This window comes from Hippopotamus amphibius, chromosome 1 (genome assembly GCF_030028045.1).
Source record: "Hippopotamus amphibius kiboko isolate mHipAmp2 chromosome 1, mHipAmp2.hap2, whole genome shotgun sequence".
Classification (NCBI taxonomy): Eukaryota; Metazoa; Chordata; class Mammalia; order Artiodactyla; family Hippopotamidae; genus Hippopotamus; species Hippopotamus amphibius.
In genome coordinates, this window is record NC_080186.1 from 120,958,939 (window position 1) to 121,031,027 (window position 72,089).

Consider the following 72,089-nt stretch of genomic DNA (forward strand, 5'->3'; position numbering starts at 1 on the left):
AATACAGATGCAAAAATCCTCAACAAAATACTAGCTAACAGACTGCAACAGCACATTAAAAAAATCATACACCATGATCAAGTGGGGTTTATCCCTGGGATGCAAGGATTCTTCAATATACGCAAATCAATCAATGTGATACATCATATCAACAAATTGAAGGATAAAAACCATATGATCATCTCAATAGATGCAGAAGAAGCTTTTGACAAAGTTCAACATCCATTTATGATCAAAGCTCTCCAGAAAATGGGCATAGAAGGAAATTACCTCAACATAATAAAAGCCATACATGAGAAACCAAAAACCAAAATTTTTCTAAATGGCGAAAAACTGAAAGAATTTCCTCTTAGAACACGAGCAAGACAAGGGTGTCCACTCTCACCATTATTATTCAACATAGTTTTGGAAGTTTTAGCCACAGCAATCAGAGAAGAAAAAGAAATCAAAGGAATCCAAATTGGAAAAGAAGAAGTAAAATTGTCACTCTTTGCAGTTGACATGATATTACACATTGAAAACCCTAAAGACTCTACCAGAAAACTGCTAGCACTAATCAATGAATTTAGTAAAGTAGCAGGATACAAAATTAATGCCCAGAAATCTCTTGCATTCCTATACACTAACAACGGAAAAGCAGAAAGAGAAATTAAGGAAACTCTCCCATTTACCATTGTAACAAAAAGAAAAAAATAGCTAGGAATAAACCTTCCTAAGGAGGCAAAAGATCTGCATGCAGAAAATTTTAAGATATTGATGAAAGAAATCAAAGATGACACAAACAGATGGAGGGAATTACCATGTTCCTGAATTGGAAGAATCAACATAGAGAAAATGACTGTACTACCCAAAGCAATTTACAGATTCAATGCAATCCCGATCAAATTACCAATGGCATTTTTCACAGAACTAAAACACGAAATCTTACAATTTGTAGGGAAATGCAAAAGACTCCAAACAGCCAAAGCAATCTTGAGAAGGAAAAATGGAGTTGGTGGAATCAGGCTTCCTGACTTCAAACTCTACTACAAGGCCATAATGATCAAGACAGTATGATACTGGCACCAAAATAGAAAGGAAGATCAATGGAATAGAATAGAGAACTCAGAGGTAAGCCCAAACGCATATGGGCACCTTATCTTTGACAAAGGAGGCAAGAATACACAATGGAAAAAAGCCTCTTCAATAAGTGATGCTGGGAAAATTGGACAGCAACATGTAAAAGAATGAAATGAGAACACTTCCTAACACCATACACAAAAATAAACTCCAAATGGATTAAAGACCTACATGTAAGGCCAGACACTATAAAACTCCTAGATGAAAACATAGGCAAGCACTCTATGACATCCAACAAAGCAAGATCCTTTTGGACCCACCTCCTAGAATCATGGAAATAAAATCAAGAATAAACAAATGGGACCTCATGAAACTTAAAAGCTTTTGCACAGTGAAAGAAACCATAAACAAGACTAGAAGGCAACCCTCAGAATGGGAAAAAATACTTGCCTATGAAACAACGGACAAAGGATTAACCTCCAAAATATACAAGCAGCTCATGCAGCTTAATACCAAAAAAGCAAATAACCCAATCCACAAATGGGCAGAAGACCTAAGTAGACATTTCTCCAAAGAAGACATACAGATGGCCAACAAACACATGAAAAGATTTTCAACATCACTAATCATCAGAGAAATGCAAGTCAAAGCCACAATGAGGTATCACCTCACACCCATCAGAATGGCCATCATCACAAAATCTGGAAACCACAAATGTTGGAGAGGGTGTGGAGAAAAGGGAAGTCTCCTGCACTGTTGGTGGGACTGTAAGTTGGTACAGCCACTATGGAAAACAATTTGGAGGTTCCTTAAAAAACTGCAAATAGAACTATCATATGATCCAGTAATCCCACTCCTGGGCATAAACCCAGAGAAAACCATAATTCCAAAAGAAACATGTACCATAATATTTATTGCAGCACTATTTACAATAGCCAGGACATGGAAGCAACCTAAATGCCCATCAACAAATGAATGGATACAGAAGATGTGGCATATATATACAATGGAATATTACTCAGCTATAAAAAGGAATGAGATGGAGCTATATGTAATGAGGTGGATAGACCTAGAGTCTGTCATACAGTGGGAAGTAAGTCAGAAAGAGAAGGACAAATATTGTATGCTAACTCACATATATGGAATCTAAAAAAGGTACTGATGAACTCAGTGACAAGACAAGAATAAGGATGCAGATGCAGAGAATGGACTGGAGAACTTGAGATTTAGGGGGACGTGGGGTGAAGGGGAACTGAGACGAAGTGAGAGAGTAGCATAGGCATATATATACTACCAGCTGTAGAACAGATAGCCAGGGGGAAGTTGCTGTATAACAAAGGGAGTTCACCTCGATGATGGATGATGCCTTAGAGGACTGGGACGGGGAGGGTGAGGGGGAGTCGAGGGAGGGAGGGGACACGGGGATATGTGTATAAATACAGATGGTTGACCTTGGTGTACCTCAAAAACTGGTACAAGAGTGTAAAGCAACTATATTCCAATAAAAAAATGGGATTTAATTACACTCAAAAGCTTTTGCACAGTAATGGAAACCATATACAAAATGAAAAGACAACTTACAGAATGGGAGAAAATATTTGCAAATGATGTGACCCACAAGGGATTAATCTGCAAAATATACAAACAATTCATACAGCATAATATAAAAAAACAAACAATACAATAAAAAAATGGGCAGAAGATCTAAACAGATATTCCTCCACTGAAGACATACAGATGGCCAAGAAACACATGAAAATATGGTCAACATGAGTAATTATTAGAGAAATGCAAACCAATACTACAATGAGGTATCACCTCACTCCAGTCAGAATGGCCATCCTCCAAAAGTCTAAAAATAATAAATGCTGGATAGGATGTGAAGAAAAAAGAACTCTCCTTTGCTGTTGGTGGGAATGTAAGCTGGTGCAGCAATGATGGAGAACACTATGGAGGGCCCTTAAAAAACTAAAAATAGAGCTACCATATGGTCCTGCAATCCCACTTCAGGACATATATCTGGAGAAAACCATAATTTGAAAAGATACAAGCACCCCAATGTTCATTCAGCACCATTCACCATACCTGAGACATGGAAACAACCTAAATGTCCATCAACAGATGATTGGATAAAGTAGATGTGGAAGTACTTATACAATGGAATATTACTCAGCCACAAAAAAAGTATGAAATAGTGACATTTGCAGCAGAACGGATGGACTTAGGGATTATCATACTAAGCAAAGTGAACCAGACAAAGACAAATATTATGATATTGTTTATATGCAGAATCTAAAAAAATGTTGCAAGTAAACTTATTTACAAAAGAGAAACAGACTCACAGACTTAGAGAACAAGCTTATGGTTACAGGGGGAAGGGTTGTGGGGGGAACAGATTGGGGTTTGGGACTGACATGTACACACTACCATATTTAAAATAGATAACCAACAAAGACCTACTATGTGGCACAAGGAAATCTGCTCAATATTCTGTAATAACCTAAACGGGAAAAGAATTTGAAAAAGAATAGATAAAGGTAGGAACTTCCTAGGTGGTGCAGTAGTTAAGAATCTGCCTGCCAACGCAGGGCACACAGGTTCAATCCCTGCTCCAGGAAGATCCCACATACAGTGGAGCAGCTAAGCCCATGCACCACAACTATTGAGCCTGTGCTTTAGAGCCAGTGAGCCATAACTGTTGAGCCCATGTGCCACAACTACTGAAGCCCACATGCCTAGAGCCCATGCTCTGCAACAAGAGAAGCCACGGCAGTGAGGAGCCCGTGCACCACAACGGAGAGTAGCCCCTGCTCACCACAACTACAGAAAGCCCACGTGCAGCAAAAAAAAAAAACAAAAAAAAAAGATCCAACACAGCCAATAAAATAAATAAATAAATAAATAAATAAATATATTTATAAGGAAAAAAAGGAATAGATAAAGGTATATGTATAACTGACTTACTTTACTGTACACTGAAATTAACACAAAACTGTTAATCAACTCTACTCCAATATAATATAAATTAAAAAAAAGTTAAAAAAGTCACATCTAACTATTGTGGCTGCACCATAGTAACAAAATATTGTTGCTTATAAATATCTTTTCTCACATACTGATGGATGTTAACTAGACTTGTGGTCATTTCATATACTACACAAAGGTCAAATCATTCTGTTGTGCACCTGAATCTAATATAATTTTGTATGTCAACTATACCTCAGTGAAAGGTATTTTCTCATCTTATAAAAAAAACAGTGGACTTATCAGGCCAGCGGAATGGAGTATTGCATTTTGCATTTAGGGCAACAGCACAGACTTTATGAAAGCCAGGAGGACTCCTCAAGCTCGTGCAAAGTTGACTTTGGGCAATTAGGCCAAAAGGAGATGCTTCTCTTGAATTGTTACCAATTCTACTGACTTCATACTTTACGAAAATGTGAGACATGTCAACCTAAGCATTCTCAAGGAAAGAAGTTCCCACTGAAGAAATGTACGTGGGAAATCTTTGAAGTAATAACGAATAACATTTATATAGTCCTCAAGTTTCTATTATTGTCCTCATTGTACAGATCAGGAAACTGAGGCGCTGGGAAGTTAAACGTGTTGCCTAAGTTCACACAGCAAGTGAGTGTAAGTATGTGTTAGAATTAATGTCCCAACCCAGCCAGACAGGCAGGCAGCAAAGTCCATACTCTAATCATTACCCTGCCCAGCCTCCAGCTAAATTATACATTGAACATTCAGTGTGCATTATTTCATTTGCTCTTTGGGATCCTTTGTTACAGATTTTTTTTAAAGAAGACAAAATTGAGGTCAAAGAGTAGTTTCTTTCTTTTTTTGACCAGGATCACATGGTAAAAAAGTAGAAAAACTGGGACTTGGACCAGCACGTTTTCCTCTCTGTTCTGGATATTTGGTTCTTTCCCATCTGGGTCTGGTTCAGATCCTGCTTTATTTAAGAAGTGTTGCGATCAGAGAATCAAAACTCCCTGAGCAGGAAGGAATGTGGGCATTCACCCACTCCTTACTCTCATTTGGCAGAAGGACAGAATGAGGCTGAGAATTTCTTGCCAAGGCCACCCAGCCCACTGGACTGGGTCTGGGGTTGAATCCACGTCCAGGAACCTTTCTAGTTTCATTTTTACATAAGAACAATTAAAAACCATTTTATAAAGAACATTCATGGTCCATACAGAGACTTGTGTGTGCCGAGCTCTGGTCTTGTCTTAGTCCCTAGTGAGCTGTGCGTCTCAGGTAGCTCATGCCACCTCCTTGCCCTCAGTTCTTTCATCTGAAAAAGCAAGAAAGCAGAACTGAGTCATCTCAGCAGAGGAACTGGTTTAGGAGCCAGGGTAGAAAAGAGGACACAGGGAGTGTCTGAGGCTTTGGGTCACAATTTCCACTTTCTATTTCAGGCTGTTTTCTAGTTTGTACTCATCTGTTTTATGTATTATGGTTCTAATGCTGTATTTTTGAAAATATGGGATCAAATGATCTCCTAGAGTCTTCTCTGATATGTCAAGAATGCTGAGTCTGCTTCTTGCTAGGGCTACACAGCAACTGCTAAACTAATGTGAAGAAGGAAAGAGCATTCCTCATTCCAGGACAGCTGCCTACCTGTGGCAGACATAGAAAAGGGTGCATTCTAAACAGGTAGTATAGTCCAGTGGCCTCATCAAAAGAGTCAACAAGACTAGTGCCTCAGGCATACAGATTAAGTCCAGGAACCAAGGACTTAATGATGGCATAAAATCTTAACTAAAATCTCCCACCAATGGTGAGGGGCAGAGCAGACAGGGAAATTGGGGCAGGATCTGAGACCCCTGATATACTAATGAATCTTCTGTTTCTCCTCTGTTTCACATAGAAACTGGGTACTGTACTTTAAGAGACTAAGGAGGAGTCTTTTAGGAGATCCAGATGCCACAGTTCAGGGAAGGTAAAATCAGAATAATGGTGAGTTCTAACATTTTCTGAATCTATTATCTCTAACTGTGTTTCCCATTCATTCCCCCTTGTATGCCTTCCTCTCCATCCATTCTGGACTGTTACTAAGTATTGAACCCATGTCCCTATCTGTGGTATATTAATCTTCCCTTCCCCTCACCTATGTGCGAACACTAGATTCATCATTTCTGCTGTGATCCAAGGCTGGTGGGAGCTTCAGTTTCCTCAGCAGTGTAAGTTGACATACTCACTATAGTGGGCATTCCAAAAAAATAGTACTATTGCTGTTACTACTAATCTGTTGGTGGTAAACATATAAGTATCAAATTAAGTTACTGATGATTGATCTCAGTGGGCTGAAAGAGAAAGCAAATTTTGAATGTCATTTCACTTGTCATTATAAGGACTGGAAATCCTCCTATCAGTGAAGTCAGTCTCTGCTTTAGGTAAGCTCCTAGAGTCTCAGACCCCTATTTGAAAAACAGAGAAAAATAACATTCACCCTGTCCTGCCTTGCCTCAGTGGGGAGGCACTGCTGAAATGTGAGAGTGCTTGGTGAATATGAAAGAGCTGTACCAACATGTGGGGTCTGTAGGAATTCTGTACATGGGGAGGCGTCCAGATGGTATGGACACCCGTGCCTAGAGGCCTAACGGCACAAGATGAACCTGGAAGTCTTTGAGCCGTGTGTCCAGAACAAGTCAGATATTCCCTTCCTTCTCAGTTAGATCTCAGGCAGGGGTACTGAACTTCCACATCCTTAGCCAGCCAAGGCTTTTCCTTCCACTTCCCTTTGGTCAAGCAGAGGAGCCTTGGGCCTGCTGCTGAATTATCACTGCCACACACAGCCTGTTTGAAGGACCTGGAATCAGAGATATCCCATTGGGTAGCATGAGAGCCAGGCTTATCCAGGTAAGGAAATCCTCCCAGGAAACTTTTCTTCTGTGCATCTCAGGGGAACAGGGCAACGTGCTAACAAGTTTGCTAATGAGAAGGCAAAGGAGCTGTCTAGTTGAGCTGCGGACGCCAGAGGGTGAGGCCAGGGAGCTGTTCCCGGGGGTGGGGGCTGTGCCTGCTTAATGAAGCGGAGCCTCAGCTTTAGTGATTATGAGCGATTTCTCTGCAGAGGCCTCGCACGGCCCGAGTTGCGGAGCAGGGGGCTTTGGGGAGGCCCCAGTTTTCTCCTCTTGCCTCCTTCAGTTACTACTAACTGGGAGCATGAGAATGCAGAGCAGGATGTCCAAAAAAGCAGCTCTAAGATACAGTCCTCCTAGCAGTTCTTTCCCTAGGCCTGTGGGAGACTCCAGCCTCCCAGCTTTGCCTGAACCATGCAGAAGGGCATCTATTTCCTACATTCATAGGAGGCACGGTTCCCTGTATTCGCAGGAGATAGAGTGGGAGTCAGGAGGCCTGAGTTTTAATCGAGGCTTTGCCACAAACTGACTCAAAGAGGGTCACACACCTTCCCTGACATATATATATATATATATATATATATGTTTTAGGTTTGAGGTATTTTTATCATAAGAATCTTTGCCACAAACAGTTCTGCTGCCACAAGACAATTTTGCCATAAAAGGAAAAGGACATAATGAAAAACACAAGAAGAAGAAAATGAAATATGAAAAATTAATAAAATTTAAAAAATATTTCATTGTGAAAAGTGAAAATATAAAAAAATCTGAATGCAATTAAACAACTGTAAATTCATAGTTATCATTGTATTAGGGTATATCTCAGATAAAGCGATGATACTTCCTTCCAAAGTCAGTCATTATGGTCTCAGGATCTAATATAGGAAGCACTTTGTTTATGATATAAAAAATCTGCCGTAAGTCTCTTTCAATTTCCCTAAAGGGAAAACAAACATAGGAGGGATGCAGCTATTTCTTATCAATACATATAATGCGTGTAACTGGCAGTACGTATCTGGAGTATATTGACATTTTCCATCACATACCCAGTCCTCATATTTCACCAAATTATCTGAGCCAGATTCTGTGCCAAACACCAAAATTCTGACTGTACAATGTTCTCCACTATCAAATAGCAAAAAATATTCACCATTTTCAAGAAATGTATTCATCAGGAATCATATGATCATTCTTCTGCAGCGGATAGGAGGAACTTGATTCTTATTTGCCTCCAACTTTGAATATTGAGCGATACATTTGGTAAATATAGCATTAGAGAACAAGCTGTTGTATCTAAATTAGCTGAAGAATAGATAATGAATGCCGCCAAAGACTGTGGTGAATTACAGCTATTTTATCTTTAATGCCAAAATTGCTGTATGGACAACTTGTTGTGTGGTGAAACTGCTTGCAGAAATGTTTATAGTGAAAATAATTAGGACTGTATGATTTCTTTGAACGGTAATTTTGTGAAGTATGATAAATGATGTGTTTTTCATTCTAATATCCAGGGTACAGCACCAAGAAACAAGAATGTAGTTTCCTTACTTGTACCTAAAGGGAAAAAAGTCTATTGAGTGTGAAAGAAACAAAGGGAGAGTAAGATAAATGTGTGCCCAAGAGACATCTCACCCCACAAAAGAAGAGGGGTGTATTCTGTATTGCCACACTTATTTGCTCTTTCAGAACATTTTAAAAATCTCATTTCCTTTTTTAGAACAAATAGTATCATTTCCTTTTAGAAAAAAAAGCAGTTCTGATTGTCTGCTTGCCTGCACACCTCTGCTTCTCTGCATGCTGTAGACACATATATGACTCATGCCTCATGACTCTGAGGGTACCAAGAAATCAGAACCACAAGTGCAATTTTTCCGTGTTGGTAATAATATAGAAGAACATGCAGTCAGAAAATCTTGGGTTTGAATTCCAATTCCACAAATCAGCAGTTGGAAAATTTAGTTCAGTTTAACTAACTGCTTTTCACCTCATTTTCAAAGCTGAAAAAGTTAATAATACCTACTTGAAGGCTGTTGGGAGAATAGAGATACTTTATGTTGGCAGATAGGAGGTGCTACAAGAATGAAACCTAACCTTGTTGATTGTATTATAATCAGCATTATTGTTGCACATCTAGTACCTAATAGGACCAAAGAGATGACTCCTAAATCCATAAGAATGTCAGTTTGTTGAAGAATTCAACAAAGGGCTAAAATCCCAAACAAGTTTTAGTTCACAGTGTCTCTTCAGAAGCCCAGCAACCACTCACAGACTGAGCTGCTTAAAAGTGGTTGGAAACACTTCTGAAAATGACCCAGACTCAGTTATCTTTGAGAATCTGAACTCTTCTGACAAGGGGCAAGCAGACCAGAGTGCTTTTTCACTCATAACCTAAAAAGAGATCATGTCTAGAAACAGATGGGGCCTCAACTAGTGCATACCAGCCTTAATGAATTATTTGGTAAAAGCAGGGTGCATGATAAAGGTCCCTGATCAAAGCCTGGTACAGAGAGGAAGTTCAGTTAATATTAAATATTTGTCTTCTCTTTTAGAAATGTGCAGACTACAGGAATCCTCATCACAGTGTGATCACTTTTCATCTTACTCACAGTACTGCTTAAAAACTCTGGTCTTCCTGTGTGTTCTATTGAAAAGACATCTTTAGTTGATCTTAAATACCAGAATACATAATTTTTTTTGAAAGACAAATTTTTGAGAGTAGTTTTAGGTTCACAGTAAAATTGAGTAGAAATTACAGGCTCCCATATACTTCCTGCCCCCACACAGGCACTGCCTCCCTCGTCATCAACATCCCCCACCAGCATGACACATCTGTTACAGTTGATGAACCTACACGGATGCATCATTATCACCCAAAGTTCAAAATTTATATTCAGGTCCACTCATAGAGTTGTACATTCTATGGGTTTGGATAAATATGTAATGACATGTATCCACCATGACAGTATATTTCAGTATAATTTCACTGCCCTAAAAATAGCATCGTTACCCCCGTGTCTCCCCTACTGCCTAGCCCCTAGCAACCATTGATTGTGTACTGTCTACACACTTGATTCTTCCTTAAGAACAAGGGCAGTTTATATACTGTTTCTCAAGGTAATGGTAGGGAATTATGAAAATGCTAATAAAGCAACTAATGAGAAGTCAGAGATGTGAATGAGGTGGGGTGAGGGCAAGAAAGAGGAAGAGAATATTTGAGGAAATATTCAAAAAGGCAAGAGAAGGACTGAATGACAGAAAAGAGCAGGGGCATGAGAACATTAAGTAGGTTGCTGGGAGGACAATTAGTTTCATGCTTTTATTGTATGAATGAGGGAATAAAAGGCCTTACAGGGGTATATTGACTTCTCAATGCCACATAAAACTTGTTCCATAGCAGTTAAATTAGGGGAAGGTGAATAAGATGGTGACAAGGAGAGAAGCTGGAAGTCAAAGAGGAGAGTCAGAAGCGGAAGGGAAATGAGCATCTGAGTAGGTGGTCTGGGGTTTAGGGAAGGAGCGGATTTTCTTTTTTCAGACAGTGACTGAAAGGAAGGTTTGTCTGTGAGGAGGAGAAGGAGGTCAGAATAGATGCATTGTGGGGTAGGTTTGTTTAGAACAGAAATCAAAGACCAACTTTCCTGAGAGAAAGAACATCTGCAAATGAAATGCTGTTTCTACAACTTCCAATGCTCCTGGCTTTCCTCCCAGGTGGTGACAGTGTGGATGGTAAGAACTCTGGCAACTGCCCAGTGGGTGAGAGAAGGGGTGTGTGAGTGTGTGTGCATGTGCGCGCGTGCACCTGTGTGTGCTTGTGTGTGCAAATGTGTGTGTGGTATTTATGTGTGTATGCGGTGGTTTCCCCAACCTGGAGATTGAGACTATCAGCCTAGTTTCATTCCAGCATCACTGACTCCAGGTCCCTATGCTTTTTTTTTTTTTTAAAGTAAACAGATTTCTTCTTTTTTTTTTATAAATTTATTTATTTGTTTATTTATTTTATTGGCTGTGTTGGGTCTTCGTTGCTGCATACAGGCTTTGTCTAGTTGCTGAGAGCGGGGGCTACTCCTCATTGTGGTGCGCAGGCTCCTCATTGTAGTGGCTTCTCTTGTTGTGGAGCATGGGCTCTAGGCACGTGGGCTTCAATAGTTGCAGCACACAGGCCCAATAGTTGTGGCTCACGGGCTCTAGAGCACAGGCTCAATAGTTGTGGCGCACGGGCTTAGTTGCTCCGTGGCATGTGAAATCTTCCCAGAGCAGGGCTCGAACCTGTGTTCCCTGCATTGGCAGGTGAATTTCCAACCTCTGTGCCACCTAGGAAGTCCTCTATATGCTCTTTTGATTGTTGTGTATAACACATGGGACCTTGGGGCAGGCAAATGTCTGCTGAGATTCTTGCCTTTCCTCCAGATTCTGAGTTTCCTCTCTTTGGCACCTTTCTTTCTCCCATCTCTCTCCTTCCCAGAGCCCATTCTCATTCTTTTTGTCTTTTCCCACAGGCTTCCAGGAGCCAGCCTCTTTCCAAATCATTCAGATCTTATCCTTTTACAACCATTCCTCGTTACACGGTGTGGGCTCAGGCTGGTTAGGTGAGTTGCAGACTCATGGCTGGGACAGCAGCTCTGACACAATCATTTACCGGTGGCCTTGGTCCAAGGGCAACTTCAGCAATGAGGAGTTGAAGCAAGTGGAAAAGATACTTCTTACGTTCTTCAGTAGGCTTGGTCAGGCATTTTACAACCATGCCAGCCAATGGCAGCTTGAATGTAAGTTCAGCTCCCTCAGTGGGGATTGGGGATATGGTGGGAGTTAAGTGTGTGTCTCAATGAGTTTCTTATTTCTTTAATAAACAGCCTCCACTCCTTTCTGAACCTTACCTCTCCCCACCATAGAACTGCAATTATATACTTTTGGGCAGGGATATAATCCAGGCCCTGATTCCTCAAAAGGTTCAAGACTTCGGCTGCTTACAGACTCCTCTCATTGATTGCAGCCATGTGCTTTATTATCTTCCATCAGTGGTCACCTGTGACAGCCCCTTTCCCTGGCCTCTGACCCGATACCCTCAGCTTCCTCACACTTTGACTCCTTAAAGTGATTTTCTCCCCCACTCAGTCTCTTCAACAATCTGTCTGCATATTCAATGTAACCTACTGCATTCCGTTCACCCTAGATTATTATAACCCCCACTGTCTCACACTCGGTCCTTCCTTACTCTCTTGCTGACACCATTTATGCTGCCCTCTTCAAAGATTTCGCCCCCTTCCTCATGCCATCCATCTCTTTCTGCATCTCCAGATACTACCAATCCGCCTATCTCTGAACCTCTGACCAAACTAAATTTTTCTTTGTTCCCTCAAATCTTCTAAACTCGTCCCTTCTGATTCTGTCATCTTTTGATTCAACTCACTTCATTCTATCCTTTGCACTCCTTCTTGCCTCTAATTTACAACCCCTCTTCCCCAAGATCCCTTTGAGGTGCAGGTAGCAGGAGGCTGTGAGCTGCATGTTGGCAAAGACTCAGTAGGATTTGTGCAGTTTGCTTACCAAGGATCAGACTTCCTGAGCTTCCAGGACCATTCATGGGTGCCCGCTCCAGAGGGTGGAATTACGGCTCAGCTTGTCTGCAGCCTATTCAGCTTGTACCAAGGCACCCAGGAAATAATACACAACCTGCTCAGTGACACCTGCCCACGTTTCCTCTTGGGTCTTCTTGATGCAGGGAAGGCAGATCTCCAACGACAAGGTCAGTCCTTCACCCTTCCTCCATGAATCTTCTGTTCTAAAATCACACCTTCTTATCATCCTAAGGAGGAGCCAAGAGGGAGAGGGGATAATGGGTGACAGATTTCTAGAGGTGGGAAAAGTGTGTCCATCTAAACTGATGGGAAGATCTGAACCTCTGAGTCTGCATTCAATTCCCCATCTGAAATCTTTCCTGTCCTCTGCAGTAAGACCAGAAGCCTGGCTGTCTCCTGGCCCTGATCTTGGTCCTGGCCGTCTGATGCTGGTTTGTCACGTCTCTGGCTTCTACCCAAAGCCTATTTGGGTGGTGTGGATGCGGGGCGAGCAGGAGCAACAGGGCGCTCAGAGAAGTGAAGTCTTGCCTAATGCTGATGGGACGTGGTATCTTAGGAGTTCCTTGGATGTGGAAGCCAGTGAGGCATCGGGCCTGAGTTGCCGGGTGAGACACAGCAGTCTAGGAGGCCAGGACATCATCCTCTACTGGGGTGAGGAAGAACTGGGGCCCAGCTGGGAATGGGAGTAGGTGGTCCTCAAGCAGAGCAGGAGAGTCAGATGAAAAATTTGGGATTCTAGGGACTCTAGACCCAAAAAAATGTAGAAATAAAAATAAGAACTATGGGAGTTGGAAAAAGAGAGCACTGCAGATGTAGGAAGATGTTGCGGGTAGATGGAGTCATCTCTGAGGAGAGATGAGAGAAGAAATAGGGAGGAAGGAGACTGGTGAGGCAGATACTCAGATAACAAAGGAAGAACAGGGCAATGCAGTGAAACAGGGGGTGGGTTTGAAAGGACACCCCGTGTGCACCCCCACCCACAGATCATCAGAGCTCCGTGGGCTGGATTGTCTTGGCAGTGATCGTGCCCTTGGTGCTCCTGATAGCTCTTGCGTTTTGGCTTAGGAAGCGCTGGTGAGTTCTTTGTGTCCATCTTTCTTGTCCCTTGCCCCAGTCCCCACTTGTCTGCTTAACTTTTTTCTCTGTCTCTCTCCTCAGTTCTCCCCCTCCCAGCCCCCTTCCCTCTTACCCCTCATTTCTCACCTCCACCCCATGTAGTGTAGTAACTTCCATCTCTGTTCTCATCAGGACACACTGTGAACCTCTAAGCGGTCTTATCCCTTTGGAATGAAATCCCAACAACCCAGGAGCTCAGGACACATCTACACAGAACTCGGCGGTGACAGCCTTTCTGCTCTCCTTGTACAACTTTTTTAGTTGTTGTGTTTTTCTGGTTAATGATGAGTCATCAATATAAGATAAATGTAATTTTGCAGGATTTGTTGGTCTAACCTGGATTATGGGACTTAAAAATTCATAATTTAAATTGTCAATGAATGGGGTCATAGGGACCTTCACATATTCAAATGTGAATGGGTCATCAGGCTTATTTCATATTTTTTTCTTTAGATCTTTATTGGAATATAATTGCTTTACAATGTTGTTGCCAGTTTCCTCTGTACAACAAAGTGAATCAGCTGTATTTATACATATATCCCCATATCTCCTCTCTCTTGAGACTCCCTCCCACCCTCCCTATCCCACCCCTCTAGGTCGTCACAAAGCATGGAGTTGATCTCCCTGTGCTCTGTAGCAGCTTCCCATTAGCCTTCTATTTTACATTTTGTAGTGTAGACCCTTATTACTCAGGGTGGCTCATGGATGGGGAACTAAGCTAGTTAGAAATATAGAATCTTGCACCTCACCTTAGACTTCCTGAATCGTAATCTGCATTTTATCAAAATCAGCAGGGGTTTCATAGGTGCATTGAAATTTGAGAAGCACTGATATGGGTGACACCTGAGAGGAAGTAGGGGGAGTGTGTCCCTGAGAAGGAAAGAAGATGGTCAAGAAAAGAGAACAAGAGTGTTGATCCTGAGGGCTGAAGTGAGATCAAGGCAAAGAGATTTCATATAACACATTCCTGCTATTTACAGACGTTGTGCTAAAGACACAGGAATTGCTGATTTAGTGAAAACTGAGCCATTGCTCCTCAGGGAAATGCAGAGTTCGTTTCCAGTGTATTTATTAGTTGACAAAATATTGTCTGGTCACAACATTTTGTCAACTAATAAATACATAGCCTTATGCATGTTTCTGTTTCTATATATTTTAAAATAAATTACTAATTATATACAGTATTTATTTATAATAAAATACCAGCCAAGAAGTGTTTAACCTTTTCCTGGTCCTGGGTAATATGATCATAAATTACTTTGGTTTTCAGCCACACAGCTGTGCTGTCCACTGTACTTTTAGAAACAAACAAACAAAACCAGTCATCATCTCATGAAGCCACAAGTCTAGCTCCTTCCCCATCTTTTCCACATCTTGATCGTAGCATTATAGATGGTACTTTTGCACTTTCTGGAGTGACTCCACATACACATCAGTGAATTTCTCCTCTTTTCTCCTGGATTTACTGCACTGTTGATTCATTCACACTGAACTCATGGCCCACAACCCTACAACTCACACCTGAACAAAGCTCATCTACACATGCGTTTTCTCCACAAGGCATGTCCCATCCTCCTTGTGCTTAGAAGCACCAGAGAACACCTCAGCACTTTGCTTTAGGACCATGTAAAACAGCAACATCACCAACAAAAAGCACAGATACCCAGGAAATGTGGCCTAAGTAGACCGTGAGAAGGACACATTTCCATTTAAGAACTGAAACAATAAGGCAGAAAGTCCCCTCATCTGGGAACTCGTGAGGGGGATGGCATTTTGTTCCACTCTGCAAACATCCACAAATGACTGTGAAAGCATTGTGAGTATTGATTTGAGGGTTACAAATAAATTTTAGCAGATAGACAAATTAGCACATGCAGAATTGGTGAATAGTGAAGATAGACTCTTTATGACCAATGAGCCAAATTAGCAGTGTGAGTCGAGATACCTGTGGAGAGACTTCATTTTTTTATGATTCATTAATAAATTCAACAAATAATTCTTAAACACATGTCTTACATCAGGGACAAATTGACCATAAAATTGTGGGGGAGAGAAAGATCGCCACTGTGTTCTGAGCTGAAAATTTTTGCCTTGCTAATTTGTATGTCTCTTTTGAAAAAAAATATCTATTTAGGTCTTCTGTCCATTTTTAATTGGATTGTATTTTTCCCCCCTGATACTGAGTTATATGAGCTGTTTATATATTCTGGATATTAACCTCTTATTGGTCATGTCATTTGCAAATATGTTTTTCCCATTTAGTAGGTTGTCTTTGCATTTTGTCCATGGTTTCCTGTGCTGTGCAAAAGCTTTTAAGTTTAATTAGGTCCCATCTGTTTATTTTTACTTTAGTTTTCTTTGCCTAGAAGGCAGATTAAAAAAATATTGCTACAGTTTATTTCAAAGTGTTCAGCTTATGCTTTCCTCATAGGAGTTACAGTTTCACATTTAGATCTTTAATCCTTTTTGAGTTTATTTTTGTATATGGTGTGAGAAAATATTCTAATTCCAATTTTTTACATGTAGCTATCCAGTTTCTCAAGCACTGCTTATTAAAGAGACTGTCTTTTCCTCATTGTATATACTTGCCTCCTTTGTAATAGATTAACTGACCATGGGTTTATTTGTGGGCTCTCTATTCTGTTCTATTGATCTATGTGTCTCTTTTTCTGCCAACACCACACTGTTTTGCTTCCCATAGCTTTTCAAAATACCTCCAGCTCTTTTTCAAGATTGTTTTGGCTATTCGAGCTCTTTTGTGTTTCCATTCAAATTTTAAAATTATTTTTTCCAGTTCCATGACAAATGTCATTGGTATTTTGATAGAGATTGAATTGAATCTGTGGATTGCTTTGGGTAGTATGGTCATTTTACCAATATTAATTCTTCTAAGCGACGAATACGGTATATTTTCCCATCTGTTTGTGTTGTCTTCAATTTCTTTCGACAGAAAAAACATCACATTTTATAATAACACATAGAAATAGAAGGATGACAATCAGAACATTAGAACATGGGGAAGAAAAGGGAATAGGGGTAAGTCAATCAATCAAGTCATTTACAGAGGAAGTCTACTTAGATCACATGATATCCATGAACCATGAATGGAGGAGAAAAACTGAAAGTCAACAATCTGCACTTATGATTCTAAAGGTGAAATACAACACAACAAAACAAGAACTGGGAAATGTTTAATGATGCTATATAGAATGGAGACTGAATTGTGATATTGGGCTTCATGATAGGGAAAAAACATAAAACTATGTAACATTGTATAAAATACTTCTATGTCTAAGAAGAGAATCAAAATATCTGCAACCTCAAAACCCTCTGGTTGAAAATGTTTGGGTTTTTATAATCATCAAAGGCTAGAGATAAGAATATATTTCTATATTTTACCACTGGGTGGCAGTATAGATTAAAACAAATTTTCAGCTATTTACTACTCAAATTTTAGAAGTGTTAAAGACCTCCAAATCATCAAACAGCTTAAATTCACAATAACTTGTTAGCTCAAAAAATAATTAAAAATTGCTCACAAAACAAGCACATAATATTAAAAATATATCAATAATAATATAGGAATAGAATCCAAGGGAATATGTGGCCAGTAAAATAAGTTGAAACCAAAAAGGAGCAAATTCAAAAACAAAGTGTCTTGACACCCTATATGCAGGCTATATGTGGGTCACAAGTTATTCGAGGACTATAAGATGACTAAGACAGGATCAATTACATATTCACAGTGTCTAGAAGAAACAGACACATATGTCATTCAGGAGAAGATAGCTGTTCCTTACCCTGAGGCCACAAGGACATTTCTCCCATCAGTTCTCACAGAGAAGACACTATTTGGCTCAGGGAACAATGTTCTCAGGAATGTTCTTTCAGTAAATTTTATGAGATTCACAGCCCTGTTTGTTTTAAGTCTCTTAAAGTAAGGTGATCATGTCAGCCTAAAATTAAGAAATGGGGAAAAGAATTACACAACACACAGTCTCTGGTCCACCTGGGCAGCTCTCTGATGTTCCGGCAAACTTAATGGCAGATTTTACACAATCTACAGGAATGAGTAGACTCTAAGTCTCCCATAAATATTGTTTCTGTTGAACTAATTTGAATTATTTTTTAGCAGCAAGACTTTCTGGCTATGTACTCTCCAGTGACTTTCATTACCTGTACAATTGCCTATAAGGCTCTTTTATGGTCCAAATCCATTTCAGTGGCCTCATCTCCTACTATGTTACCCATCACTTACTCCAATCCAGCTATGCTGAAGTTCTCACAGATTTTAGAACACACCCAGTATAATGCTACTTTATTTGTAGTTCCTTTGCTTGGAATGCTCTTCCCCCAGATGCTGCATTATGTGTTTCCTGTTCTTGATTTAGGTCTTTTCTAGTATTATTTCTGAATTCCCAAGACAAGTGTTGTGCAGCTTCCAGGGTCTTGGTGCCCTGGCTGAGGGTCAGATGTGGACCTCCAAGGCAGAAGAGCTGAGTCAAAGACTTTGGACCACCAAAGAACTTCCAATCCCATGGAATATTTATCAGCAAGAGCTCTCCCAGAGGTGTCATTCTCAACACTAAGGTCCAACTCCACCCAAAGGCCAGCAAGCTCTAGTACTGGACACCTCATGCCAAACAACACTAGCAAAACAGGAACACAACCCCATCCATTAGCAGACAGAGTGTGTATAGTCATACTAACCTCACAGACACACCAAAACACACCACCAGATGTGGCCCTGCACATCAGAAGGACCAGAACCAGCTCCACATACAAGAACACAGCACCAGTCCCCCCTACCAGGAAGACTACACAAGCCACTGGACCAACCTCTCCCCTGGGGACAGACAACAGAATTAAGAACTACAACCCTGCAGCCTGAGCAAAGGAGATCCCAAACACAGTAAGTTAAACAAATGAGAAAACAGAGAGAGATGTAGCCAATGAAGGAACAAGGTAAAAACCTACAAGACCAAACAAACAAAGAAGAGATAGGCAGTCTACCTGAAAAAGAATTCAGAGTAATGATAGTAAAGATGATCTGAGATCTCAGAAATAGAATGGAGGCACAGATGGAGCAAATGAGGGAAATGTTTAACATGGAGTTAGAAGAACTAAAGAGCAAACAAAGTGATGAACAACACAATAACTGATATTAAAAATACTCTAAAAGGAATGAAGAGCAGAATAACTGAGACAGAAGAATGGATAAGTGACCTGAAAGATAGAACAGTGGAAATAACAACTGAGGAGCAGAATAAAGAAAAAAGAATGAAAAGAATTGAGGACAGTCTCAGAGATATCTGGGACAACATTAAATGCATCAACATTCAAATTATAGGGATCCCAGAAGAAGAAGAGAAGATAAAAGGGTCTGAGAAAATATTTGAAGAGATTATAGTAAAAAACTTCCCTAACATGGGAAAAGAAATAGTCAATCAAGTCCAGAAAGCACAGAGAGTCCCACATAGGATAAATCCAAGGAGAAGCACACCAAGACACATACTAGTCAAACTATCAAAAATAAAATATGAAGAAAAATAGTAAAAGCATCAAGGGGAAAGTGACAAATAACATATAAGGGTACCCCCATAAGGTTAACAGCTGATCTTTCTGCAGAAACTCTGCAGGGCAGAAGGGAGTGGCAGGATATATTTAAAGCAATGAAAGGGAAAAACCTACAGCCAAGATTACTCTACCCAGCAAGGATCTCATTCAGATTTGAAGCAGAAATTAAAAGCTTTACAGACAAGCAAAAACTAAGAGAATTCAGCACCACAAGACCAGCATTACAACAAATTCTAAAGGAAACGCAAGAGAAGGGAAAGACTCACAAAAACAAACCCAAAACAATTAAGAAAAGTATCAATAATTACCATCACCCTGATACCAAAACCAGGCAAAAATGTCACAGAAAAGGAAAATTACAGGCCAATATCAGTGGTGAACATAGATGCAAAAATTCTCAACAAAATACTAGCAAACAGAATCCAGTCCAGCACATTAAAAGGATTGTACACCATGATCAAGTGGGGTTTATTTCAGGAATACAAGGATGCAATATACTTTAAATGAGGATATTAGTTTTAATATTTTCTGTTCTATGCATTTTCTATATTTTTTCTTGAGAATTTTTTGTTCATATGTTTTGATCTCTGTGTTTCATGTTCACGTCTTCTTCAAATGTCTGGCAACTCTTGGTTGTTCACTGTATGCAGACTATGGCAATAAGAAGCGTGTTTAGAAGCTGTCTAGGTGTTCCTTGTGAACTGGTGGGCTCCAATGTAGGAGAGTTAGGCAGAGAAATGTTACTCATTTAGTCAAGGTAACCCCTAACTTCAGGCATCTCCTGCAGAGACAAATCCCTCTGTTTCCTAATGGAATTAAGAATGGCTGTTAGATTTGAGGACATGGGGGATGGGGCGGAGAAGCTGGGACAAAGTGAGAGAGTAGCGTTGACATTTATACACCACCAAATGTAAAATAGATGGCTAGTGTGAAGCAACTGCCTAACACAAGGAGATCAACTTGATGACTGGTGATGACCTAGAGGGGTGGGATAGAGAGGTTGGGAGGGAGTCTCAGGAGGGAGGGGATATGAAGATATATGTATAAATACAGCTGATTCACTTTGTTGTACAATGGAAACTAGCACAATACTCTAAAGCAATTATACTCCAATAAAGATTTGGAAAAAATTTAAAACAAAACAAAGCAAAACAAAGACATTAAAAAAAAACACACCAAACAAAACAAATAAACAAACAAAACCAATATGAGTCCTGATTTTGGTCTAAAGTTTGCTGAGTAAAACACCCATGGTCTTTGAACAATGCTATTTCCAGGTGACCTATTCAAGTAATACTGGCAACCAAAAATTCATTTATGTCCCTAAATAGACAGTTGAATTGCCAAATCAGGTTATATGGCCAAGACCACTGGTTTTCTCCTGGGAACTATTTTCACTCCCTCCAGAATAAATCAGCTGCCTAATTATTAGCTGGGCAGAATAAAACTACATCTCTTAGGCACCCTTTTAACTGATTGAATTTATGTGACTGTTATCTGATCAATGCAGTATACAACTTCTGCAGAGTGGATCTGAAGCAGTGTGTTAGGGGGTGAGTGTGTTCACCTTTTTCCTTTCTTCTTATTGTCAATTAAAATGTGCATTTGATGGATGGACTTCTGGCATCCATCTCAGAGAATAGAATGACTGTTGGAATGAGGACCAAGCGTGGTAAAGACCAAAAGGAAAGGAAAGCAAAACAAAACAAAACAAAAACAAAAACCAAACAAACAAAACCATCAAAGCAAAAGAGGAAACTGGAACTAAATCTCTGACACAGTGAAATGCCATAACAACCCTGAATTGCCTACTTCTAGTCTTTTCACAAGAGAGCGAAATGTAACTACATATTTTTTAAAATATTGTTCATTTGAATTTTCTGTTACTTGCAATCAAACTTGATCCTAACCAATCCAGATGTTAGCTGAATGTCAATTTAAGGTTGATACCTTTGGTTTATGAAATGTTTACCTACAGCTCTTTACTTTTTTCATTGTCTTGACCTTTATGGAGTGTTTATTTTTGCTAAGACTAAATCAAAATTTTGACAATAACACTCATGTTATCTGTATATAAGTTCATTTTTATCTGTAAATTTTCTAAGGCAAGGGAGAAAATGCAACCATCCATTCTGAAATTTATATAAAAAGAAATATGTTAGAAATCAGAATTAACTTGTGGGAAAATGGTAGAGTGAAATATTTCATAATTTATCTCACTGAGATAAATCCAAAGTAGAAAAAGCAACTTTTCTACATTGAATCTACTGAAGAGATTTAACTTAAGAACAAAAACCAAGGACAATCTATAAGATATAAACAAAGTTGGGGTAAAATTTTAGATATATTTTTGCTCATTTTGAATAACATGGAAGGTTGCCCCCACACAATCATATCCTTACCACCATCAACATCACTTTCCATGGGGCAATTTTCTTTTTACCAAGGGTAAAACTACATTCACTCATCATAATCACCCAAAGTTTATAGTTTACCCTAGGGTTCACTCTTGGTGGTGTACATTCTCTGGGTTTGGACAAACGTATACTTCAATTAACATCATAAAGAGTACTTTCACTGTTCTAAAAATTCTTTGCACTCTGACTATTAATCCTTCCTTACCTGGAACCACTTTTTAATTTAATTTAATTTCCTGGGTTGGGCTTTCCAAGTTGAGTGAATATTTTTCAATGTTAAATTCATGTGAGGGAAAACCTGTGATTGAGAATTTTCTAAGAATAATTTAAAAATTTTCTAGCCAGAGCATAAGGCAACCACAAGATTACGTTTTATCTTCCTCCCTAGTAGAATGGAGTTTTTTTTTTTCTGGTCCAATTTCACTGAAGGTGTAACAGAAAGTCTTATGCCCAACTTGCATCTTCTTTTGGGTGGTCTCAAGACTTTGCCATCTCACCCATGTGGCTACTGTAGCCAAAGCCCTTGGAAACCAACCCTTTACAATTTGCTGGGAAGCCCAAGTGTTAGCTTTCATTTTGAGCTCTAGTTTTCAATGTCTCGTTTGATTTGCTTCTTGAAGATTTCCTTATAATCTGTGAAGTCAGTGTATGCATGTATGAATAATTTTTAAATTAATTTATCCAGAATATCTACATGTTTTATAGTAGATAATTTTGTTGCTATTGTTCATTTCCTAGCTTCGATCTTGCAGTAAAAGCATCCTATCGGTCATTAATATTTTTAAGCACAGACATAGAAGGGTCAAGTGATAAGGAAGTACTTTAGGTTTTCACATTTAGCCAAGGTGGTGAGCAGGTTTAGAAAGAATGGATAGGGAGATTAAGGAGGAGTGGTGATAAAATTGAGGGGAGACCCTGGGGACTCAGATTAAGGGTAAATAGAGCACATTATGGAGCCATAGAAAAGAGGCCCAGGAGGCAGAGAAAGAAAAGACCATGTAAATAAAAATGCCAGACGGCCAAGAGGCACATGAAAATCTGCTTAACATCATTAATTATTAGAAAAATGCAAATCAAAACTACAATGAGGTGTCGCCTCACACTGTCAGAATGGCCATTATCAAAACATCTATAAGTAATAAATGCTGGAGAAGGTGTGAAGAAAAGGGGACCCTTTTGCACTGTTGGTGGGAATGTAAATCGACACAGCCACTATGGAGAACAGTATAGAGGTTCCTTAAAAAACTAAAAATAAAACTAACATATGACCCAGCAATCCCATTACTGGGCATATGTCCTGAGAAAATCATAATTCAAAAAGACACATGCGGGAGATTGGGACTGCCATATATACATAACTAATAAGAAAAAATATCAAGTTGTACTTTAAAAACATGCAGTTTATTGCATGTCAATTATATCTCAATAAAAGTTCTTATAAAACAAACAAAAAACCAAAAAGACACATGCACCCCAATGTTCATTGCAGCACTGTTTACAATAGCCAAGATGTGGAAGCAACCTAAATGTCCATTGACAGATGAATGGATAAAGATGTGGTACATATACACAATAAATATTACTCAGCCATTAAAAGGAATGAAATTGGGTCATTTTCAGAGACATGGATGGACCTAGAGTCTGTCATACAGCGTAAAGTAATTCAGAAAGAGAAAAACAAATATTGTGTATTAATGCATATATGTGGAATCTAGAAAAATGGTATAGATGACCTTATTTGCAAAGCAGAAATAGAGACACAGACTTAGAGAACAAACATATGGACACCAAGGGGGGAAGGGGCAGGTGGGGTGAATTGGGAGATTGGGATTGACATATACACACTATTATATATAAAATAAATAAACAATAAGAACCTGTTGTATAGCACAGGGAACTCTACTCAATGCTCTGTGGTGACCTAAATGGGAAGGAAATCCAAAAAAGGGGGAATATATGTGTACATATAGCTGATTCACTTCGCTGCACAGCAGAAACTAACACAACATTGTAAAGCAACTACACCTCAATTCAAACAAAAAATAAATATGAACACAGACCAAGTCAAAGAACGCTAAAGTTGAAGCAGAATTGGAAAATTTCAAATTCTTTTAGTCCAGTCCTTTTATAGTGGGAGACATTGAGACCCAGGGCAGTAATCAATGCCCTGTAGTGAGCGGTTTATCCCAGATCTCAGGGTGGGACCCTTACCACTGCTGTAGATGTGAGAGGGGGGAGGACACAGAGCAGAGGCAGGGACTGCAGCTGGGAGCCAGGAAGGGGAGAGAACAGCTTGAAGAAATGCTCATGAGGAAATGAAAAGCCCAGTGAAAGGCATGTGGTTGTGGGAGGCAGTGGGGTTTCTGGAATAGGGAAGTGGGTAGAGGGTGAGGTTTCTGCTGGCAGACAGGGGATGATTGGGTAGAGTGTGACACTGTAGGTTGGGGACATAACACTGGAGTGTTGAGGACAGTGCCCTCTGAGGGGTAACCACCCACTGAGCTGAGCCTGGAGAATGGCCAGGTAAGAGCCCAGGGAAAGCTGAGCAAGAGGAAACCAGTGGCCTGAGCTCCAATGGGGTGAGAAGAGGGAGCCTGGGGAAGGCTGGTGACAGAGGAAGGGCACTGGACCCCCAACCCCCTGCCCCCAGGACAACCAGGACCCTCAGCCAGGCTGGATTCTAATCAGCGGCTGCCCCAGCCATCTCAGATTATTCTTTGGGGGTCCTGTGTGTCTAGAGGGCCTATATAACCACCTCCTTCTCTCCCTATTGCATTTCATACAGATTTCAGACTCTTGGACCTCTGTTCATAAGTGTTCACTAGTAAAAATAGTCTGTGAGTTTTCCTTCTCACAGAACTCACTTCTTCCACCTCCACTCTTTTTCTTGGGCAATGGTATATATGAGCCTTTGTGTATAAAATTGGCATACGTAGCAGTTTGGATTATTTTTCATGAAGGTAATTGAAGTATTTTAATTATGAGTCTGACACGATCAGGTTTGCATTTTGTGTAGCAACTATGAACCAGAGCACTGAACAGATAGGGAGAGGGTTTGGATTGTGTTTTACAGATAAGGCATTGAGGTAGTGACCTGGGTCACACATGATGAAAGTAGAACTAAATGATGGTGATGTTAGAGAGGAAGAGGAGGGTTTTATAAATTATGGAGAGAAACGTCATGGTGACTGAGGAGTAAAGCAGAGGTAAGTCTGCAAAGAATACCGGTTCCTAGGCTTCTGTTTGGATGATTGGATGGGTCTTGCCATGTCAGGGGATGGGGCTGATATCTTCTAGTTCCCTTGAAGGAGAATTTTCTCTAAATATTTTTTGTTTCTTTTCTTAGTCCTATTCTTTCCTGTGAAAATAGGGTGAATTAGCTCACTGCTGAGTCCAGGAGAGAAACTGAGTATGTGATATGTCTCAATAGCTTCTTCCTGCCCTTTGCCTCTGGAACCAAGCTGCTTTCAGAAGTATCAGTTCTGGTCTCCTCCACCATCCCCTGACCTGACCAGGAACAAGCCCTCAGGTGAGGGTGCTTAGAGGTTTTCCAGCTCTGCCTGCGCTGCATAGCAAAATACACATCCTGGGTGGCTTAAACCACAGACACATTTTCTCACAGTTCTTGAGACTAGAAGTCAAAGAGAATTTGATTTCTGGTGAAGGCTCTCTTTCTGACTTGCTTGTAAATAGCCACCTTCTTTATATGTCTTCAAACATCCTTTCCTCAGTGCACGTGGAGAGAGAGAGAAAGAGAAGGGAGAATGAGTTTACACTGGTGTCTTTTCATGTAAGGCCACATTCTAGGACAACATTTAACCTTAATTACTTTCTTAGAGTCATCATCTCCAAGTACAACCACCCTGGGGGTTAGAGCTTTAACATATGAATTTGGTGGGGGGCAAAAATAATCAGTTTATAAGAGTAAGTCAGTCCATTGCATTTGATTTTCCAGACCAGCAACATTCCTTGGACACACACTTAAGGGAATTCCCTAGAAGCTTTATCAGAAGTGAAGTTAACAATTTGATCCATATATCAAATTGTCTGTGTATTTATCTCATTTAGATCTGACAGGAGATAGGAAAGGATATTAGTTACTGGGTTCGAGAATATTAACTAGCATAGTTAGACTGTGTTGCAGTTATAAATAAACTTGAGAATCTTAGAGGTTATAAACACAACTAAGTATATTTCTCATGCAGGCAAACTCCATGTAGACCAGGAAGCCCTTCCATGCTTGTATCTCTGCCATATGGAACAGGCAACCTCCAGGCTGGCGTTGCATGGCAAGACGATTAGATGCAATAGTTTACCTAATGAGGCCTGAAGGACACTTACATCTCCCGCACAACACATTCCATCGCCCGGAACTTGGTCACATGGCCCTGACTCAATTACGAAAGAATAGGAGAATTGTGTTTTTTTCTCTAGGACCATGGGAAAAAATGTGATGAAAATATAGTATTGTATCAGTTATAGGTTCCTAAAACCACAAACTAAGAGTTTACCATTGATAAGAATAGTTGGCAAATAAGGGATCTGGTTCTTGTGTGTGATTTGGGTGGACCTTAAACTGTGTATGTTTCTTGGACGAGCTTATATCTCATAGAAATTGGCAAATATCTGTGTCCAAAATAGAAAGAGCTCATTGAGTGTAACTTTAAGCCTTATTATTAACGTTCGCAAATCTGAAAGAGGAATAATGTTACAATTTGGATTTTAAGTGGCTGCTCCCTGCATTCAGCAATTACTTAAAGTTATAAAAGGGATAATATAATAATAAACATATGGCCTATACCAATAGCCACTATGGAAAACAGTTTGGAGGTTCCTTAAAAAACTAAAAATAGAACTACTATATGATCCAGTAATCCCAATACTGGGCATATACCCAGAGAAAACCATAACCCAAAAAGGAACACGTACTGTAATGTTTATTGCAGCACTATTTACAATAGCCAGGACATGGAAGCAACCTAAATGCCCAACAACAAATGAATGGATAAAGAAGATGTGGCATATACATACAATGGAATATTACTCAGCTATATAAAAGGAATGAAATGGAGCTAAATGTAATGAGGTGGATAGACCTAGAGTCTGTCATACAGAGTGAAGTAAGCCAGAAAGAGAAAAACAAATATTGTATGCTAACTCATATACGCGGAATCTAAAAAAAAAAAAAAAAAAAGGTACTGATGAACCCAGTGACAAGACAAGAATAAGGATACAGATGCAGAGAATGGACTGGAGGACGTGAGGTTGGGGGGGCGGGGGGTGAAGGGGAAGCTGGGACGAAGTGAAAGAGTAGCATAGCACAGACATACATATACTACCAACTGTAAAATAGATAGCCAGTGGGAAGTTGCTATATAACAAAGGGAGATCAACTCAATGATGAATGATACCTTAGAGAGCCGGGACGGAGAGGGTGGGGGGGAGTTGAAGGAGGGAGGGAATATGGGGATATGTGTATAAATACAGTTGATTCACTTTGGTGTACCTCAAAAACTGGTACAAGAGTGTAAAGCAATTATATTCCAATAAAGAGCTTAAAAAACAAAAGAAAACAAACAAACAAAAGTTTTGCTTTCTAAATAGATTACTTCAAAGGTAAAGAAAAATCTTTTATAATCCCTTTTTAAGAGCGGAGCAATACTCCAATAAAACTTTGTTATTTTAGCATATTTTAAAAGTCAAGTTTAATTCTATATAAGTACACTATTGATGTTAAAGCTTACTTTCAAAGCTTAAAAATAAATAAATAAACAAACATATGGCCTGGATCTTAAAAAGATTTTTTGTTCATGTATTCACACACATTAACCAGTCAGGACCGTTGACTAATCGCCAACTACTTCTCCAATGACCTACCTAAATAAATTCAAATATTAACAAATGCTATGCTTTTCTGACAATGCATTTTTATCGGATCACAAAATTTACCTTCAACATGGATTTTTAATGTTTTCCCATGTATGCATCCTCTTGAAAAGCTGCATTTCCTGACTACAATAATCCAACACAATTGCACACTGCCCAGAAGTTTTGCCCTCAGGTTGGAAAGCATGCTGATCTTCAAAGACTGCAAATTATGGACACCTGGGGGTTAGGCAGCAAAAATGCCCCCCTAGAGGATATTGTTCTGAACAGGTTTGTAACTGGAATTCTAGGCAATAAAATGGCAGTCATCACAATGAATTTTAATTCTGGTTTCATACGCTTTTTCTATAGTTTAATGTTCCTTGATAGGATGAATACATTGTCAATCTCTGTATATTCTTGTACTTACTAAGATACTTGGTACCAAGCATATGTTGAGTGATTTTTTGGTGAGTGAACAGAAGAATTAAAGTCAATAGGAAGGCTTACTTTTTATATATTTCATGGTCCTATACACTCTGGGACAGCTACAATTTCAACTCTAAGTGTAATGGAGAACTGGTCATAGTTTATACAATTGCATGGGGAAATCATAAAAGATCTGAGAAAGCACATTTTCCAATTTATAAACAAGCCAGTGAAAATAAAAAAAAAAAATAAGGAAGGTGGAGGGAGAAGAGGTGAATAGGAAAGAGAATACTTTGAGGTTATTCAAAATAAGAGCAGAATGGAATACCAAGAAGAGGGGACCTGATGAAACATGTACAGAGTTGAGTGGAGAAACTGGAAGAATTGTGATCTGCTAAAACAAGTAGTACCTGGGGACGCCATGCAAGTTTCTGTTTTTCATTTTAGAGATGAGCTACAAGTCCTAGAGAGGTGACTTGTCACATACAACTTTTTCACATACAACTTTGTCCATGGCAGCTGAGTAAAAGTAGACAGAATGAAGGCTAGTGATGAGACCGCTAGAATCCAGACAGGAGAGAATAACCTCAGAGCTCAAGGGGAAATGGGAGATTAAGTAGGAGGCCCAAGGCTGAGGGAAAGAGCAGATTTCTTATTTTTGTTGTAGTCGGTGGTTAGTGGGGAAAATTGCCTGTTGGTGGAAGAAGGAAGTCAGAATAGAGATACTGACGGGTAGGTTTCCTGAGAACAGAGAGAAAGAAAGACACATCTGCAAATGACATGCTGTTTCTGTACCTTGCATTGCTAGCTGTTCTCTTCTCAGGCAGTGACAAAGTAGACAGTAAGAACATCTGTATTTCCCAAGATGGATCTGGTTTTGAAGGATACCAGAGTGCTTACTATCTGGGCATTCCTGTCTCCACATCCAGTTTAAGCTTTCAAAGGATTGTGGGAAAGCATGGGACCTTGGGTCAGGAAAATATCATCTTTAAGCTGATCATAATGTTTGTCTCTCTCTAGTCACTGGTTGAATTTCCATCTTCTATCTTTTCTGCTTGCCTCATTTTTACTTAAACTACCTGACCTTCTACCATCCATAGGAGTCCAAGAATACATCTCATTCTATCTCATCCAGATCTCATCCTTTGCCAACCAATCATGGGCACATAATCAGGGCTCTGGTTGCCTGGATGAGTTGCAGACTCATAGCTGGGAGAGTGAAACAGGCACAATAATTTTCCTGCACATCTGGTTAAAAGGCAACTTCAACAATGAGGAGCTGATAGACCTGGAGCTGTTATTCCATGTCTATATGATAGAATTAACTCAGGAGATTCAAGATTATGCCAGTCGACTGAAATTTCAATGTAAGTTCAATCCAGTCACTTAAGGGTTTATTTCAGAAGGTTCTTCTGTTTCTGGGAAACATACTCACACTTTTCTGGACCATTTCTATTTTTTCTATCCCACCATAAAAATCTTCATGCATAAATTTCTTGGGGGTTATAGCAGATATTGACTATTCAAGATTTCCTACACTCTTTCTTCTTCCAGACATCTTTTTACTTGTGCATTTTTTTTTAAATCTTTCCCCAGTGGTTTCCATTCTATGCCCTAAAACCCAGAAGTACGCAGCTGTCACACTTTATGCTTGACCCTCTTAAAATATGATCTCTTCCTCCATTCAGTTTTTTCAAGTCTATGTCCACAGTCCAACAACAATTATGACCTATTTCCTGCACCTGGGAATGCTATACTTTCATCTCCCTCCCACAAGTTCCTCTTCACCCTCCTACAACCTATACCATGAATCTCACATATCATTTCCCCCCACTTCTTCAAATCAAACCCTCAATTCTTGGCATTTATCCCTTATGCCCTTTTCCCAACCCCACCAATTCTTCTCTTCCTTGTTCCTAATCGAATATATCTTTGGCTCACCCTCACACTCTTATAAAACCATCTCCTTGCTCCATTTTTTTATAAGGTCCCAGGTTTTCATATTATTCCTGTAATTTTTTTCATTAATCTCTCTTTCTTCTTCCTCCCTCTTCCAGATCCCTTTGAATTACAGGTGAGCATTGGCTGTAAGCTGCATTCTAGGGAAACTGCAAAAGGGTTTTTTCAGGTAGCATATCAAGGATCAGATTTCTTGAGTTTCCGAAACATGTCATGGGTGCCATCTCCAGAGGGTGAGAGTGGGGCCCAGCGTGTCTGTGATCTAATCAATCAGTATCAGCAACGTCTGTCCCCGATTTCCCTTGGGTCTCCTTGATGCAGGGAAGATGTATCTCCAGAGGCAAGGTTAGTACAGCCCCTTTATCTAAGATTTTTCTACACAAGTCTTGCCCCTTTCTGCCATGCCTTTCAAAATTAGGAAGAGAGAATTTAAGAGAGAGAAGAGTTGCTGGGCAAAAGTTTCCTAGAGGAGGACAATATGTGATGTTAATGTGGATAATTTGTCCCTAAACTGCCTGTTGGAGTCCTTATCTGAATACTTTTTTAAAGAACTTTTGTTGAGTTATAATTGACATACAATAAACTGCATATATATAAAGTGTACAGTTTGATATTTTTTTATTAGTAATGTATACACGGCAATCCCAATCTCCCAATTCACCCCTTATCTGAATACTTTTAATGCCTTCTGCAGTGAGACCAGAGGCCTGGCTGAACTGCAGCCCCATCCTTGGGTCAAGCCAGCTGTTGCTGGTTTATCGTGTGTCTGATTTCTATCCAAAGCCTGTCTGGGTGATGTGGATGTGGGGTGAACAGGACCAGCCAGGCACTCAGCAAGGTGACATTCTGCCCAATGTTGATGGGACATGGTATCTTCACATGATCCTTCATGTCGAGGCTGAGAAGGAATCTGGCCTGAGTTGCAGGGTGAGGCACAGCAGTCTAGAAGGCCAGGACATCATCCTCTACTGGGGTAAGTAAGATAGGCTATGTAAATATGCAAAGGTGATTTTTGAGCCCAGAAGGCAGGGCAGAAGAAAGTCTCATGATGACAGACTAGGTGAGAGAGTTATTAAGAAGGAATTAATAGAGGTGATTTCAGAAATGCATGCATGGAACTTGAGGAACACTTAGATATAAGAGATTTATGGGGAGATGAGGAACACTTCTTTGAGCAGGTATAAGAATAGAGTGACTAAATAAGATGATGGATGGGACTTGTGCCTCGTGCACGTACTAAGGTAAGGAAATCGACAGATGAAGTAAAATTGGCAGTGGGTTTATTGTGACATCTATGTGTCTTTCTAATATTCACAGGACATCATCTTTCCATGAACTTGATACCGTTGGCAGTGATAGTGTCCCTAATGCTTCCATGGTCCTTGCATTATGGTTTAGGAAGTGCTGGTGAGTTCTTTGTATTTCCTCCTCTCGTCCCAATTTCTCATTTTATATTCCATTTCATTTTTCTTCTCTTAGCTTTCATCTCTTGACCACTTCCCCTTATCCTCAGTCACCACTTCCAACTTATTTAGAATTTCTCCCCGTTTCTCTTGTTTCACAGTTCGTATCAAGGCATCCCATGAGATTCTTCACCATGCCTCCCCAACTGGAATGAGAACCCAACAGCCCAGAAGCCTAGGCCAACATAGTGATACCATCCTTTCTCTTTTCCATTTAGTTTTTTTTTTCTGTTGCTGCTTTATAATACTTTATTAATACAAACTGATTTAATTTCTGTAACTCTATATGGAATACCTTCCTTGTAATCTCCATTTATTCCATAATACTCAACCTTCAAAGCCCATTGCTGATGTCACATCTTCCAGAGGGCTTCCTTGATCCATAAGTAGGAAGGAGTCTGTCCCTGGTCTGAACCCAGACAGCACTTCAGCTCTACTCTGATACATGTATACACTACTTCTTACCCTGAACTGCAGCTACTTAGGTCTTTCTTCCTCTTCTAATATTTAAGCTACTTTGGGACAAGGATCATGACAAAGGTGACTTTCCTTCGTGTAAGGTGCTCAGTGAAAATCAAACCCAAACAAACCAAGTATATGCAAGTTGGATTCGCTGTCACGTTGACAGTCATTTCTCATTATAGTCATTCCTGACATCATGGTTGTATTTGAAATTCTGGTGTTTCCATTTTTGTTTACGTTTTTTTTTTTCACTTGGGTGAAAAATTCCATACTCCTTTGGCTGCCTCATTTTCTTTCTAAACTCTTAAAGAAAAATACAGCTTTGCCCCTTGCCACACTTATTTTCTAAATATATTTAGTTGACTCTTTCCAACTTATTCCAAACACAAGGAGAGAAATAGTGTGCAGACCATGTGTGAAGGGTTGTGGGGCAAATGTGTCACTGAATGCTTAAGATAAGAGCAAGAGGAGTGAGAGTGCGATCAAGGCAAGGGGGGTATATGGAAGACAGATCCCCCAGAGCATGGTGCTATCTGAGATACCCTTGTCTAGATGTTGTCTCCTTTAAGTTTCACTCACTAATCAAGCAATATTTGTTAAGCACTGAATATGAGACAGCCATGTTCAACTCGTAAACTGGTGGGGGAGAAAACAACAGAGATTGTACCTACTTGCTTGAAGTTACAGTGTTTACTTTTTTCAGCCTGTCTGTGTCCTTTTTACTGGTCACATTTTTTTCTGTTTCTTTTTAAAAATTTGAAATGACTTTATGGATGTATAATTTATATACAATAAAATACATCTATTTTAGGTGCACACTTCCATTCATTTTGAAAAATGCATAAACCTATGTAAGCATGATGGCAATCAAGATATGGAATATTTGCATTACCCCAATATGCCTTGTACCCGTTTGTACTTAAACCCATTGCCAACCAAGAATCATTGCAACTACTACTATGATTTATGCTAGCTGAGTTTAGGTTTGTCCTTTCTATAATTTTATTAAAATGAAACAAACTGTATATACTCTTTGTAGCTGGCAATTTTTTTCCACTGAACGTGTGGTTATGGCATCCATGTTGCTTATCAGTGTGCTAGTAGCCTATTTCTCTTTATTGCTCAATAGAATTCCATATACAAATATATTATATATATATATATTATCCATCAACTTTTTGATGATTACTGGGTTTGTTTCTAGTTTGAGGCTCTTTGAATAAAGTCATCATTATTGTTTCCTTTTGATATTTGTAGTTTTCGTTTGTTTGTTTATTTAGTTACCTGCCTAGACTAATTCTGTCAATTCTGGCTGCCCTGAAGTTTGTAGCCACTGATGTCTAATTTAAAAAAAAAAAATCTCTTTTCTTTTCTTCTTCCCTTCCCCTCCTCCCTTTCCCTCTCTTTCTCCTTCTACTCCATTTTTCTCTATTTCTCTCTCCTTTGCTCCCCCTTAACCTGCCCTCTTTCTTTCATCTTTCTTTCTCTTTCCTGGCCTTCTAGGAGTCACTTCTACATCACTATAGCTCATAAGTAACCAATGATTAGTTAGCAGCTGTGCTTTTAACTTTAATCAGTAAGACTTCCACGTTTTTGCTGAGGGAATATTTGTGGGTTGGAGCACTCATTTACTATTCAAGTAGCTCACAAATTTGCCCTGGCTTTTATTTTTAATTTGTGAAAGGCTTCATGTTTTGTGGGAGAAGTAAACTGTGGTCCTCTTTGGTCTCTCCTTAGTTTGTGTGCAGCTTCCAAACTGCCAGGGATAAGTGGGAGCTGATCAAAGTCTACTATGGCTCTCCCATTTCCCAGGTGTCTTTGTTAAATTTTGGTTGGTTTCTTCTTTTCCTCAACCAGTATTGCAGCCCCAGGCAGCTGTGACATTGACCTTTGATTTTTGCCACCAATTGCTGTTGTTTTCTACTTCCTCCCTGGGCATGGGCCTCTCTATGGAGTGCTAAATCAGGTGTACCTTTCTGGTGACAGCAAGACAGCTGGTCTTCAGCCTATGGCATCACCAAACCAAGGGAAGGATAGAAACAGCTCCATGTTAAATTGCCCCCATTGTTCTTGCTGAGGTTCAAGTAGTTCTTTAATAAGCGCTTCTCAATCTGTTGTATGCTTTTGTCATTTCCAGAATTCTGAAATGGTTTATTTTTGAAAACTTTGCCCATATTATCATTGATATTTGGAGAAAAAATTTGCTGAGCACCTTACTCTGACTCATTCCGGATGTCCTGCTCCATGTAGACATTTCACAACATTAAAAATGAAACATACAAGAGTTTCAGTTCCTAAAAATTAAACCAAAATACAACAAGGAGAGTAACCACTTATTAAGTTGGTGACATGTTGCAGATCAGGGACTATTTCAAGCTACTTTAAAGCAAAATAATTTGTGTATCTTCAGGGGATATACCCTAGGGTCAGAAAACAAATCTTAAATTGTTTTCAATAATCATATTGCTGATGGTAGTTTTTTATTGTTATTATAAGACTACTATGTGTATAGGCTAGTGGGATATAGTGCATAGTGGGACAGGTGAATAGTAGAGCGTATAGTGTGTAGTTGGATTAGGTGAATACATAATTGGGTTGATTCACTGGGAACCAGGATTTTCTGTGTGGGAGAAGAGAGGTTGATGTGAGACAGATGAGTAAACCTTTGTAGCTCTAAACTTCAAAGTGTAAATATGAACTCATCAATAGGAAAAAAAAGAGTTTTGGCCACTTAAAAAACCCAGAAATGAAGACTAGATTATGGCTTCCACAAAATATTTTCCCACTAAAAGGAAGCAAAGAAATGGTTAATTTCAGTTTGGGGCACGAAATTTCTACAAGAGTCTGGAACAACTTTGCTGCACCAGAAAGTAAAGGAAAACTCAATGACAAAAGCATGTTGAAAGAATTAATAAGTGAGTTGCTTGAAAAGGATCCCATATGACAGGTGGGACAATTTGAACCTCAAGAAAAACAATGGCTAGGATAGATTCAAGCATTTCTAATATGCTGAAATTCATGAGTATGCAATAATACAAAAACTAACTCATTGGTCACACAGGAACCTGTATAAACAATTCATTCTCTTGAAAACTGGTAAATACATGGAAAGAATCAAGTACCTGTTCTGTCTTTGGTTAGCTCAGGGTAATGAGATAGTATTTATGAGAATGTACTTTTTTAGAAATATTCTAACTTATAAAGAAGATATGCTACCTTTACATACCCACTAAAGAAGTGCCAGATCTTGGCCAGTTGTTCTCAGGGTGTGTTCAGGGGTACCTGCAGGTTCCTGACACCCTTTCAGGGGGGTCCATGACTTCAGAGTCATTCTCATAACAATACCAAGATGTTATTTTAGTGTTCACTGTTTTCCAGAGACTTTATGACATGTAATATTGCATTAGATTGTATTTGGAAGCAGATATGAAAATATAGCTGTCTTCTATTAAGTCAGGAAAATTGCAAAAATATTTTAAAAACTTAAAAGCTACAAAGCCTCTATTCTCACTATAGTTTTTAAAAATTAATTTAATAAGGATATATTTTAATAATCAGTTTTTTTATCTTAATAAAAATATATTTTAAAATTTATTGTTTTTACTTCTAATATAGAATCTATCTATCTATTTATCTATCTCTATTTAAATTTCCAACTCTCGCACATTGCTGGTGGAAATGAAAAATGATACAGCTGCTATGGAAAACAGTTTGGCAGTTCCTCAAAAAGTTAAATATTGAGTTAACCCTTTGACCCAGCAATTCCACCTCTAGGTATAGCCCCACAACAAAGGAAAACAGATTTTTAAACAAATATGTATACGGTCACGCTCATAGTAGCACTATCCACAATGATGAGTAAGAAGAAATAACCAAGTGTCCATCAATGAATAAATGGATTAAAAAATGTAGTATATAAACATGCAATGGAACATTATTGAACAATAAAAAGGAATGCAAGAGTGATACATTATACAGCATAGATGAACATCAAAAACATGCTAAATGAAAGAAACCAGATACAAAAGGACACATATTGTCTCATTCCATATATATGAAATATAAAGAATTGGTAAATCCATAGACACATAAAGATTCTTTTTTTTTTTTATAAATTTATTTATTTATTCTTTGGCTGCATTGGGTCTTTGCTGCTGTGCATGGGCTTTCTCTAGTTGCTGAGAGTGGGGGCTACTCTTCATTGAGGTGCGCAGGCCTCTCACTGCAGTGGCCTCTCTTGTTGTGGAGCACCAGCACATGGACATCAATAGTTGTGGCACATGGGCTTAGTAGTTGTGGCTCACGGGCTCTAGAGCACAGGCTCAACAGTTGTGGCACACAGGCCTAGCTGCTCTGTGGCATGTGGAATCTTCCTAGACCAGGGCTTGAACCCATGTCCCCTGCATTGGCAGGCAGACTCCCCACCACTGCGCCACCTAGGAAGCCCAAGATTATTGTTTAATAGAAGCCTGGGGTAAAGGAGAATTGGGTGATGACTACTTATGGGATATTTTTTTGGGGAGTAATAAAAATGTTTTATAAGTTGTTAGAGCTGGTGGTTGCACAATATTGTAATATAGTAAGTTCCACTAAATTGTACACTTTAAAATCATTAAGTTTATGTCATGTTTCAACCTCAGTAAAAATGAGTAAACAATTATGAGAGATTCACACTATAATATGAAACTCCTGAGTCTAATTTTAAGATATTCCATTAGAAACGAATGGAAGAAGAGACAGAATCAAGACATCAGAACAAGAAAATCCTGAGCTCGCCTCCTCTCCCACACATGAAAAGTGCAACTACATTTAGAACTAGTCTCTCTGAGAACTACCTGAAGACTAGCAGAACAGCTCTTTCACAACTAAGGATAGAAAGAAGAGAAAAATGACCACAACCAGAAGGATAGAAGGCGTGAGATGCAGTCTAGACAGGACTCATACCCCTCACATAGCAACCCATAAGTGGGAGTGGATATCACAAACACAGGGGTCCTCCCTAAGAAGTGAGGGGTTTGAGCCCCACATTGAGAACTTCAGCCCTGGGGACCTACACCAGGAAGAATAGCCCCCTCAATATTTGGCTTTGAAAACCAGTGAGGCTGACATCCAGGAAAGCAGAAGGGGTGTAGCAAACAGAGACTCAGTTCTTAAGGAACTCATATACAAATTCAGTTGCTCTGAGTTTCAGTACAGAGTGAGCAGTTTGAAGTGTGCCTTGGCCAAACAAGAAGGAGAGTAACTGACTAACTTTGTGGTGAGTGTCAAAGGGGCAGGATCTTTTAGAATTTTCTCTGGGGACCAAAGTGCTGGCACCATTTTAGAAAATTCTCCTTTTATGTAGATGGTCCAACTCTGGTGAATGCCTTTCTGACATTTGTTACCAACCTTGCTAGCACTGCTTGGCTGGCCCCAGTGTTTTCTTGTGGACCCACCCTGCTCAGTAAACCTACACCAGCCAGTGACCCTCCAAAGGGGCTCCCACTCTGCCACACGCAGGAGACGATCTTGGCCAGTTCAGGTGCCCCTCCAAAGTTGCTTCTGTCTTACCACACCAAGCAGGCAGCCTCAGCTAGAATCTGTACCCATCCAAAGTATCTCCTACCCCACTGTACCTTCTGGGAGGCCTAGGCCAGGACAAGTACCCTTCCAGAGCAGCTCATGCCCCAGGAGGCCAGCACGGCCCACCAGAACACCAATAGCAGTCACAGCTCTGCCTCACAGCCAGCCATGTCAAGGATAGCCCTGTCCACCACCATGTCTTCAAGAGCTACAGCACCACCACAACAGGAGGATGCACACTGGCCACACAGGGTACAGCTTTGGAGTGCCTGGGTCTGGTGACCAGGAAGTTTGCTCTTCTGAGACCCATAGGAGCCTTGATAAATAAGTCCACTCCTTCAAGACCAGGGGATAAAGTTGATCTACCTAATATATAGAAAAATATGGAGAGTTGGGCAAAATGAATAGACAAAGGAGTATGTCTCCCTCCCCCCCCAAAAAAGACAAAACCTCAGAAAAAGAACTTAAATAAAGTGGAGATAAGTGATTTACCAGATTAAGAGTTCAATGTAATGGTCATAAAGACATTTAACAAATGCTCCAATCAATAGACATAGGATTGGATAGGTCATCCATATAGAAAATCAATAAAGGAACACTGGCTCTAAACAACATTTAAGCTAGATTGAGCATATATGTATACACTCCATCCAAAACCAGAAGAATATATGCTCTCTTCAAGTGCACATGGTTATTCTCCATAATAGATCACATATTAGGCCACAAAGTAAGTCTCAACTAAATTTAAGATATTTGAAATTCTATCATCTTTTCCAACCACAACAATATTAAGCTAGAAATCTACAAGAAGAAAATTGGAAAACAGAACACAACAAAACAAAAAACAAGAAACACATGGAGACTAAAAAACTTGCTTCAAAAACAGTCAATGGATCAATAAAGACAGAAATATTTTCTCCTATTCTGAGGATTGTCTTTTGTCTTGTTTATGATTTCCTTTGGTGTGCAAAAACTTTTGTTTCATTAGGTCCCATTTGTTTATTTTTCTTTTTATTACCATTACTCTAGGAGATGGGTAAATATTTGCAAATGAAGCAACAAAGAATTAATCTCCAAAATGTACAAGCAGCTCATGCAGCTCAGTATCAAAAAAACCCAAACAACTCCATCCAAAAATGGGTGGAAGGCCTAAATACACATTTCTCTAAAGAAGACATACAAGCACATGTAAAGATGATCAACATCACTAAACATTAGCGAAATGCAAATAAAAATCACCATGAGGTACCATCTCATACCAGTCAGATTGACCATCATCAAAAAATCTCAGAACAATAAATGCTAGAGAGGCTGTGGAGTAAAGGGAACCTTCCTGTATTGCTGGTGGGGCTGTAAAGTGATACAGTCACTATGGAGAACAGTATGGAGTTTCCTTAAAAATCTAAAATAGAACTATTATATGACCCAGCAATCCCACTACTGGGCATATACCCTGAGAAAACCATAATTCAAAAAGATACATGTACCACAATGTTTATTGTAGCACTATTTACAATAGCCAGGCCATGGAAACAACCTAAATGTCCATTGACAGATGAATGGATAAAGAAGATGTGGTACATATATACAATGCAATATTACTCAGCCATAAAAAAGAATGAAATTGAGTTATTTGCAGGGAGGTGGATGGACCTAGAGACTCATACAGAGTGAAGTAAGTCAGGAAGAGAAAAACAAATACTGTACGGTAACACATATATATGGAATCTAGAAAAATGGTACTAATGAACATAGTGACAGAGTGGGAACAAAGACACAGATGTATAGAATGGACTAGAGAACATGGAGGGGATGGGGAGACTGGGATGTAGTGAGAGAGAAGCATTGACATATATACCCCATGAAATGTAAAATAGCTAGAGGGAAGCTGCTGTATACACAGGGAGATAAGCTCAGTCCTTTGTGATGACCTAGAGGGGTGGGATAGGGAGGGTGGGAGGAAAGCTCAAGAGGGAGGAGATATGGGGATATATGTGTATATATATATATAGCTGATTTGCTTTGTTGTACAGCAGAAACTAACACAACACTGTAAAGCAATATACGCTAATAAATGTATATAAAAATAAAGAAATAAAAAAGGGAATAAAAAATACCTGATACAAATAAAAATGGAAACACAAAGTTCCACAATCTATGGGATACAGCAAAAGTAGTTCTAATACAGGCACAACTCAGGAAATAAGAAAAATCTCCAATAAACAATTTAAACTGACACTAAGGAACTAGAAAAAGAAGAATGAAAAAGCCAAAAGTTAGTTGAAGAAAGGGAATAATAATAATGAGTAGAAGTAAATGAAATAGAGACTAAAGAAAAAGAACATTAGAAAGGCTCAATGAAATTAAGAACTGGTTCTTTGAAAAGACAGAGAAAAATTGACAAACTTTTAGATAGACTCATAAAGAATAAAAGAGAAAGGGCCCAAATAAATAAAATCAGAAATGAAAGAGGAGAAATTACTACTGACACCATATAAATACAAATAATCATGAGATTATTACAAGCAATTATATGCCAGCAAGTTCAACAACCTAGAAAAAATGGAGTGAGGTAATCTGCCTAAGACCCCCTGACTTCCCCTAAAAGGAAAAAAAAAAATAGAATAAATTCCTAAAACATACAATCTTCCAAGACTGAATCAGGTAGAAATAGAAATCACATAGACCAGTTATTAGCAATATAATTGAAGCAGTATTCAAAAAACTCCCAATAAACATAAGTCCAGGACCAGATGGCTTCACAGGTGAATTCTACCAAAAATTTAGAGAAGAGTTAATACCTATCCTTCTTAATCTATTCCAGAATAATTGAAGAGGAAGGAACACTTCTAAACTCACTTTATGAGGCCAGCATTATCCTGATACCAAAACCAAGCAAAGACATACAAAAAAGGAAAATTATACATCCTTGATAGCCATATATGAAAAAATCCTTAGCAAAATATTGGCAAACCAAATTCAACAATACATTATTATACACCCTTCCAGGGATGCAAGCATGGTTCAACAACTGCAAATTAATCAATGTGGTACACCACAATAACATTATGAAGGATAAAAATAATAGGATCATCTCAATAGATGCAGAACAAGCATTTGACAAAATTCAACAACTTTTATGATAAAAACTGTGAACAAAGTGGGTATAGAAGAACATACCTCAACACAGTAAAGCCTAGATATGACTAACTCATAGCATACACTATACTCAGTGGTGAAAAACTGAAAATTTTTCCTATGAAATCAGGAATGAGTCAAGGAAGCTCACTCTCACTTCTTTTATTTAATATAGCATTGGAAGTTCTAGCCATAGCAATCACACAAGAAAAAAAAATAAAGGCATCCAAGTTGGAAATGAAGAAATAAAATTGCAATTGCAAATGATATTATACTATATATATAGTATAAAATTAATGTACAATTTATATATGAATTTATACATAATGAATTTTTGTATGCATACATATAAAATATATATATATTTCACATGTATATATATATATATATATATATATATATATATATATATATATATATATATGAAAGCCTAAAGATTGACCCAAAACCTGTTAAAACTAACAAATGAATAAAGTAAAATCTCAGGCTACAAAATTAATATACAGAAAGCTGTTTCATTTCTATATACTAATAACAAACTATCAGAAAAAGAAATTATGAAAACATCACATTTACAATTACATCAAAAAGAATAAAATATCTAGGAATAAATTTAACTAAGAAGGTGAAAGACCTTTACTCTGAAATCTATGACATTGATGAAAGGAATTAAAGATGACACAAATACAGGCATACGTCAGAGATACTGCAGATTCAGTTCCAGACCACCTCAATAAAGCAAATAGAGCAATAGAGCCAGTGACATAATTTTTTTGTTTTCCAGTGCAGATAACAGTTATGTTTACACTATACTGTAGTCTATTAAATGTACAATAGCACCATGTATAAAAAATGTACATCTCTTAATTTAATATACTTTATTCCTAAAAATGGTAACTATTATCTGAGCTTTCAGTAGGTCATAATTTTTTTGCTAGTGGAGGCTTTGAAATATTTGAGGATTAATAAATGTGACATAGAGACACAAAGTGAGCAAATACATCATTAGAAAAATGATGGTCCTAACCTTGCTCAAAGCAGGGTTGCCACATATTTTTACCTTGTAAATAATGCAATATTTGTGAAGCAAAATAAAGGCAAAGCACAATAAAACAAGGTATGCCTATGATTGGAAAGATATGCCTTGCTCATGGATTGGAAAAATTAATATTGTTAAAATGTTCAAACTATCTAAAGCAATCTACAGATTCAATGAAATTCCTATTGAAATACCAATAACTTTTCCCACAGAACTGGAATAAGTAATACTGGAACAAAAAAATTTGTATGAAACCACAAACAAAACAAAACAAAACAAACAACACCAATAAAGAAGCCCTGAATAGCACAGGCAAACTCGAGAAAGAACAACAAAACTGAAGGTATCATGCATCTTGACTTCAAGCTATACTACAAAGCTATCATAATAAAATAGTATGGTACTGGCACAAGGCAGACAGACAGATCAAAGGAACAGAATAGAGAGCCCACAAATGAACCTATGCATATATGGTCAATTAATCTATGGCAAAGGAATCAAGAATACACAATAAGAAAAGACAATCTCTTCAATAACGTATTGGAAAAACTGGATAGTTACATGCAAAGAATGAATCTGGACCACTATCTTATACCACATACAAACTCACAAAGGCTTAAAGACTTGAATGTAAAACCTGAAATCATAAAACACTTAGAAGAAAGCATCAGGGGTTAACTCTTTGACATAAATCTTAGCAGTATTTTTAAAAATGTATCTCCTCAATAAAAACAAAAATAAACAAATGGGATTGCATTGAACTGAAAAGCTTTTGCACAGTGAAGGACACTATCAACAAAATAAAAAGGCAACATACTTAATGGGAGAAGATATTTGCAAATTATATATCTGATTAAGGGTTAGTCTCCAGAATATAGAAAGAACACATACAACATAATAATTAAAAAAAAGCAAACAGAATCTGATTGAAAAATGGGCAGAGGCCTTGAACAGACATTTTCATTCTGGTCATTAGGCACATAAAAAAGTGATCAACATCCCTAATCATTAAGGAAACACAAATTAAAACCACAATGAGATATCACCTCACACCTGTTAGAATGGCTATTATAAAAAAAAGGCAAAAGCAAACAAACAAACAAAGTGGTGGTAAGAATGTAGAGAAAAAGAAATCCTCACTCACTGTTGGTGGGAATGTAAATTTGCTCAGCTACTATGGAAAACTGTATGAAAGTTGTTCAAAAAAACAAAAATAGGATCCAAGAACCCACTACTGAGTATTTATCTGAAGAAAACAAAAACACTGATTCAAAAAGATATATTTACACTAATGTTCATTGCAGCATTATTTACACAAGCCAAGATAAGAAATCAACCTAAGTGTCCACTGAAAGATGAATGGATAAAATCATGGGGATGTAACATACAGAAAAGGGACTATAATTAATAATATTGTAATAACTTTAGATGGTGACAAATGATAACTAGACATTGTGGTATCTCATTATGTGTAGAAAAGTCAAATCACTATATTCTACACTTTAAAATAATCAAATATTATGTCAATTATAATTCCAAAAAAATAAAAAAAAAGAATGGAAATAAAGATGGAAAATCTTTGGAAAAAAAACAATTGCCTACAGAGTAAATGAATAGAATGATAGAAGTTTCCTCAACAACAGATACAAGAAAACAATAAAACATAACTTGATACTAGAATTTGAAATACAGATATATCTGGACATACATCTGCTATTCAGATATAAGGATCACATGAATCTCACTATATGACTCAAAAGATATTAGGAGTGTGGTATTAGCAGATGCAAGCTAATATATATATAGGATGGGTAAACAACAAGTCCTACTGTATAGCACAGGGAATATATTCAATATCTTGTGATAAGTCACATTGGAAAAGAATATAAAAAAGAATATATATTGAATATATATATGTATATATATGTATAGCTGAGTCACTTTGCTATACATCAGAAATTAAACACAACATTATAAATCAACTATATTTCAATAATTTTTTTAAAAAGATAGACAGCAGCAAAAGAATAGTAAATCTATGAAAATAGTATCATAAAAAATGAAACCCAAAAACATGCAATGTGGATTGAAGGGCCAATGAGGCAAAAGTTCAGTGGGTTTGCCAATCAATCTGTTTCAGAAGTTCAAGTCTCTCTGTGTCCAAATGACTGAGGAGGCAGGTAAAAGTTTGCTGGAAAAAATATTTCCTACAGCTCAAGTTTGAGGTTCTTTACAACCTTTAAAAAGGCATGGATCCTAGACAAAATTAAGCCAATCAAGTTTCCTGAGCTAAAAGGGTCCATGAACTCACTTCCAAGGTGTGGATAAGGTAGGATGGGTAATGACAATTTCATTGGTGCAGAGGTAGCTTTATTACTACTATAGGCGCAAGCAATAGGCACTCAGTGAATAACTATCGAATAAATGAAGAAATGCATAAACACATATTAGGTCTAAATATACTTATCTTTTTTTTCTTTAAGAACTTTTATTGAGATAAATTTACATACAATAAACGGCATATATTTAAAGTGTATAATTTGATTTTTTTTCTTATTGGTAATATATATACATGGCAATCCCAATCTCCCAATTCATTCCTCCCCAACTATACTTGTCTTTTTTAGATTTATTGTTAATGTTTATTATTTGGTTAAAAAAAAGTACAAAAAAAAAAAAAAACCCAAAACAAAACAGAGTAATACCATGGGCTACTCATTTGCTTCAGTTTCCTGTGCCTAGTTTAGCATCTTTAGGTACTGTGACCATCTCTCAGACTGTATAGGATTGCACACAGTAGCCGCCCTCAGGCAACCATTAGATACCAGCTCACTTGAGCAGCTGCCTTGTACTTCAGTGGAAGGTCCTCTGTTGTCCTCAGGTCTGCAGAAATCTTACCTTTGGATCCAAGGTGTGTGTTTTGTGCTTTTGAGGTAGACTTTTAGGATATTTGTTCTATTTACTGTTAGGAACTTGGGGCAATCAGAGGTAAATTTTCAGCTTTTCACTCCTACCCTCTCACTCTACTTTTTACCATTAAAGACAGGACCTTGTCTTTCGAGCCTCTTGGTTGCAGTGATCTTGATTTTAAAATATTTCTTTCCACTCAGGCTTTTGTTTTGGAGGCATGAGCCATTTGAAAGAGGAGTCTTTACAATATTAGTGTGGAGTGGCTTGTGGAGAACAGTGGAAAAATAGTGGAAAAAACTGGTGAAATCTGAACAAATCTGTAATAATAAAGTACCAATGTCAATTTCCTAGTTTTGGCAAATTTACCAGTTATGTAAGGTGTTAACTTTAGGGGAAACTGGGTAGAATGTTCTATACTATCTTGCACCTTTTCTTTAAACCTAAAATAATTGAAAACAATTTTAAAAGTCCTATTAAAGGCTATAAAAAAAAGTAGCCGGAGTTAATAAAGTATATGAACTGGTAAGAAGGCCTATACAAGTGTATGCCACATGAAAGAGCACTTACTCTCTGGGCCTACTCACTATGGTATGAACTCAGAACAAGTAAAAAGAAACTCCCTGGGATAAGAGCAGTGAAAGAAAAATTTTAATTAGAAATAGATGGAAGATATGTTGAATTAATAGGATGAAAAATATAAAAGCTGAAATTCAGTATTAAATCTTCTATTCAAATATTTTTCATTGAAAGCCTTCATGAGCCTGTTAAGCAGTGTCAACTCTCCTGGCTGGAGATGCTCAGAAAATAGTCCTCAGCTAATGAGAAAGCAGACTATGCAACAGCCAATTCAGTTTCTGCTGTATTTCAAAATAGTGCAAAGAATTAGGAAACAGTAATTTTTAGCCATAGGATATAAGCTATGGTGGACTGGGCATGTGGACAGAGAAGGGTAGGGTGTCACGGTGGAGACTTCAGACTCCCTAAATCAAGCACTACAGTCAGCATGCAAGTTGGCAGGGGTTCTTGCCTGGGCTCAACAATGTCTTTAGGATTCAGACATGAGGAGGAGGACACGTTTAGAACACAAAACACCATAGGGATGTGATAAAAATGGAAAGTTATTATTTTCTGTTTAAGCACTAGTCTTGTTCTTTCTGAATTTAAACTAAACTGAACTAAACTAAACTAAATTCTGTACCATTAAAGCACAGAATAGAATATTTCCATCATAAAAATAGTTTTGTTAGACAGCACTACTCTAAGATGTGTATCAAAACTCCTTAAGATACATAACAAACATGCAACTAAAAGTGGGGAGAAAGACATGGGCTTCCATTTGGGATTAGCACTTCAAGGGCCTTGGAGTGTGCTGTACTACTTTGGATCATATGGTCCCAGTTCATGTCAATAGCTGTGATTGTAATGGCCCGTGACACACACTGACTGAGGACGTGGAAGACAGAACTGAGAAACTTGCACACAGGTTTTCAAAAAGTGGGAGCTAAATGGGCTTATTGGTAAGTTCATGGAAGAATCACAAAAGTGCTCTTAGAAATAATTATTTAAGACTTTGGGGAGTCTGAAGGTAATCCAATAAGAGGTCAGAGCAATGATAAAAGCAACATAGATTAGAACAACCAAAGAGACCTTTTTGTACCTTTTTGTTACTGTGGTTATCTGGGACAACACTGGCTTCATAAATTCACATGAATGGAATTGTTATCTAAATAGAAATCTCTTTGAAAAAGAATGAGACCTCAGAGAGAAAATGCCACTGAGCTTTAGAATTAGATTGGGAAGGAAAAGAGCTGGAATATATAAACCTCCTAGAAGCTAACTATAGGAAGGAGCTGGCTGTGTGGGCAGAGTTGGAAGACCAAACAGTTGCTGAGTAGATGAATGAAGCTTAGAAACAGCCTAACTGTGTGATCTTATTGGTCAGTTTGGGCATGTTCTCTCATTTTTCCTGCACCTTTGAAGAAAAAGCAACACGTTCAAATTGAAAGATGAGATTTTATTACACGATGGTTGGTTGGTTAGCTATTAAATGCTTGTAGGTATAATAGGAGTTGACATTACTTCTGTTAACATTTTATTAAATTGGCACTGCTTATTCTAATATCATTAAAGTTGTAAATCAGATTTGTTTGGAGGAAATACAGGAAGATCACCCGATGATGGTTACAGAATTTTCAACAGTAGCAGATTGAATACTTCCCTACATTTGTACAAATGTATTCAAAAATACTATTTTAAATCAATTCTAGGTGATTTCCCCCCATCATTTTCATACTCAGGAGGATTATGTTGTCTAAAGCCACATCTCCTTGTCATATGTTTCCAGTGAATTTTTCAGTTTTGGCAAGAAGGTTAATAAAAGGGGATCTGTGACTGTGATGGTGGGACAGCCCCAGAGTGAAGCAGAGGAGGGGGGATTTCTTCTTAAAAGAGACCTGGTCACAGACAGTGAATACTATTAGTCAAAACTGGCTATATACTAATGAAATTCTGTCAAGCGAGGAAGTGATGACACCATAATATGTACCAAAAAATTAAAATTAAAGTTAAATATTTTTTCCTTTGGAATTTATCTTCTGCACAATTTAAATTTAGAATAAATCTCATTAATGATTTTGTTAATTATTGTGGGGTTATTATCAGAAATTTCTTGCTGCTTTGCTCAGTTCATTGCTGTGTCTTGCTTCGGCAAACTCAAAATTGAAAACTGGTGTTTGGTTATTTTCACCTACATAACGGTGCAATTTTTTGTGTAATAAAGAAATTATTTTCTTCTCTAACTTTTTTTTGCTTTATTTTATTTCATAAATGATTCTAAATTTCTTCAAACTAGTACAGTTACTTGTAGTATGTTTGGTATATGTTATTTAAATCTTTTGACTATATATTATGATTTTTGTAGCATAGTATGTATCCTCTTCAATATCTATCCTTGTCTATAGTTCATAATGGTATTATGAAACCAAAGTAGAATTACAAGCATTTTATAGCTTAAAATGTATTTGTAGGAAAGAAGAAATATTGAAAATAAGTAACCTAGACATTCGCTCAGGAAGCAAGTAAAATCAAAAAGTGAGTAAGAAAGGAAGTAAATATAAAGGCTGTATCATTAAAATAGAGATTAAAACAAATATAGAAATTGCCAAATGAGACACAGACAGCTTTTTTGAAAAAAAATATAAAAGTAAACTCAAGAAGGCATGATAAACAAGATAATACACAAATAAAAAACATTGAGATTTAAAAAGTGGGTGTTAATGGATGTAGCAAATAGTGAAAATAAGAGAAAACCATGTACAACTTCATTTCAGGTCATTTGAAATCAAAATGAGATGGAAATTTTTATTGAAAATTATAAATGAGTCAAATAAGACCCAAAAGAAAAAGAAATCTTAAGAATACCAGTCACTGTAAAAATTGAAACTGATGACAAATTTGTTGACGAATCCAAAAGGCCTCAGGCTCTTAATGATGATCAGTTTCAGGGTATATAAAATAATGGAAAACAATTGAAATCATTTTATGAGGCTAGACTATCACAACACAGAAACTCAGCAATCCAACAAGAACACTTAAAGATAAACAAAGCAAACAAACAAACCAAACATACAATAGCTATTATCCAACTGCACTTAGGAATTAAAGAAAGCTTAGATACACCATATAGAGTTTTTACCAGGAGTGTAAGAATAATTTAACATTAGAAAATCCATGAATGTGCTTGTCTATATTAACAGATTAAAGGGGGGAAAAATGAACCATCTGATCATCTCACTACTTGCCAAATAAAACTCTCAACAAAATTAAACATGTAATGATGAAAAAAAACATCTTATTGATTTTGGAATAAAACAGAGCTTCCTTTGCATGGTTTAGTTTAGCTATAACCAATGTATGGTAAATATACATTGTACCAAAAATTTGAAGATATACCATTACAATTAGAAAAAAGACAAGGTTGTCTGCTATTGCCCATTACTATTCAAAGCGGTACTAACATGGTACATTCAGTAAGTAAATATAAAAAAAAGATACAAAGAAAGATGAGATTGTTATTCTTTACATGTGGTATGATTTTCTCCACAGAAAAACTAAACAATAGAGAAATTAACTTAAAAATTATTTGGCAATTTATTTGGACAAAACATCAACATGCTAAATCAATATAATAATAAAACAAAATTTTCCATTGAATCCCACTTACCCAAAATAATATTCAGCAAAAACAAAACAAAACAATATAAATAGAAAAATACTTTATTGGCAGGAAAAACAAGATGATTGTTTATGACATATGTAGATGTAAAATGAACACAGGTGTTACATTTTTCTTAACTTTGTTCCCTTTTCTCATTATTTTTGATGCTACCATGAATGAATGAAATGTTTTTCCATTTATTTAGATCATCAATTTCTCTCAACAATCTTCTTTAGTTTTCAGTGTACTTGTCTTGCGTTTCCTTTTAGACATAGATACATTACCAAATATAAAATAGATAGCTAGTGGGAAGTTGCTGTATAACAAAGGGAGATCAACTCGATAAAGGGTGATGCCTTAGAGGGCCAGGACAGGGAGGGTGGGAGGCAGTCCTGGGTGGGTGGGGATATGGGGATATATGTATAAATACAGCTGATTCACTTTGGTGTACCTCAAAAACTGGTACAAGAGTGTAAAGCAATTATATTCCAATAAAGAGCTTAAAAAACATTTATTCCTGTGTATTTTTCCTAAATATTCTTTTTGAGACTTTTGTGAATGAAATTACTTTCCTAATTTCATTTTTGATTATTTGTTGTTGGGACATAGAAATATAATTGGTTTTGGTATATTTAACTTGTGTCCTGCTGGGAACTTATTGTACTTTTCAACTTGAGAATTTCCACTTAGTTTTTTTTTTTTTTTAATATTTTCTATTTCTTCAATGATACTCTCTATTCGATGTGTGATTTTTGTCATACTTTAATTTTTAATTCTTAAACATGGGCTTTATTCCTGGAACACATTTAATGTTCATTGCTTTCCAGCTTTGAGGCTTTTTGCCTATGCTGGTTGTGTCTAACATCAAAGACAGTTGTATTGACTTCCTTTCTCCCTGTGTATAGTCACACTTCCCTCTTTCTTTTTGTACTTCCTTTTTTGTTGTTGAAAAATGGATTATAGATGACATGTTAATTCTGATCTCCCCATGATATTGCTGCTGCTCTTTGCTTCTTTGTATTTTATGTTTGTTTAGTGACTTGGCCAGGCTAGTCTGTCAGTCTGACTCTCCCACAGTATTCGGCCACAGGTGCCTCTGCTGATTTTTTTCTCTTTTTTTGATAATTCTTGTTTTTCTTTTTAAGCCTGGTTCCTTAGGGATCACTTCTGTGTAAGCATATCTTAATAAGGTCGTGCTCAAACACTTTGAGCCACGAAGGCTTCTATCCTTTGCCAGTGGGTCTTTGTCTGAGGTGGGGAGGGTGTTCAAAGTTCAGGAAGTTTGCAAGTCTGCCCTGACTTTTACTTTGCCCTCCACTTTCTTGTGTCTCCTTGAAGCATGTGCACAAGCCACGTCTTCATCCAGGGAGCTGCAGAAAGCTGGGATTCATTGTTTCTGGTCTCTTGTGAGCGTGCATGCAGCCTTGCTCCTATGTGGATTCTTCCAGACAGGCAGGGATATGTGGCCGAGCCCACTAAGCACTCCCTCTAAATTTTCTGGCTGGTCTGCTGGTATGTTGCTCCATCCAGTGCTAAACCCTCAAGATAACTGAGAAGTTAAACTTTTCCATTTGTTTGCCTTTGGGTTTGCAATTATTTTCAGTGATGCCCTTGGGTTTGGCTATTTTCCCTACTTCTCTCTAAATCAAATAAGCCACCTTCAGCAGGGAGGCTTCTGATTTTCATGGCCTTCCCTGACCTAGTAGTAGAACTGCACTGAAGGTACTGGGCATGGGAAAAAGATGGGAGCAGCCTGGGTTAGAACCACAGCTGTGCTTACCCCACTTTTTAATTTGTGATATACCTTTGATCCATTTCCAGAGTCTTGATATGGTTGTTTTTGAAAATATTCTCTTTTTATCATTGTTTTGGAGGAGAGGATTAGCCAAGGTATTTACTCCACCATCCTGGAAGCTCCCCATACTAGAGAAATCAGAGAGTCAGAATTACTGCAGAACCTCAGGTTGCACGGTGTTAGGATGAATTCTGAATATTCCCACTTACCCAAGGGCTTTTGCCTTACAGAGGCAAAATATTTCAACAGAGGCTTTGGAGGCCTCCTGAGTGGTGGTGGGTGTAACAGAAGTGAGTTACTCAAGTTTTAGCTAACATCTGCTCCACGTGATGGGGGTGGGGGAGGAAGTACCTACATTACCCAGATATTATATAACAGGCTGTTATTCTGAACATGTTGGCTGATCAGTACATAGGAACCTGACACTTCAGTGAATTGATAGAACAATGAGACTTGCAGATGCTGCAGACTGCTATGAGTGGACCATATCACTATTAGATGATCAGCCTCCTGTATACGCTACCTTGTTGTAAACATGGTACAACTATTACTAGTGTACTCCATGGGGTTCAGGGCATAATCATGTCCAAACGTGTCTTTTGTTCATTTTTGGAGAAAAGACATATTTAAAACAGAGAAGCAAGTTTTCATGATATTTGAGAAATATTGTGTTATGTAATACATGAATTGTGGCCCTTTTAGTTTCTCAGGTGGGATATATTCCCTCTGTTTACTGGGTCTTTGCATGTAATGTGGTCTCTTTTCCAGGCTAACTCCTAATCTTCCCTCAGAATATACCTCTGGCATCGCTTTCTGGGAACCCTTTTTTCTTTTCTTAAGCACTTTATTGGAATATAATTGCTTTACACTCTTGTACCAGTTTTTGAGGTACACCAAAGTGAATCAGCTGTATTTATACACACATCCCCATATCCCCATTCTCCCGTAACTCCCTCCCATCCTCCCTGTCCTGGTCCTCTAAGGCATCACCCATCATTGAGTTGATCTCCCTTTGTTATATAGCAACTTCCCACTAGCTGTCTATTTTACAGTTGGCAGTGTATATATGTCTATGCTACTCTTTCACTTCATCCCAGCTTCCCCTTCGCACCTCCCCACACAACCCCGTGTCCTCCAGTCCATTCTCTGCATCTGCATCCTTATTCTTGCCCTGTCACTGGGTTCATCAGTACAATTTTTTTTTTTTTTTTTTAGGTTCCGTATATATGAGTTAGCATACAGTGTTTTCCTCTTTCTGGCTTACTTCACTCTGTATGACAGACTCTAGGTCTATCCACCTCATTACATATAGCTCCATTTCATTCCTTTTTATGGCTGAGTAATATTCCATTGTATATATGTGCCACATCTTCTTTATCCATTCATTTGTTGATGGGCATTTAGGTTGCTTCCATGTCCTGGCTATTGTAAATAGTGCTGCAATGAACATTATGGTACATTGGGAACACTTTTTGATCTCCCTGACTTTATCCATTCTTCTTCTTATTAGTCATCATACCACTGCATACCTCTAAATTTAGTGTTTATGACAGTTGTGATATACTCATTTCCATGAGTCTTTTTGTTCATAGTAAGCTCCACCAGAACAGATTATATCCCTCCTTCCTTATTTGTCTCTTGCGCTACCATTAAATTCTTAGCTCTAAGTAAAATGCCTGGAATATAGTTGAGTTCTCAATAAATAAACATTTATTTATTTATAAAAGTAAAAAATATTTTAAAAGTCTTTATTGAATTTGTTACAATATTGCTTTCAATCTATGTTTTGGTTTTTTGGCCGCGAGGCACGTGGGGTCCTAGCTCCCCAACCAGGGATCCAGTCTGTGCCCCTTGCATTGGAAGGTGAAGTTCTAACCACTGGACCTCCAAGGAAGTCCCTCAATAAATACTGATTTAATGAATGAAGGAAAGAATGAATAAATCAAATTCAAGAGACTTGAACATTTTCTACGACACAGAAAGTATTTATTAAATTTAACTTAAAAATATAATTTGAAAGAGAGGGACAGATTTATGGCTATCTCCACTTCTTTCTATGGTACCACAAGCTTGGCAGGTTCTGTGTCGTCCATAACACCCCCTTGCAACAACCCATGTACCATGAAACACCTGAATTCCTCCCACTGGAGCCTGAATGTAACATGACCCACCCTCAACTCTGCATCTGTGCCATCTGCCTTTGTGAATGGCCCCATGTTATCGCTTCCTGGTCACACTTCTTTGATTACTCCTGATGACGTCCAAGCGACCTTTGTTATTTCCACACCTCTCCATTCTCACTGTCACTACCTTTGTCCAGGTCACTAAAGTCATTGGCTGTTGTGGTCTCATCACTCTCTGGTACAATCTCCAGTGAATCTGCTTGGGATTTAGGGAATTTTCCTAAATGGCATTTTAACCACAAAACTCTCATGTTTTAAATCTATTGCTTGCTTGGAAAACCAGATAATTCTTCAGTATGGTTCGTATGATCAGAGCTTACCAGCATCTCCTGCTTTGTCTCTTTTTTTTTCTCTGGTCCTTAAGCTCTAAAATCTACTTTCCTCCTATGATACGTTTCTACACATCTTCCACCTGTTTTAGCACTAATTTTCTAGTATGTTTAACTTTGTGGTAAGGTAAACACTCCCTTCACTACTCTTTAGATAAAAGATGTAGGATCTTATACTTTAAGCTTTTTCATATAAAGTTGAAAATAAATCTGCCTGAACTTTCCATAGAACTAGGAAAATACATCTTTGCCTCCCTCTGCTTTTCTGTGCAGATGATGCAATTGATTCTTCAGTTTGTAGAACAAGGGAGGTGCTGTTAGGGGTGTAGTTGCCTTAGTCCCTGATCTGCTTCCCCTGCAAGTACAGTGCCTGTTTTCAGGCTGGATTATCTCCCGAGGCAAACATTTCGCTCTACTAAGAGAGAAGTTATTGGAGTACTGTCATATGACAAAATGTCTTGCAGCCTGAAGCTCAGTAAAGCCAGTGGTAATAAATAATTATCTGATTAATTTTCATGATTTTTTTTATGTTTTTATTTATGTTTATAGTATTTGCAGGCATCCTCTTATACTAGTGTTATTGTCCTGCATATGTTTTGGGGGGTGGATTTTGAAGCCATTCCATCTGCTTTTATTTCTGAAGAATTTGTTTAAAATTTCTCTTCAGCAGTTGGATCTTTTCATTGTTTTCCAGCTTGATGATTTATTCATCTTTTTTAAACACACATTTTAAACATTTTAATTGTTTTAGAGATATGTACTAAATGTTTGTACTCTCTGTCATCTTGATTCAATCTAGTTTTTTATGAACATCATAATTTAAACAATTTTTCATTGCCAACTCCATCTTATTTTGTGCTCTTATGATCAATAAGATATGATTTAAAATAAACCTTATTTCTTTCCTTTCTTTTCATCTCCCTCACCAGATTTTAGTGAAGTAAAATGGAATTTAATTATTTGATTGCTATTAATATTTTTCCTGAAATAGTAAACAAATGTTTTAAATTTTATAAGCTCATTTTAAACAATTATTTAGAGTTAACAATATATTTTAAAAATTATTTTATTCAAGAATGTTTTGCAACATTTCTTGAGTTCTTTATTCAAGTTTTGGTTTTACCCAGAGAATTTGTTTCATAAAAGGTGTTAAATAGCACATTCTTTGACTTTCTGAATGTTCAAATATGGATTAATTTTGCCCTCATTGGAGAATGAAAATTTGACTAAATAAAACATTTTGGAATTATGTCATTATCCCAAAATTCTTAAATCTCTCTCTCTACAGCATTACACTAGAGACATTTGAAGCCAGTGTCATTCTCTTCTTTTGTAAGCAGTCAGTATTTTGTCTAAAAATTTGAGATTTTTTTTTTTGTCCTGGGAATTCAGAAATAAAACCAGAAGAGACCTAAAGCAGGAACAAGAAACACATAATGTAGTATCTGGGGGAAGAGCATTCCAAGCAAAGGAACTACAAATAAAGTAGCACTATACTGGATGTGTTCTGGAATTTGTAAGAACTTCAGCATAGCTGGATTGGAGTAAGCGATGGGTAACACAGTGGGAGATGAGGCCACCGAGTTGGAGTCGGACCATAAAGGAGCTTCATAGGCCATTGCACAGGCACTGAAAGTCGCTGGAGAGTTTTGAATGAATGTGTAGCTCTTCTTAGGTAAAAGAAGATGAGTTCTAAAATACAAGTGATACCTGGTCTCACCATTGAAGGACTGTAAAATTGGGCACAATTTTATCTATACCCAAATTACAGTGACCCCAATTTGCTTATTGGGTACAAATTTAGCCTTACTAAAAGTGTGTCTCACCTATGCTCACAAATCAGGTTTTCAGCATCAGTTATCAAGTGGCTTTTGACTTGTTTTTTTTCTCTCCAGCTCATGTTTCCACTTGCCAGCTATCTTCCGCTCACAGGGTTGCTTGGAGCAGCTTTATAACTTCCACCGCTGCCAGTACCCATGATAAGATGATATACTCTAACCTTCTCTCCCAAAGCATCTGAACAATTTTCAAGTGCCTTTTGGAGGGATGCTCTATACAAGGGCATGAGGTATGGCTTATTTTTCAGTTCTATGTCTCATTTGATACCTAGGTCCAGAAAATGATTTTTTGTGTCTAATCTCCTAAAGACTTTTATGTACAATAGCATCAAATCAGGCTCGTTCACTTCTCTTGGGATTTAATAAAGAACCTCTTAACAACCTTTCCTTTAGTTTCAGTTGACTGGCAAAATTAGCTAGTTTGGTCATAGCAGCAAATAAAAGCATATCAGTTGTAAAGGATTTACATAAACTCAATTAGAACTCAACATGTTAAAAGACCTAAAAATTATTCTCAATCTCTGTCATTATTAAAAGGGTCCCCAAAACACTAGTAGCAGCACCATTGCCTACCACTAAAATATCATATGTGTCCCAGAATCCATATTCTACATTTAAAGAAAAAAAGATAAATTCCTTTAGGAGAGGTAGTTGCTTTCATTTTGTGTTAAGAAAATTCTAGGTTACCAATACTTTTCAAATGAAGAACAACAGTGATTTTCAAAATATGAAATAAAGTATTTCATTACAAAGCAAAAGATATGTGAATTTTATCATATATGTATAATTTTTATTGACTTTAATAAGCAGGAGTGTTACATATATACACACTTTCTGTTAATTATAGTTTTGTTTGTATGCATGGCTATTTGTGTAAGCAGATAAGACTAAACAGAGGGGATAATAAGCCAGCTAGTCATAAAGTACACATTGAATCAAATATAGGAATGGTTGTTTACCAGAAGTAATCATCTATACAATAAACAGCTGGGAAAGGGGTCCTGCACTTAATCATCATAGATGATCACACACAATAATCTATTACAAATAAAGTTCAAAAGTGTGTTCCAACATGATGAATTAGCCAAATATTTTATTTTATTATTTTATATATATTTTTTGTAAAGAGGCTCAATTTTATTTTACCTTTTAATTCAGAAAACAGAAGCATTAAATTTTATCAGAGATGTTTTCTGGGAAAAGCAATATAAAATGCATCACTGAGATAAACCTTATTCTGTAATTATTTAAAAGTCTACAACAATACTTTATATGGTCATGACAGAGAATCATCTTAAAACAACCTAACATTTCTTAAAGTGAGCATACAAATTTAGGGACAAAATAACCGTAATTAAAATTTATTTGATAAACAGCAAGGATTTACTGTATAACACAGGGAACTACCGACATTCAATATACTGTAATAAACTATAATGGAAAATAATACAAAAGAATATAGGTATATCCATATATATGGATGACCAAATCACTTTGCTGTACACCTGAAACTAACACAATATTCTAAATCAACTATACTTCAATAAAAAAAATTTGCATTTACTTATGACTTAAAGTAACATTTACCACCATCATTTAATCTTAAATATTTAGGAATTCAAGAAAGAGGAAAACAACACTGTCATTTCTTGTTAATTCACTCAGCATTTAAGAACCTAGCAACACAGTTTACACCATGAGTCAAGTAACCATTCTGACATTGAATTAAGTTATTACAAAAAAACAACATACGGTTACTGTATTTCAACTATACTTAAGTCCTGAGTTGCTAAAACGCTTCTCCGGTGCTCAATGTCTAACGATCATATAATTTATATCAAGTGCAAACAATCAGAGGAGAACCACTTGGGACTCTGGACACTGGGACTTGGGAGTGCTTTGCATCACGCCCCTGACTCTGCTGACCTCCAATCACCAGGGGCGTCGAGACTCCCGCAATTCCCTCCTCGCCTCCCAGCCCAGCACGCTGCCACTGAGGGCGCTGCTCCTTCTGACCCTTTTCAAAGGAAACTTTACTTTTACAATTTTTACTCTACAAAGTCTAAGAACAACTTATGCTTTCTTTTGTGTGAACATAGAACATATGTTTGCTTTTGGCTCATCTTGAAGTCACTCTTAAAGCATCCTCAGACCTGAGGGGCTCAGGTGGGGATGAGACCCTCAAATCTCTGCCCAGCACTGTGTTGCCCCATCACCCTGCTGGCCCAGCCCAGGGATATAAGTGTCCCTGGCTGTAGGGCTTTCTCCAATGCAGGGATCCAGGACAGCTGTGTTTCTTCTTCTTGAAAATCTCTGCCAGTGGAAATGGTCAGAAACAAGGTCTCAGAGGAATGAGCTTCCAGATAATTTGTGGTCTTGTAGGTCACTCTGAAACTTATCTCTTTCCTCGGAATAGGATGGAAACCATTGTGAGGTTTTGATCTGAGAAGAGATATGATCTGATTTCCTTTTCAAAGGATTATTCTTTTTTTTTTTTTTTTTGGGGGGGTACACCAGGTTCAATCATCTGTTTTTATACACATATCCCCGTATTCCCTCCCTTCTCAAAGGATTATTCTTACTGTTTTGTTGAGAATAGATTTGGGCACAGGGACAGGGTGGAAAGAACAGGGCCTATTTCAGTCCTACTATAATGATTCAAGGAGACAGTGATAGTATGAAACCACAGCACTGGAGGTGGAGATGGTGAAAAGAGATTTGAAACTATGTGTGTTTTGAAAGTAGAACCAACAAGACTTGATGATGGATTCTGTTGTTTCAGGGGGGGAAAAAAGGAGTCAGGAATGACTCCAAGTTTCTGTTCTAAGAAGCTAGAATCCCTTTTGGAATCCTTTGGAATACAATGAACCAAGATAGATCAGACTATGGAGGGAACAGATTTGGAGGGCAAAGGGTGTACTTGGCTTTGGATGTTTAACCTGAAGTGCTGGTTAAGATTCAGAATGGAAGGTCAAACAGGACATCGGGTTTAGGTCTAGAACTGAGATGAGTCCGTGCTAAAGACACTTGTTTGAGGACAGTAATGAAAAGTGTGAGAACTTCTCTCCGGTGGTGGAGATAGTCATATGGATAAATAGTGAGAGTACAGCACTGTGATTGCTGGTCAGAAGCAAGTGTTTTGTGTCATGGGTTAGACTGAGGGCATAAGGGAAGGAGCAGCCAGTTCTGCCTGAGGGTTACAGGAAAGACTTCAGACATCCCACTTAAACTGAGAGTTGAAAGGCTGTACACTCCTCCCACCCTGGGGGAACTCCAAACTGAGGGAGTGAAGGTACGAAGACAGACAGTATTTCAGTTTTGAACCTTGTGGGGATTCTACTTATTTGGAGCTACCTGAAGCAGAGAGAAATGTCAAAGAACAGAAGGAGACTAGGGAATATTTGTTACTTGTCAGTAACAAGGTAGGTATAGATACCCAAAATAAATGTTTAGAAACTTTTATACCAATTCAACAGAGCAATTTCATGTATGTTAATTTAATAATAAAAGCAAGAAACGGCCTGCATTTCCTTTTTATTTTGCATTTGAAATATTCATTTTCATTATATTTTACAAAATCTTTGGTACGTAATAAATTGGGAGAAAGCTGGTTTTTCACCTCAGCAAGATTAAGAAGAACAGACAGATTTTGAGGAGGTGGGCTGGAAATAAGACTGGAAATAAGGAGTGGGACATACAGGACTTTGCATGTCATGCTGCATTATTTAAATGTGATCTCATAAGAAATGAAAGGCCATGTGTTTAAAAATATGTTAAAAATTCTTAGAAAAAATATCTCAAGCATGTGTTAAAATTTACTACTGTACTAGCAAGTAAATCAGCAAGGTGATGAAATTAAAAAGTGCAAATTTCAGGGATGGTGCAGAAGAGGAGTCATAAATTTGTGAAACAGAATACTCATAAAGTAAGACTGACTATAATTTCATTTCACAGTTTCATAAAAGTATCATGGCTAGTCTTTTTTTACACAAGGCGTCTGTACAAGGATGATCTGAGATACCAGGTGTGCAAACATTAGGTCAGAATAAAAAAATAAATAAATAAATGATAGAGATACAACACTGTCTAAAGGTGAAATAACACATTTTTACTCCCCAGCAACTAACAGGAAAGCATAAAACTGTGTCAAACAGAGATCTGAGAGGACACAGTTCTGATTGTAAACATTGCCAGGGGATTTCCTCCTTCCAAGCTGTAAACAAAGCTGATGACCCAGTTCACCCATTTCTTACACTGGGGATATTTTATTTTTTTAATACCAAGAAGAGTTTTTGGTAAGGATGAAATATAATGTTTTCATTTTGGAAAGTTAACTGGATCTGATGTAGAGAATGGATTTAAGGGGTCAATAAAGAGACGTTTTCAGTGATTACTGTGTACATTGAGAAAGGACTGAACAAAAGCAAGGAGAGAAGATTAATCCTGGCTGCACAATCTAATCTAAATGAGAAGTTAAATGACACATCATTGGGGAGAGAAAAACAAAACAAGACAAACAAAAACAAAAACAAAAAACAAGCCAGTAACAAAGAGGAGTTGCTTTCTATGGACTTCACCTTCACACTTCCTTGAAACTTGCCTGAAGTTTTGTCAATAGTTGCACCAGAGTCTCAAGCAGTCTCTGTGATGAAATTAAGGGGAGGCTCTGAGCCTGTACTTGGGCTCACAGTAACCTGTACCTCAGGACCATTTTTAGGGGAATAGCACTGCTGAAAAAAATTGTGTTTGGGAGCCCTAAGATAGCAGGCTAGAAAGTATCAATAGAAGTAAGAGAAAGTTAAAGATAACTTGGGGTTTTGTTCTAGTTAAAGAAGGAGGGGATTCTGAAGTTTAAGAATGTGTTAAAGGTAATTTTTCAGTTACTTCAATTGAAGCATTGCCTTGTGATAAACATGATGCCCCTATTCTTAATGAAAGCGAGAACAGTTTCACTAGATAACATTTAACAAAAACCTGTTAGTAATAAGTATGCCTGGGGAAAATGGAAAAAAAAATTAAAGATTTTCAAGCATCAATGTTTCAGCTAGAAATTAAGGAAATATATAATGTTAAAAGAGAACTGGTTACAGTAATTAATATTATTGTAAATGTCTACATTTGTCAAATACATGACAAAATTTTAGTTCTTCTCCAAGAAAGAGACTGTATCCACAATTTAAAAATGATCATCCCCCCCAGTAAGTGGGTCCCAGGAAAGGACTTTTAGTGTATGATTTAACCTTTCAAATACATGGAGCGTTCTTCCAAAGGAATTCTCAGTTCATGAGAAGTTTCTTATCAACTTGAAGCTGAAAACATGAAGCTACCTCTCTTAATCAATCAGCCTAAAATTATTAAGCATCGGAAGTGACTCATACCAGAAATGTGGACCTAGATATAGGATGTGTCTACTTTGAAAACTTTGTGTGGGGGTGTGTTTAATGTGGAATTATGGAGGGGAGATTTCCCACCTTCCATTTAAAGGTGAACATTTGCAATAAAAGAAAAACTCTTTATTTCTGTTCACCTTGCTTTTGTTGTAGAAAATATAACTCTCTGACACTCTTCACTTATTTAAAAAATAAAGCCATCTTGTATATTGCATGTATATTATCAAAACAAAAAAAAAAACTCAAAATCTTCACTTTTCTGAGAGTAAATACGTAGGACCTATAAGCATCTGGTATTTTTGTGGTGGTGGAGAAGCCACATACTTGTCTTTAGTGACAAGATATTGGGTTAAGCTCAGATAATTCAGCAGTTGCTTGTGGCTGGGTGCCAAATGCTTTTACAAGATGCAAAAGGATGACGGGGAGGAGACAGGAAGAGACTCATGAGGTCTGAGAGACTTGACCACACTATCAACCAACTTGACCTGTTTGACATGAACATTCCATCCAACAATAGCACAAAGCATATTCTTTTCAAGAGCACAAGGGACACTCACCAGGCAAAAACAAATTCTGGACCATGAAACAAATTTTCATATGTTTAAAATGATTGAAAATCATATGAAGAATGTTCTGCAATCACAATGCAATTTCAAACAAGCAAAAAATAATAAAAAAAATTTCTGGAAAATCTCTGTATATTTGGCAATAAGCAATACTTCTAAATAATTCATGGTTCAAAGAAAAGTTGAAATAAATATTGGACAATATTTTGAATTAAACAAGATGAAAAGACAACATATGCAAATTTGTAGTATGCAGCTAACAGTGCATAAAGGAAAATTTATAGTTTTAAATACTTAAATTAGAAAGGAAGAGCATCTAAAATCAATGATTTAAACTGCCACCTTAAGAAACTAGGAAAAAAGAAGAATATATTAAATCCAGTGAAATTGAAGGAAGGAAATATTAGAGAAAAGAGTAAAACTGAATGGATACAAAAGTGAAGAATTATAGAAATCAATTAAATCAAAATATAGTTCAAAAGATAAATAAAACGGATAAACCTCCAGCCAGACTGATAAAAGGGAGAATATGCATGTTACTGATATCTGGAATTGAAAGAGCAGACATTTCATTATTTATGAAGATTTTATAAAGAGGATAAGGGAATAATATGATAACCTTATGACAACAAGTATGAGAGTTGAGGTTAAGTAAATAACATCCTTGAAAGAAAAGCAGGGGTGGCTATTCTTATTTCAGACAAAATAGACTTTAAGTCAAAAAAAAGAGAAATGAGATAATGTCTTTATATGATGGTAAAGTGGAAAAGTCATCAAGAGAATATAACCATTGTAGATATTTATGTACCCCACATTGAAGCACCTAAATATATCAAGCAATTGTTAACATATGAAGGCAGAATCACACAGCAACCAATACTAGTCGACTTCATTACCCCACTTTCAACAATAACTAGATCATCTATATAGAATGCAACAACACTGATGAACTTGGAGGACACAATGTTAAGTGAAATAAGCCAGTGAAAGGAGAAATACTGGGTGATTCCACTAGTGTGATGTATCTAAAGCAACCAAACTCATAGAAGCAGAAAGTAGGATGGTGGTTGTCAGGGTGGGGGAAATGGGAAGATTCTGTTCAATGAGTACAAAGTTTCAGTTATGCAAAATCAAAAATTTCTAAAGATCTTCTATACATCACTGGGCTTATAGTTAACAAAACTGTACTGTACATTTAAAAACTTGTCACAAGGTTAGATCTCATGGTATGTGTTTTTTTATATCACAATTAAAAAAAAGACACATGCAGAAAAGGTGTTTCTAAAAGTGCTTATTGTGTGCATTAGAGTAGTGTTACTGCAGTGAATGTATGTGCTGACCACACTGCAATGCATTATAGGTGGATGATGTAATTAATTCAATAGCAGATAAAACTCCTAAGACTCAGATGTGGGGGATAGTGGTTAATAGCTACTGCCCACATCTGAGAAGCTGGAGGGGGAAGGCAGGGCTATGCTGGAGGCATATGTAAGAGGATGGGGTGAACTGGAAAAGAAAAAGGAACATATAGCCTGCATTCTGGTTCTCATATACAGAGTCTTTCTACAGCAAACATGGATCTGTAATTATTAGCAAAGTAATTCTGAGGAGTTTGTTTCTGGGACTTTCTTGAGTCTCTTGACTAAGCCCTCTACATTAACCTTTCTTTGGAGCAAGTATTCATTGGGAAATCAATGTCTCTCAAAAACTTCAGCTTTGTTAATCACCTGTCACTGTTTCTATGCCTTTTGTGTTTTTTGTTTGCAGCTGCTTTCAAGTCCAGAGTTTCCATTTCTGCAGAATTTCCTGTTGAGTCTGACCAGCACATCTCTCTTTGTTCTAAACATACCTGATGAGGAGAAAACACCAGCTGACTCTCCCGTTATCCACAGTCACAGCCTTGCTTTACTGTTCACTGAATGCAAAGATGGATCTCATGTTGTTTCCTTGTTTGAAGCTTTTTTGACCTGTTTGCACATTCACAGCTTTGTTCTCTAGAGAATTTCTTCAGGTACAGGATTTATTCTTATTTGTGGTAGAAAAACAGTGAGCATTGCTTCCGTGTCTATTTCTGAATGAATTGATTGGTATTGGTCACTTTAAACCTCTTCTTGCCAAAGCTGTTTTTACATTATCCTGATTTCTAATGGAAGCTTTTTTTTTTCCAGAGGTGTCCAAATATAGAGTATTCCTTCTATGTAGATGGATTATTTCTTAAACATTTTTCTATAGCCATTGTTCACACCAAGTATATTTCCTGGTGTCTGTTTATCCTGAATTTATGATGAAAGAATAGAATCCCTCATCCCCTCCACATTCAGGCAATTTACTAGATTTTGTGACTATATTTGCTGCTCTGGTTTCTGAAAGCTTTGTTTTTCTCACACTTTTTATAGAATTTAACATCTTTGGAGAGTCTCATTTTTTCTTCTGCCTGAAACATCACCACTGTGCATTTTCCAAGTCTTGTTCGGGTCTCAGATCTTCTTGAAACCTCTTTCATGCTCCTTATATTTGTAGACCTCTTTTCTTGTATGGAATCTGCTAAGAATGCAGATTTGATATCATAGGCCTCACATTATAGTGTCCCTTTATAGGTTGACTCACTAATTTGCAGATGATTTACTGAAATGTTTTCAACCTTTTTTTTTTTTACCTTAATTCTTTTATTTTTCCTAGCCTCTTCACCACGCAGCATGAAAGATTTTGTAACACACATAGAACTACCAACTTTAACAATATAATAGCCAGTTATTTGACCAGTGAAATCAAGTTTATTCAGGAATAGCCAGAGGAATTGCAATTTGGGATATGCAAACTATGTCGGGACATAGGCAAACCCAGAGAACAAGGAAAGGGAAATTGCTTTTATCAGGTAAAGGGGATGATTGGAAGGGGCTATAATAACAGGCAAGGGATTAATTTCCAGAATATACAAACAGCTTATACAAGTCAATAACATAGTCCTCGACTTTGAAATAGAGGCTAGAGTACAGGATGGACAAGCTTAGGAAATTCTTACCTCCAACCAAAGGATGAAAAGCAAGAACTATTACAAAGGAAGCCCATGCGTGGGAGTTACCAGGTCTTTTCTGCTGATATGTCCAGCAGCATCCAGATTTCTAATAAGCCACCTCACTAGGGAGTCTAAAATAGGAAAGGAAACTAGAAAATTCCTCTGGACTATTGCATGGTTCATTTTTTGGCAAGAGATCCTCGAGGTCCATTTTCCCCTTGGATCACATTTCCCAACTGAGAGAAGGCAGGACCTGTTTCAGGAGTGATGTGGTAATGGTTCCCTAGGGTGCTGAGTAGTGAAATTACTAAGTAGGGCATTTACAGCAATGTTGATAATCAGAAAAATGCCCATTAGGGTTGTAGCTGGGTTTGGACATTCAGATGGAGCATAATGAAAACTGTTCTTGGGAGTGTGGTGGTGAGTCTTATCACTGGCTTAAATAATTTTGAAAGAATGGGAGGAAGATCTATATGGGAATATGGAAATGGCTGTTTGCAGCAAATTATTTGAACATTTTCTTAAAGGCCATGATAAAAGACAGGACAACTGCATTCAACTGTAACTCAGGACTCACATTTTGGGGAAAATGAAACTCTTTCACATTGATGGCTTGAGCTTCCTTATTTCATAGATAGCTTAAAGAATATGACTCATTAAATTATATAAAATATTGCAGTATATTTATGCCATCTCATACGTAATAACTAGTTATTAGTTATTCTGGGCTACATTTTTACTTTTTCTGTTCATTAATTCTCATAATATTCCAAATTTTAGAAGAGAAAACTGAGATTTAGGAAGCTTTATTTACTCAAAGAAAATGCTGAAATATGAATTTGTTCCTTTTTACTTCATATCTAGTGCTTTCTTCACAATATAAATCTTATTCTAGTTTCTTCGCTCATTTAATACCTTTACCAGCTATATGACAAATATATATAAATCAGTTGTGATGATTCATTCATGTACTAATTTGTTTAATCATTGATTCTCTCACATATATATTGAATATTTGCTATTTTCTAGGAAATGTAATGATGATGGGGTTAGAGGGATGTATGTGAATACATGGTGCCTGGCACATAAACTTAAGTCAAATGAACAACACCACGGTGTCTGCCTTCTAAGAGCTTGACTTTTCCTGAGCAAGTGTGGTCATCATCTAGAATTACCTAAAATGTGAGAAATTCTAGAGTATATGTTTCATGAGGGCAGGGATCTTTGTTTTGTTCATTGGTGTATCCCAAACATCTAATAGAGTGGCTGTGACTTACTGTGTACCCAACACATATTTGTTGAATTGAAAGAAGTGCTTTGGGAATGAAACTTGAGAGCAAATGTTTTGTTTTTTCCCTGAGAGTTCAGAGGATCTACCCCAAACTAAAAAAGGCACTGATGTGATACGACATGGCATGGCTCACTCATGCTCAATGTCTGTATGATTAAAAGTATTGGGATAAAATCTGGGAGATGGAAGAGATGAATTTGGAATGTAGTGAGCACCAAACTTATCAATAGCAACACCACCCCCCTTTTTTTGGCCAAGGAAATTGGAACATGTAAAGTTTGCAGGAATCATTATAAGGTTTTGGGTAAGAAGTCACTCAATAAAATTTTTAATTTCTCTGCATACACCACCTCTTCCCAGCTGAATTGTTTCAATACTCACTTTTCCTATTTATTCTCCTATTTCCTGCCACCCTGTCCAAGCTTTTCTCTGTGTTTGCAATGCCATCAGGACCCTGTATTCTTTGCTGCCCATATAAATCTTGAAGATCTTCACCTCCAATTGATCTTCTCATGTCAAAAGCAGTGGAAGCAAAAATCTATAGATTCCTGCCTTGAATGATATTTTTCTAATTTCCCCCTTTGGGCTCTACAATGAGAAAGGAAAGGCAAACAATATTGAGAGTAAAGAGTATCATGGATATATGTATATATATATTTCATTTTCAGAAACACTGATTCTCTTCTCTTCAGATTCCTCTTTTGCCTCTAGAGAAGAATCAGTCCTGTAAAAAAACAAAAACAAAAACAAAACAAAACCCGATATGGAAATCAAGGGGCCTGAAAAGGTAAAAAAAGTTTACCAACAAAGCTGTCATCCTATTGTGTTGTGTATTCTGTGTTCATGGTTTTACCTGCAAGACAGAGTAAGAAATGTGTTTTAATTCCCACCTAACATGCAGGTGCACATGCAAACACACAGCCTGAAACAGAAGATTCACTTTAAAGAAGTGTCACTCAGACATTGTGTACTTTCCCGAATGGATTCTTTGTTTTTCTCATCTATACTGTTTGTGTATTAAAACTGCTGGTATTGACCATTAACGTGATTCCAGGAGTATAAACTCAGTGATGGGATAAGTGTTAAGTTTCAAAACCACTGTCTTTGAATGGCTGATTTGTTTAGAGGAAAGAGCCCAGCAAAAAAAAAAAAAAAAAAGATAGTCAAAGAAAATCACACCACTAGTAGCAGACTTATGCATAGATGATATTTTAAACACTTTTCATATACAGATATATTTAATCCTCACATCTGCCATTTTTCAGATGAAGAAACTTTAACGCAGTAACTTGTTCAAAGTCACACAGTTACCAACCTAAGACCCAAATCCAAGTTACCTGTCTCCAGATTCGTTCCTCTCACCCACTACATAATACTGCCTTCTTAAGCCTAGTACCATTAGTTCGTATTATGACTACCAAATTTTCCTTACTCTAAATACATCTTCATGCATAAATCTATTACAGTAGGATATATTTCAAAAATGGAATTACTAGAAAAAAATGAATAAATATATTCAAGGGCCTTGATACATCTTGCTGAATTTCTTTCCATAAAATTATAACCAACTTTTAACCACATGAGTAAATAGTTTTGTTGCTAGTCATATAATCCACATCACTACTGCTGATTTGATGAGTTTGTAAATGATCTCTCAGTTTATTTAATTTGCACTGTATTTAAAATGATGTGAAACTAATTTCTATATATTTGATGCATTTTATTTCTATTTTATAAGCCGTATACTAAATCAATTTTCTACACTAGAAGTTTATGTTCTCCATCAGTTTGTAATACATTTTTTATTGATATTAACATTTTGAAACTGCTTTTGGTAATTTTTAATTTATTGTTTGTTTTCTGATATTTCTGATTGTGCTTTTATTGACAATGTTTTATTTTATACAGGCAAATTGTTGGTTAATTACTGCTCTCTGATAATCTGTCCTTAGTTTTAAGCTTAGTTTTGCAATTTTTTTCAAGTAATACCTTTTATCCTAATCTTTTTGTTTATTATGCATTTTTTTGTTGACATATCCACAAGAATTTTTTGAACATTATGTGAGTTGGAGACTTAACCAATATTTTTCTATTTATTAAAACTATAATCATATTTCAGGAAGAGTTTTTGTGGCATTGAGATCATCTCATTTTTGAAGGTTTATTTGGTTTCTCTTTGAAACAGTGTAGGCATAGCAGGGCTTTTTATTTTGTTTTGTTTGTTTTTGTTTTTTAGGAGTAGCTCTATGACAATATCCTTCATTTATTTTAAAGAAATTGGCCTTTCATAAATTTTTATTTTGACAGGAATTATTTTTCCAGAGAATTATTCATTTAGACTTGCAAATTTCCTTGCAAAGATTTGTACAAATGATTCTATTATGACCTGTGAAAATTTCTTTCCTAAAATGATTATTTGCCATATCATTTTGTCATGTATATTTGTGCTTTCTCTTTTCTTTGATTTTTTAAGCTAAATTAGTAGTAGTTTGTATGTTTTGTTAATTTTTTTTCAAAGAACAAATGTATTTTGCATATTTGCATGTATTCTAGTATTTTTCTGTTTTTCAATATTTTAATTTTATTTGTATTATTTTATATTTTTGTTTCCCTTTAATTTATTGTTCTGTTTCTAAATTTCTGATGTTTTATAAATATGTTTATTTAAAATTATTTATATAATTAAGGTATTAATTTTCCTCTAATCACTGTTTTAAACTTGGCCCATATTTTCTATTATGTAGAATACAATGGACATTATTTTGTGAAACATTTTACTTTACTTTATATTTCCCCTTTAACCCAACAGCTACTTAATAGTATTTCTAAATTATACGATGAAAGAGACTTTTTACTTGATTATCCATTAATAGTTTATTATGTGGGATTAGGAAACATGTTTGTATTCTTTCCAATTTGTGACATTGTTTGACACATTGTCGTGACTTAATAGTCAATATTCATAAATATTTCATGTCCCTTGAAAAGAAAGTGCATATGTTTTTTATTAGAATCCAAAGTTCAATATATACCTATAAGAGATACCTTTATTGATTTTGCTGTTTAGCTTTCCTAAATCCTGAGTTATATATTTCTACTTGATCTGTTTAGACCAGAGTGGTTTGTTAAAGTTACCCATTATTTGTGTGTCTGCCTGTTTCTGCTTATAGTTTCCTTCTTATAAAGTTTGCATCTGTGTCTTAGGGGGGCATAAATTTATATCCATTATAATTTCATTTTGATTATTAGCTGCTAACATTAAAGATATCTTTGATTGTTGTTTGTCTTGTTCACATAATGTTCTTGGCCTGAACTTTAAGTTGTTCAATATCAAGATCATAACCCTTGCTTTTTTGGTTTCTGTGTACTAGGCATAATTTCCCTTCTCTTCATTTTTTTAGCCTTTCTGCATCACTTTTTTATAGATATATGTTATATGATGCATAGAACCAAGTGCTGTTTTGAGAGTATATCTGATTTTTAAAAAATATTCAGTCTCTTTTTCTCAGGCATGCACTCTTTGATCAGTTTTAAGTGATAGTCATTGAGTCTCACCTGTTATTTATTTATTTATTTATTGGCTACATTGGGTCTTCGTTGCTGAGCATGGGCTTCTCTAGTTGTGGTGAGCGGGGGCTACTCATTTTGGTGGCTTCTCCTGGTGCGGAGCATGGGCTCTAGGCACGTGGGCTTTAGTAGTTATGGCACACAGGCTCAATAGTTGTGGCTCACGGTGCTCTAGAGCACAAGGTCAATAGTTGTGGCATATGGGCTTAGTTGCTCTGTGGCATGTGGGATCTTCCTGGAGCAGAGATTGAACCCATGTCCCCTGCATTGGCAGGCAGATTCTTAACCACTGAGCCAGCTAGGAAGTCCCTCACCTATTATTTATGCAGCAATAAGTAAGCTTTTCCTACTTCACCGTTTCTCTCTTCATTGTGTTTTTATTTTTTAAATGTGTTATTTTTTCTTTGTCAGATACATATCATTTACATACTGTTTGGATCTATAGTTAGGTATATGTATTCAATGTCCACCACTAGTCCTTTGGCCAAAAGACCCACCAGACATGTCATGATGAGAGGATCTCTTCATCTAGTGACTTTAAGAGAAGCTAGTGGCTTTAATGTTCCTGAAGTGTTAGGATGCTTAAAACTACTTTTCTATATCTTTTGTATGTCTGTGTATGAAAATCTTTGATCAAACTTTCCTTTCTTGAATTTCTTGAAAATCTCCACACTCTCATCATGCATTGTATATTGTGCCAAGAAATATTATATCCACATGATTTTTCTCATTGTTAATGATCAGTATTTTTGCTCAGAGTCACAGATAATTTTTCATTATATTTAAATATAATATATTGCCTAGGATATGTCTTATATTTCACTGTTTTTGGTCAATGTTCATAAGTGTTTGGCTAGTCATGGATGTGAACAGTGTGAAAGGATGACAAATTGTTTCCATGTGTAGATGCAGATCTTTTTCTATATCAGAGAAATTCTCTTTAACAGTTTCAAATGCTGAGTTTGTTTTATAGAGACATCAGCACTGTGCATGTTGGATCTGCTTTGTCATTCTTCTTTGTCTATCATTTTCTCTCTAATAATCCTCTTAAAGTCTTTATTTCATTTAATTACATTTCATTAATGTTGGTTAGTTTTGCAAGAGTTTTCTTCTGTTTGAGGATGTTTTTGTTTTTGTCATTTTCTTTTGTCATGTTTTGTTGTAGAGTTGTCATTTGCTGAACTCTGTAAAATATTTACATAATTTGATTGTTTTTAAAGTCTTTAGGTTTATTCTTCCCTTTTGGTATGTGTTTTATTCCATGTTGCTTTGGGATTTGTTCTTTTTCCTAATCCTTGACCAAACATAGATTTCTCCCAGATCAATGTGTGTTAACACATTGAATAAAAAAAGATGCTAAAAGATTCTCGTTTCTACTAGTTAGACTTTGAGGGGAGGTTTAGGTGTAGAGTATATAGAATAAATTTGATCTAAGATAATTTTACTTAATAGGATTCTGCATGAATGAATATATTCTTGTCTTCCCCAATTATCAGATTTTTATGTTTACCCTTGCTAAACTAGAAAATCAAAAGTACTCTATGTTTCTTTGCTTTTTCACTGCAGAAAAGACTGTTGGAAATCCTGACACCAATTTACAATGCTTTTCATGCCTCCCTGACCCATGTACAATATTTGTTTCTAAAAGCAGTTTATGTATCACAATTCAATAACCCTACAACAGACCATGTTTTGATATAAATGTGGTGGACGCCACATGAATCTATAAATAGGGAAAAGAAAATGAAAAGCAGTAGGAGGAATTCTGGTTACTTAAGAATATAGTTATCCTGTATATAAATACAGATTGTGAGTCTTTTGATATCATTGGTTTTCTTATTTTCCTTGAACATCTACGTTGTGGTTGTTCAAAGGTGGGGACATGTGAAATAAATAGTCACAGTTCACATTCTAACTCAATCCCTCTGTATTGAATTCAGTAGAAACTCTCTCTCTCAATCCTCTGTTCAGGTATATGATATTTTCTGTTTGTTTTGTGTGTGTGTGTGTGTGTGTGTATTTATTGCTATATTTATTGGAGTTTGGAGATAGAATTGAGCATTAGTATCCTGGTAAATCCTAAGGTGTCAGACTAGAAATATAAATGATTTATATTTAAAATTATTTAACAAAATTTCTTTTAAGGGCTGTGGTGTGTTCCCGAAACACCAAAGCATCCCAGAGAAGGACTCAAATAATGAAAATTAAGTGGATCCTAATGTCCCAAAGGTCTCCATTTAGTAATTAAAGTAGATACATATATAAAAAATTAAATGAACAATATATCTGAGTTTCCTTCAAAACAACCTTTTAAAAATAGCTTAATATACCATGAAATTCACACATTTTATTTGTACAAATTGATAGAGTTGTGTGGTTATCACCACAATCAAGATTTAAGACATTTTCATCATCTCCAAAAGATACCTCTTACCTGTTTGCAGCCAAATTCCATCCAGTCCTCATCCCAAGGTTACAACTAATCTTTCTACTGATATATATTTTCCTTTTCCAGCCATTTCATATAAATAGAATTTCCAACGTGTAGTCTTTTGCACTTGGCTACTATCATTTAACATAATGTTTTTGAAGATATTTATGTTGTGGTGTGTACCATAGTTCATTCCTTTTATTGCTGAATAGTATTCAGTTTTATGGGTATATCATATTCTGTTTGTCCATAAGTTTATTTATTCATAAATTGATAGACATTTGGAGAGTTTTCCTATTTTGGCTAGTATCAATAATGATGCTGAGAATATTCACATAAAAATATTTACATGGATAATATTCATTTCTCTCTGGTAATATCCCTGAGAATAAAAATGCCGCGTAATTAGGTAAGTTCATATTTGCCAGAAACTGTTTTCAAAAGTGACTGCATAATTTTACATTTCCATCAGCAAAATGTGAAGGTTTCAGTCTCTCAACATCCTCACCAACACCTCTTAGTGTCTATCGTGTTAGTTATAGTCATCCTAGTGCATGTCAACAGTTGTCTGATTGTGGTTTTAATTTACATTCCTCTAATGACAAGTGATGCTGAACATATCTTTCATATCTATTAGCCACTGATATACTTTGATGAAATGTCTATTGAAAGAATTTGCCCATTTTTAAACTGCATGCTTCTCTTATTTTAATTGTAAGATTTATATGTATATTCTGGATACAAATCCTTTATCAGATATATGCTTTGCAAATGTATTTTTCTCTGTGTGGTGCTCTCTTCATTTTTACAAGGGTGTCTTCTGAAGTGTATATTTCTGGGCTCTCAATTCTAACCATTGTTGGTGTGTATAGTTATATGCCAGTGTCATACTTTCTTGATTACTCCATCATTAAGGTAAGATTTGCAATCAGAAAGTATAAGTCCTACATCTTTACCCTTCTTTTTCACAATTATTTTGGCTATTCTAGTTTCCTTCCATATTCATTTTGTGAACACTTTGTCAATTTTTA

At 37.1% G+C, this 72,089-nt stretch overlaps 3 protein-coding genes across 3 annotated transcripts in view; all 3 read left to right on the forward strand.

The window, feature by feature from the left end:
- Positions 1 to 10,232: 10,232 nt before the first annotated feature.
- LOC130859377 (T-cell surface glycoprotein CD1a-like) lies at positions 10,233 to 13,887 on the forward strand. Its single transcript, XM_057746748.1, has 6 exons — positions 10,233 to 10,649; positions 11,420 to 11,686; positions 12,388 to 12,666; positions 12,872 to 13,150; positions 13,483 to 13,573; positions 13,748 to 13,887. The coding sequence occupies exons 1-6, from the start codon at positions 10,589 to 10,591 to the stop codon at positions 13,788 to 13,790; spliced, it is 1,020 nt and encodes a 339-aa protein (XP_057602731.1). The 5' UTR covers positions 10,233 to 10,588; the 3' UTR covers positions 13,791 to 13,887.
- A 10,827-nt stretch (positions 13,888 to 24,714) lies between these two features.
- On the forward strand, positions 24,715 to 31,493 carry LOC130838227 (T-cell surface glycoprotein CD1c-like). The gene is given in 8 exon segments (XM_057711033.1): positions 24,715 to 24,793; positions 29,004 to 29,270; positions 29,961 to 30,135; positions 30,137 to 30,207; positions 30,557 to 30,835; positions 31,180 to 31,233; positions 31,236 to 31,269; positions 31,427 to 31,493. Coding segments are annotated over 8 exon segments (981 nt in total). The 3' UTR covers positions 31,449 to 31,493.
- Positions 31,494 to 64,162: 32,669 nt separating this feature from the next.
- LOC130837426 (olfactory receptor 10R2) overlaps positions 64,163 to 72,089 on the forward strand; it is a 9,512-nt gene continuing 1,585 nt past the window's right edge. The window contains exon 1 of the mRNA XM_057710360.1: positions 64,163 to 64,189. Coding sequence (XP_057566343.1) covers positions 64,163 to 64,189 — 27 coding nt within the window. The remainder of the gene's footprint in view (positions 64,190 to 72,089) is intronic.

Bases quoted from the DNA above. Each gene is read 5' to 3' on its own strand.
- LOC130859377 (XM_057746748.1), top strand. From the start codon at position 10,589: ATGCTGTTTCTACAACTTCCAATGCTCCTGGCTTTCCTCCCAGGTGGT. The intron at 10,650-11,419 runs GTAAGAACTCTG...CTTTTCCCACAG, and splicing joins AGGTGGTGACAGTGTGGATG to GCTTCCAGGAGCCAGCCTCT. The intron at 12,667-12,871 runs GTCAGTCCTTCA...TGTCCTCTGCAG, and splicing joins GGCAGATCTCCAACGACAAG to TAAGACCAGAAGCCTGGCTG.